General features: G+C 45.0%; 2 protein-coding genes and 1 long non-coding RNA gene across 3 annotated transcripts; all 3 read left to right on the top strand.

Moving 5' to 3' along the window:
- Positions 1-19931: 19931 nt before the first annotated feature.
- Positions 19932-34489, top strand: LOC311119983 (serine/threonine-protein phosphatase 6 regulatory ankyrin repeat subunit A-like; the record flags this gene model as incomplete). Its single annotated transcript, XM_084194621.1, has 21 exons — positions 19932-20019; positions 20283-20425; positions 25122-25334; positions 25722-25800; positions 26044-26158; positions 26433-26579; positions 27668-27736; positions 28083-28223; positions 28826-28937; positions 29154-29180; positions 29357-29431; positions 30321-30522; positions 31005-31092; positions 31315-31432; positions 31656-31875; positions 32731-32896; positions 33110-33255; positions 33382-33464; positions 33559-33641; positions 33770-33861; positions 34067-34489. The coding sequence occupies 21 exons, from the start codon at positions 19932-19934 to the stop codon at positions 34357-34359; spliced, it is 2700 nt and encodes an 899-aa protein (XP_084050747.1). The 3' UTR covers positions 34360-34489.
- A 1858-nt stretch (positions 34490-36347) lies between these two features.
- On the top strand, positions 36348-43355 carry LOC311119981. The gene is made up of 3 exons (XR_014612058.1): positions 36348-36429; positions 40929-41011; positions 43323-43355. It is a non-coding gene; the product is annotated as an uncharacterized lncRNA (long non-coding RNA).
- A 6012-nt stretch (positions 43356-49367) lies between these two features.
- LOC311119982 (2-hydroxyacyl-CoA lyase 1-like) lies at positions 49368-61411 on the top strand (the record flags this gene model as incomplete). The annotated part of the gene is made up of 10 exons (XM_084194620.1): positions 49368-49382; positions 50289-50376; positions 56903-56978; positions 57137-57209; positions 57398-57475; positions 57652-57746; positions 58046-58158; positions 58958-59093; positions 59441-59546; positions 61328-61411. Coding segments are annotated over 10 exons (864 nt in total), but the record flags the coding sequence as incomplete, so codon positions are not given.
- Between the last annotated feature and the right edge of the window lie 10678 nt (positions 61412-72089).

Here is a 72089-nt window from a genome sequence, read left to right as displayed (position 1 = left end):
GGCCAGGTCGCAGTTGTAAATGAGAACTTGTTCTCAACTGGCTTACCTGGTTAAATAAAGGTGAAATAAAACAAAAAAAAACTGTAACACACACTATATTACAAACAAACACGATGAAACACTGCCACCTAGTGCTCATTAAACAGTTTAGCGGTATGAACAGACGCACTCTTGAACCATTCTATTGTCTGGTATGGACTTTAATCTATGGATTAATCTAAAATCCAAAATCAATGTGTAATCTATGGATAAAGATCAAGTTTGAGTAAGATAGTATCTCTCTCTCTCTCTCTCTCTCTCTCTCTCTCTCTCTCTCTCTCTCTCACTCTCTCACTCTCTCTCTCTCCAGTCTATCTCTCTCCAGTCTATCTCTCTCCAGTCTCTAGAGAGAGAGAGAGAGAGAGACTGGAGAGATAGAGACTGGAGAGAGAGACAGAGAGAGAGAGAGAAAAAGAGAGAGAGAAAAATAGAGAGAGAGAGAGAGATGGCGAGAGAGAGAGAAAGAGAGAGAGAGAAAGAGAGAGAGAGATGGCGATTGAGAGAGAGAGAGAGAGAGAGAGAGAGAGAGAGAGAGAGAGGGAGAGGGAGAGAGAGAGAGAGAGAGAGATGGCAAGAGAGAGAGAGAGAGAGAGAGAGAGACTGGAGAGATAGAGACTGGAGAGAGAGACAGAGAGAGAGAGAGAAAAAGAGAGAGAGAAAAAGAGAGAGAGAGAGAGATGGCGAGAGAGAGAGAGAGAGAAAGAGAGAGAGAAAGAGAGAGAGAGATGGCGATTGAGAGAGAGAGAGAGAGAGAGAGAGAGAGAGGGAGAGGGAGAGAGAGAGAGAGAGAGAGAGAGAGAGATGGCAAGAGAGAGAGAGAGAGAGAGAGAGATACTATTCAAAAAATTTCAAATAGAGCAGCAGCTAATGAAAAAATGAGTTTTTAGAGTGAAGTACATCGGAAAAAAACCAAAAGAAAACTGCAAGACTGAATAAGAGACAAAACAAGCAACAAACAAAGAAGAAAGGCTTTTGAAAAAGTAACTATTTTTCATAAAACTGTACAGTTATCTTAGCTAGCTGAATTGTTTACCAGTTGCTAAGCAGTTGCTAGGGACTCTCCTGGAAGAAGCTAGCTAGCTAACAAAGAATATCTAGTTAACTGAAGAAAAGAAAGACAAAATAAGACAAAATAAGGACAGAAGACAAATGACATCAAAGTAAAACAGTCCTCTAAAAGACACAAGAGAGAATAATACAAGAAACAACGCTTCTATTGCAACATTGTGTGAAATTGTTTACCCACCAGACATCCAGACGGAGAAAGCTAAGAAAAGTTTCAAAGGTTTGATGATGGAACAGAACCATGAATGCCTGTTTGCAGATCTTACCAGTTGCAAAACAAGAGCAAATGTAATATTTAATACCAAACAAGGGCACATATGAAAAAGGGTTATTTGCAACAATTTCCCTTTCTCAAAAAAGAGAGGCATCAGCCAAGGATGTCAGATCAGCATTTTTGAAGAAGCTGACAAGAGCAACACGTATTAAACAGTAAACTTATATAATAATGGAACTGTATTGATACAAGGCAATGATTCAAGCCTCCAGGATTTTTAGAATATGTTTGCTACCCTAAAAGCAGAAGCTAAACTCATCTCAGAAACTGAGGAAAAAGTCAATGAGGGAGATGGAGAAAAGCAGGCCCCAACGGTCTCTGTGACACAGCAAGAAGCCCTCAGTGTCCCTCTACCTACCTCACCTGCAGCAGACAAAGCCAAGGACATGCCTACGACACCAAGAACACCTGCTATGCAATGTTTCCACAACACCCTCTCTCTAATTGAAGCAGAGGTCATATAATTCAAAGAGAGGGAGGAGGACACTGTCCAGAAACTAAAAGAAGAGATGAAACAGTTCAATCAGACAAATGATGACCTCAGAGACCATCTGAGCACAACAAGAAAGGAGCTAGAACAAAGAGAGAGGTACATTGAGACCCTCAACCAGCAGCTAGTCAATATGTCCTCTGCATCTAGAGAACATGTCCACCAGCCTGGTACAACACAAGCAGAACCTGAGACCAGCATGGCCTCCACCACACAGCCTGATGACACTGCACCCGCCTACCAGTCTGCTCCAGTCCAGATCAGCCAACCAGCATCCCACTCTGCTCTAGCCCAGGTCAGCCTACCTGCTTCCCAGTCTGCTCCAGCACAGTGTGCTCCAACCCAGGTCAGCCAACCAGCAAACCAGTCTGCTCCAACCCAGGTCAGCCAACCAGCCACCCAGTCTGCTCCAGCCCAGGTCAGCCAACCAGCCTCCCAGTCTGCTCCAGCCCAGGTCAGAATACCAGTCTCCCAGTCTGCTCCAGCCCAGGTCAGAATACCAGTCTCCCAGTCTGCTCCACCCAGACAGTCACCCACAACTGCAATCCTTATTGATTCAAATGGGAAGTTCTTAGTCCAGGAAAGATTATTCCCTAGACACCAGGTGTATAAGTTCTGGTGTCCTACAACTGAGAGTGCAATGCAGCTACTCAGTCAGACCAGGATTGACACCCCCGACAACGTCATCATCCACACTTCCCAGGAAAGTTGATCGAAAAAATAAATCAACAGATCACTGTGGACTGTGCCTCACTGCTCAACGGCTCACCACCCCACTCTGACATGTGAACATTTATACGATAATGTACATCTTGATCAGGACAGTATCAGAACCTTTGCCAAGGACCTAAAGGATGCAACACTTGGCAGGGACCCACACACCCATCACCTCAGCAACAGAGCCCCCCCCCCTCCCCCCCCCACTCCCCCCGCCCCACCTTCTGAAACAACAGTACCCCCACCATCCCCAAGAGAGAATAGCCAGACACGGCTTATTACAGCACAGCTCTACAAGACCAGGCCCAACACAGCACAGATTTACCAGACCAGACCCGCCTCAGGACAGCACGACCAGACCCGTCCCATCACAACACAGCTCTACTAGACCCGGCCCATCACAACACAGCTCTACTAGACCCGGCCCATCACAACACAGCTCTACTAGACCTGGCCCATCACAACACAGCTCTACTAGACCCGGCCCATCACAACACAGCACTGCCCACTACTCCAGGGTCGGGCAGAACACTGTCCTTCAGAGAAGTACACCACATGATGCAGTCCACACCATGTATCATTCAGATCATCAGCCTACATATGCTGAGGTAACCTCTGGCAAAAGACACCTAGAACTATCAGAGATTGGAGAGGTGCGCCAACTACTGCATCTAATATGCAGACTACTGGGATAAACAGACCCTTTCATTCACACGCACGCACACACGCACACACACAGACACAGGGTTGCAGATTGCTTTGTACTTATTTTTTGGGCCATTCTTATTAATTTGTTTACAACTATCCTTTATTTTAATGCCACTGGTATTTTAATAATAGTGATGTGTAATGGTGTGTGTGTGTGTATGTGTATATGTATGTATATATGTGTATGTGTATATATGTATGTATATATATATGTGTATGTGTATATGTATGTATGTACAGTGGGGAAAAAAAGTATTTAGTCAGCCACCAATTGTGCAAGTTCTCCCACTTAAAAAGATGAGAGAGGCCTGTAATTTTCATCATAGGTACACGTCAACTATGACAGACAAAATTAGAAAAAAAATCCAGAAAATCACATTGTAGGATTTTTAATGAATTTATTTGCAAATTATGGTGGAAAATAAGTATTTGGTCAATAACAAAAGTTTCTCAATACTTTGTTATATACCCTTTGTTGGCAATGACACAGGTCAAACGTTTTCTGTAAGTCTTCACAAGGTTTTCACACACTGTTGCTGGTATTTTGGCCCATTCCTCCATGCAGATCTCCTCTAGAGCAGTGATGTTTTGGGGCTGTCGCTGGGCAACACGGACTTTCAACTCCCTCCAAAGATTTTCTATGGGGTTGAGATCTGGAGACTGGCTAGGCCACTCCAGGACCTTGAAATGCTTCTTACGAACCCACTCCTTCGTTGCCCAGGCGGTGTGTTTGGGATCATTGTCATGCTGAAAGACCCAGCCACGTTTCATCTTCAATGCCCTTGCTGATGGAAGGAGGTTTTCACTCAAAATCTCACGATACATGGCCCCATTCATTCTTTCCTTTACACGGATCAGTCGTCCTGGTCCCTTTGCAGAAAAACAGCCCCAAAGCATGATGTTTCCACCCCCATGCTTCACAGTAGGTTTGGATGCAACTCAGCATTCTTTGTCCTCCAAACACGACGAGTTGAGTTTTTACCAAAAAGTTATATTTTGGTTTCATCTGACCATATGACATTCTCCCAATCCTCTTCTGGATCATCCAAATGCACTCTAGCAAACTTCAGACGGGCCTGGATATGTACTGGCTTAAGCAGGGGGACACATCTCGCACTGCAGGATTTGAGTCCCTGGCGGCGTAGTGTGTTACTGATGGTAGGCTTTGTTACTTTGGTCCCAGCTCTCTGCAGGTCATTCACTAGGTCCCCCCGTGTGGTTCTGGGATTTTTGCTCACCGTTCTTGTGATCATTTTGACCCCACGGGGTGAGATCTTGCGTGGAGCCCCATATCGAGGGAGATTATCAGTGGTCTTGTATGTCTTCCATTTCCTAATAATTGCTCCCACAGTTGATTTCTTCAAACCAAGCTGCTTACCTATTGCAGATTCAGTCTTCCCAGCCTGGTGCAGGTCTACAATTTTGTTTCTGGTGTCCTTTGACAGCTCTTTGGTCTTGGCCATAGTGGAGTTTGGAGTGTGACTGTTTGAGGTTGTGGACAGGTGTCTTTTATACTGATAACAAGTTCAAACAGGTTCCATTAATACAGGTAACGAGTGGAGGACAGAGGAGCCTTAGTTAGTTAATCATTAGTCTAACAGTTGTTTTTCATTTTATTGTTTTCATTTATTTTATTTCTCACATTAAACAGACATTTGAGAAGGATTTGAGAAGCGAATTGCTTGCAGTTGTACCTATGACACACAGACACACTAAAGCTGTACAGTGTAGTTAGAAAAGTCAGTTTACATTATTTGCAGATGTGTTCCCTTTTATTTACAAATCGAAAAATGTAACATTTGAAATGAATGTGGCAGAACAGTTAAGCATAGAGTTCCTGTGGGAGTCTTCTCCTTCAGTCTTTTTGCCTCCTATGCCTCATTTCCCATTAGATGGGATTTTCCCAATGCCAACTTCACCTGAGACAGCCACTATCCAGTGTCATGTGTTGCTGAATTACAGATCTCGCTATCCCAATGTCGCTGCTGTCCATGGTGCTGAAATATCCAATCTCGAGCTATTTGCATACATAGGACCATCCACACTTGACACCACACACACAAGTTAATGCTTTTTCTCTCACACACTTTTGAACATTGCACAACCTGCAACAAGACACTGAAACAACACTTAATTTCAAGTTTGTTTTTTTCTGAATAAGATGAAATCAATGTGTGGAAGGAGATTGGACAATGTATAGGCATTCCCTATAGCTGTTTTTGACTGGAGCATGATCCGATTGCTTTGTTTGAGCCAGAATGGAAATTTGGTCTGAGAAACGATGCCCATTTTAGCATGACTATTTCAGACAAAATTAACTTTATGTTATATGTAAAAATATAAATAAGGCAATGTTTATATGTCACGCCCTGGCTCTGGGGACTATGTTATGTTGAGCCAGGGTGTGTAAGTCTATGTTTGTATATCTATGTTGGCCTGAGTGACTCCCAATCAGAGGCAACGAGTGTCAGCTGGTTGTCTCTGACTGGGAGCCATATTTAACTATCGGTCTTTTCACTTTGTGTTGTGGTTTCTTGTTCCGTTAAGGTTTGTTCGTGTTGTAACCTTAGACGTCACGCATCGTTGGTTATTGTTTTGATCGTGTTGATCAGTTAATAAATATATATTATGTTCACCTTCAACGCTGCGCATTGGTCCTCTCTCGTAGACGAGCGTGACATTATATGACCCCCTTTCAAACAGTCACTTATTTATCACTTTCTTGCAGATATACAGTGCATTCAGAAAGTATTCATACCCCTTAACTTATTCCACATGTTGCTTTCTTACAGCCTGAATTCAAAATGGATTCAATTATAACATTTTCTCTCACGCAGCTACACACAATACCCCATAATGACAAATTGAAAACACGCTTTTGAAATTTTTGCAAATGTATTGGAAATTACATACAGAAATATCTCATTTACATAAGTATTCCCACCCCTGAGTCGATTAAAGCTGTGTCTTACTTGATAAATCTCCAAGAGCTTTGCACAACTGGATTGTAAAATATATGCATTATACAATATATAGACAGACATTTTTTTTTTGCCATAGGTTTTCAAGCCGAATTAAGTCAAAACTGTAACTAAGCCACTCAGAAACATTCAATGTCGTCTTGGTAAGCAACTCCAGTGAATATTTGGCCTTGTGTTTTAGGTTATTGTCCTGCTGAAGAGGGAATTTGTCTCCCAGTGTCTGTTGGAAAGCAGACTGAACCAGGTTTTCCTCTAGGAATCTGCCTGTACTTAGCTCTATGCCGTTTATTTTTATCCTAAAAAAGTATCTAGTCCTTGCCAATGACATGCATACCCATAACATGATGCAGCCACCACCATGCTTGGAAATATGAAGAGTGGTACTCAGTGATGTGTTGTGTTGGATTTGCCCCAAACATTAGGCTTTGTATTCAGGGCATTAAGTTCATTTCTTTGCCACATTATTTGCAGTTTTACTTTAGTGCCTTATTGCAAACACAATGCATGTACAGGTTTCCTTCTTTTACATTTACATTTTAGTCATTTAGCAGACGCTCTTATCCAGAGCGACTTACAGTTAGTGAGTGCATACTCTGTCAATTAGGTTAGTATTGTGGAGTAACTACAATGTTGATGATTCATCCTCAGTTTTCTCCTATCAAAGCATTAAACTTTCTAACTGTTTTAAAGTCACAATTGGCCTCATGGTGAAATCCCTGAGCGTTTTCCTTCCTCTCTGGCAGCTGAGTTAGGATGGACACCTGTATTTTTGTGGTGACTGGGTGTATTGATACACCATCCAAAGCATAATTAATAACTTCACCATGCTCAAAGGAATATTCAATGTCTGCTTTATTTGTACCCATCTACCAAAAGGTGCCCTTCTTTGCGAGGCATTGGAAAACCTCCCTGGTCTTCATGGTTGAATCTATGTTTGAAATTCACTGCTCGACTGAGGGACCTAATAGATAATTGCATGTGTGGGGTACAGAGATTATGTATTCGTTCAAAAATCACTATTATTGCACACATAGTGAGTACATCTAACTGATTATGTGACTTGTTAAGCACATTTTTACTCCTGAGCTTATTTACACTTGCCATAACAAAGGGGTTGAAAACAAATTTATTAGATTACTAGATACTAGACTCTGTCAATATGTTTTTGGAAGTGGCTCTGCATTTCTTGCATACATATCATATTTATGTAAGGATTATGATGACTTTCTAAAAGGACAAAGCTGTTTATGTGTGTTCCCTTGTCTCCACTGTCACCACATCCCTCGATGCGTGCAAACAGAGCATCTATATCAGGGATGGGCAACTCCAGTCCTCGGGACCTGATTGGTGTTACACTTTTTCCCCAGCCCCAGCTAACACGTTTGACTCTAATAATCAAGTGCTCATGGGTTTCAGTTTAGAATGCAATAAGTTTAATCATCTGTGTTTGCTAGGGATGGGGAAAAAGTGTGACACCCCTCCGACCCCCAAGGACTGGAATTGTCCATCCCTGATCTATATGGTAGGACCAGTACCAGACCTGAATGAATGTGTCTGTTTTGAATATTCACGGAGACAGAATGATGTGGTTGATAGCAGAGACGTCATGCCCAAAGGGGGCACAGGGTCACTTGCCCCCTCAGATTTGTGATGTTTAAATTTGTCTTGTTATATTTTCTCTGTCATACTACTAACCATGAAGTTGGCTTCAGCTAGCCCAGATAGGATCCCAATCTCCCAACCTAATAACTACACTGAACAAAAATATAAACGCAACATGTAAAGTGTTGGTCCCAAAATCCCAGAAATGTTCCATTTGCACAAAAAGCTTATTTCTCTCAAATTGTGTACACACATTTGTTTACATCCCTGTAAGCAAGCATTTCTCCTTTGCCAAGATAATCCATCCACCTGACAAATATGGCATATCAAGAAGCTGATTAAACAGCATGATAATTACACAGGTGCACCTTGTGCTGAGGACAATAAAATGCCACTCTAAAATGTGCAGTTTTGTCACACAACACAATGCACAGAAATTTCAAGTTTTGAGGCAGCGTGCAATTGGCTTACAGACTGCAGGAATGTCCACCAGAGCTGTTGCCAGATACGTTTATGTTAATTTCTCAACCATAAGCCAAGGCGGCTTTAGAGAATTTGGCAGTACTTCTAACTGGCCTCACGACTTCAGACCACTTGTAAAGCAGCATATGGGCGAGCTGTTGGCTGATGTCAACGTTGTGAATGCCCCATGGTGGCATTGGGGTTATGGTATGGGCAGGCATAAGCTACGGACAATGAACACAATTGCATTTTATCGATGACAATTTGAATGCACAGAGATACCGTGGGATAGTGTACGTGCACAAAGTGAGTTTGTAACATGTATATCATTCTTGCTTGTTGTTCTTTATAGTTACTACCATTGCCTATTGTAAGTTGCCTCTCTGTGTTTTACTGTGTTGTGTAATACTCCGCAGGTAGCATTATGCCATTAATACAGCCCTTCCTTTGTTAATAGCGTTGTTGCTCTACTTGTGCTATCAGTTATTGTGCATATTCATTACCCCTGTTATCTGTCCATTACAGGACCACTATCATTCCACTACCTTTCCATGTCCATTTCATCCGTTTGTGTCAATAAAGTATCCTTGGATGTAACTCTGAGGTTGCCTTATTCCCCTCTTACCGAGGGAGGTGAAAGCGCAACCTGGTCTCAAAACATTTCAAGGCAAAGGGTGGCTACTTTGAAGAATCTCAAATCTGAAATATATTTTGATATGTGTAACACGTTTTTGGTTACTACATGATGCCATATGTGTTATTTAATAGTTTTGAAGACTTCACTATTATTCTACAATGTAGAAAATACACAAGACACAGAGGAGGAGAAACTATCCAACACCCTGGGAGAGAGAACGAGTGACCTCAGTCGAACTCATAGCCAGAAAGATGGGTTAGATACAGGAGAGGAGGAGGTTACCCCGGATGCCATCACCCCTGCTCCTGTGATCAGGCCAACGGGCAGGCGGAGCGAGAGGTCATAGTGATAGTGATTCACACCCAGAGAGAGACAGACAACCCATACAACCTCTTGGCTGAGATTAACCACACAGAGGTAGAGGTAGAGGGCCTTCAGGGCAAGCCAGTCAGTCTGCCTGCTCTGATCCTCAAGTCAATTGTATTTAAATTCATATTCATTAAAGATTTTTAGTCAAGACTTGAAAAGTGCCATTTATTTCAAATGATAATTATTCAGTGTCTGCAACCCTCAAGAACCAGGGTGAGTCTGGGTCCCCCTTTAACTGGGCAAACACAACTTGCATATCGTCATAGACTAGGCGGAAACGTTCATCTTTTAACTTTGCTTAAATAAAACAATGCATTTTTCATAGTGAGCAAGAGTTTTCTATGATGATTAAAGTTTTTTGGTCGCGCCCTCCACTTTTTTTGTCAAATAATACATCTAAAAAAAATGTAATAAGTTAATTATTAAAAGCATTAAAATTGGGATTGGGATGTTTCCCACTTATTTATACAACCTACTCCACAAAGTTTAGAGAAATGTTCTGAAATTAATTAAGAATTAAACAGAAGAAAATCAGAATTGAAGGCAACTATAATGCAAAGAATTTAATGGTCTATGGTTCAATCCTGTTTCTGGTCTAATGAATAATTAATATTGTTCCTCCTCTTCCTTGTGGCAAGCGCAGCAGCACACTGCCCTCCAAAGCCTGCAAAAAAAACGCCGGACTGCCCCTTTCCTCGCCCTGCATGGAACATCCAGGGTCACCTCCTTGGTGACGTGTGGGGTGACGTCCAGGGTGACCACAGCAACATCCTCTGGAAAGGGACAAAAGTGGGGCAGAATGTAAATAAATGCAAACCGTAGGTTCTAAACACTGGCCAGTTGAATGGGATCTTTTATTTCAGCTCATGAAACATGGGACCAACACTTTACATGTTATCATGATGAACGGCACCTGTCAGAGTGCTTTCTATAAGTCTTACTCACCTGCTTGGATGTCAGATGGCAGAGTGGCGTAGACGGCCACCATGAGAGGCTTTTCTTCAGGTGTGACGTCCGCAACCTCCAAGAGTGCAGAAGCAGGGTATTTATCTGTGTTAGGGGTGAGGTCCAAAACCTCCAGCTGAGAACAAGCCGGATCTGCCTCTGTGTTAGGGGTGATGTCCACAACCTTCAGGTGGGTAGAAGCCGGGTCTGCCTCTGTGTAAGGGGTGATGTCCACAACTTCCAAGTGGGACGAGACGGGTTCTGCCTCTGTGTTAGGTGTGACGAATACAATCTCCAAGTGGGAAGAGACGGGTTCTGCCTCTTTGTTAGGGGTGATTTCCACAACCTCCAGGTGAGAAGAAGCCGGGTCTACCTCTGTATTAGGGGTGATGTCCACAACCTTACGGTGGGAAGAAGCCGGGTCTGCCTCTATGTTAGGGGTGATTTCCACAACTTCCAGCTGGGAATAAGCCGGGTCTGCCTCTGTGTTAAAGGTTATGTCCACAACAACTAGGTGGAAAGAAGCCGGGTCTGCCTCTGTGTTAGGGGTGATGTCCACAAGCTCCAGGTGGGAAGAAGCAGGATCTGCCTCTGTGTTTGGGGTGATGTCCACAACCTCTAGGTGGGAAGAAGCCAGGTCTGCATCTGTGTTAGGGGTGATGTCCACAAACTCCAGGTGGGAAGAAGCAGGATCTGCCTCTTTGTTTGGGGTGATGTCCACAAGCTCCAGGTGGGAAGATGCCGGGTCTGTCTCTGTGTTAGGGGTGGTTTCCACAACCTCCTGATAGGAAGAAGCCGGGTCTAACTCTGTGTTAGGGGTGGTTTCCACAACCTCCTGATAGGAAGAAGCCGGGTCTAACTCTGTGTTAGGGGTGAGGACCACAAGCTTCAGGTGGGTAGAAGCCTTCTTAGCCTCTGTGTTAGGGGTGATGTCCACAAGCTCCAAGTGGAAAGCAGCCAGGTCTGCCTCTGTGTTAGGGATGATTTCCATAACCTCCTGGTGGGAAGAAGATGGGTCTGCCTCTGTGTTAGGGGTGATGTCCACAAGCTCCTGGTGGGAAGAAGCCAGGTGTGCCTCTTTGTTAGGAGTGATGTCCACAACCTCCAGTTGGGAAGAAGCAAGGTGTGCCTCTTTGTTAGGGGTGATGTCCACAACCTCCAGGTGAGAAGAAGCCGGGTCTGCCTCTGTGTTTGAGGTGATGTCCACAACCTCCAGGTGGGAAGATGCTGGGTCTGCCTCTGAGTTATGGGAGATGTCAACAACCATACGGTGGGAAGAAGCCGGGTCTGCCTCTGTGTTTGGGGTGATGTCCACAAGCTCCAGGTGGGAAGAAGCCGGGTCTGTCTCTGTGTTAGGGGTGGTTTCCACAACCTCCTGATAGGAAGAAGCCGGGTCTAACTCTGTGTTAGGGGTGATGACCACAAACTTCAGGTGGGTAGAAGCCGTCTCAGCCTCTGTGTTAGGGGTGATGTCCACAAGCTCCAGGTGGGAAGAAGCCAGGTGTGCCTCTTTGTTAGGGGTGATGTCCACAACCTCCAGCTGAGAAGAAGCCGGGTCTGCCTCTGTGTTATGGGTGATGTCCACAACCTCCAAGTTGGAAGAAGCAGGGTCTGACTCTGTGTTAGGGGTGATGTCCACAACCAATGGGTGGGAAGAAGCTGGGTCTGCCTCTGTGTTATGGGGGATTTCCACAACCTCCAGGTGGGAAGAATCCTGGTCTGCATCTGTGTTTGGGGTGACAATTAAAATCCTGATTGGCTTTACTACTACAAGGCACCAGGATGTCATGACAAAAGGCATATGTCAGAGTGTTCTCTATGAGTGCTACTCACCTGCTTGGATGTCAGCTGGTAGTGTGGCGGAGACGGCCACCACTAGGACAGGGGGAACTGGCAGGGTGTCTGCAGTAGGCTGGAAGTAGCTTTTCACCTCGTCCGCCACAAAGGCACAGACAGAGCTCATAAAAAAAGGGGTTGTGAGGTCATCCAGGGAGAAGGACTGGCTGATTCTCCCAAGGATCGACCTCACAGAGTCAAAAGTAGCAGCCCGGGAGAAAGGGGTGTGAGGAGAAGAGGCCTTCAACATGCTGGAGAGCTTCTCCCCTACGGCCACCACCATACTCACAGCCATCCCGCTTAGGAGGATGGGGTGATCTGAATGGCCTTCCTCTGGCTGAAGCCACAGGGCCAGGAGGATCCTGGGCACCAGCTCCACCACCACCTGGGATGGGCTGAGCAGGTTGCTACAGGGCTTATTGGACAGCTTGTCCTGAATGCTCCTCACAGCTCTCTCCATGATGATGTGGACCTTGGGGTCGCTGAAATCAACAAAAAGCAGCAGAGAAAGCTAAACAATGTGCAATGTTCACACAGAGAACACTGCCCTAGTTTTTTTCTGCATAGCTCCAGATGTGTAGATGAATGGAGCAAGCCGTATGCGGGGCAGTACATGGAACTCACATGTCAGCGCCAGCTGGAGAGGTGGGGTGCATAGAGCGGCGGAGCTTGCAGACAGCCTTGTGCTCCATGTCAATCATTTTTAGGCAGGTGTTTACTTCCCAGGTCTGCCGTAGGAAACAGGAAGTCCCATTAGTGTAATTTCACAACAGATATATTCTGCTGTACTAACTAGTTGTTGAAAGGCTAGAAAAGAGCTCACTGACTGATAGTCTAAGTCTCTAACTCTCATTCTCTTACCAGCCGAGCGAGTTCGTTCCCCTCCTCCAGGGTTTCCTTCCACACCCTTCAAATAAAACACAAAGCATTTCAACTTTCCTGGCTTCCTATTTATCTGTTGTTTATTTTACCCACACCTCCTGGAGTGCTGCTGGTGACAGAGAATGGCAGTGAAGGTGAGAGCTGACGTGGTACTCACCTCTCCCTAAGGGATTTTTTGCCCTGAGACACCAGCCAGTCGCTCATGTGCTCCATGGTGACATGGGGCGAGACCTGGCCTCGACTCTGGAGCAGCAGATAGTGGACCATGAGCTTCTTCTGCAAGATGAGGTAAGGTGTGAGACCGTGCCACTAAAGACCATATAATGTGCTTTCAGAAGGGCCTCTCGTAACATTTCACAACTGCTCATGTCTCACAATTTGCAAGTGATATTAAGAACTCTTATGACCATCTTCTCTAAACTGTCTTGAAATAAAACTCTTGTTTTGGGATTAAATCTATCTCTTTCTTTCTGTGGTTACTGTTTTTGTGGGATGAATCTTACCTGTTTATTGTAATATGCTTCCTCCCAGCAGGCCTGCAGAGTCTGAAAATAAAGGCTGCTTCTACAGAATTCCTTTGAAAATAATTAAAATAAGTATGCTTTATTAGGTACATTATGCACAGGCATTTACAGTATGCCAAAAGGAATATCTCCTAAAATTACCTTAGTGGGACCATAAGTGAACTCAGGAATGCTCCCAATCCTATCCATGGTCAGAGGGGGACGAAATGCAGCGCTATAAATATACGGGATGCTCTAGAGATAACAGGAATTACTTAAAGTCGCGAATGATCAATGCCTGTGGAATCGTCCAATTTGCTGCGCTGAGAATTGAGTTGTAGGCGATATTTGGTTATGTTTGGCGCAACATACATGTTTACATTCTATTGCCATGGAGAAATTGAGTTTCTAGAACCTGTTTTCTTCTATATCTTTATTTCGTGAAAGATTAAGATCTTTTTTTTGTCATAATGTGTATATGAGGACGTTGGAGCCCGTTCCGATTCATGACGCGGTTATCCAGGTGCAAGTTGCATAGACCTACTAATCAAACCTTGGCTTACAAGTTAAATTAAATTAGTATATATGCCTATACAAATCTATTGACCACGTCCATTTAAATCAATGATTGTCAATTGAAAATCTGGTTGTTGTGTTATCCTGTTGTGCGTGTCAGGTGTCCTCTTAAGCACGTTATTCCAATATTTCCTAGAATTGACGCAGGTTACACTTTTGCAAAACTACTCGGTTAAAAATAAGAGCATGAATGACAATAAAGGTATGACTTGAATTATATGTGTAGTAGTGTGATGTTGTTCCCCTAGATTATGCACCAAATTGCACACAAGGACAGTTCAAGTAGGCCAGGTCAAGAGGGGATGTTAAAAAGTTAATAATAATAGTAATTCAATGTGGTTTCTTTATTTAATTACAGCTCCATAGCTAATGTTATTTTTTGGTGTATAAACATTTTTATGTATCTATATTGTTAATACACCTAATTGTAAAAGTTGTGTATATTTTGGTTTGGTCCATCGCGGGTTATCTGTATTTATGTACCCTCTTATTGTTCTCTTTTGCCTGACCTTCAACTAGTAAGGTATGTTGTCCTTGGCGCCGTAATTTGTCGATATAAAACTGTGGTAAAGTTACACAAAGTGCTGTTACGCAACTACAGGTTTTGTTACAATGTGGACAATATAAAGATTTATGTTAACAACTTTCACCGAGCTCGCTAATTAGGGTACCTATTGTAACTCGGGAGTATTTGGGTCAGTGTTTGAGTGAGTTTCTATGTGCTCACGCAGGTGCCCGAGAGCTGTGGCTGCACCAAGGGCTAAACTATTGTGTGTTGTCTCTTCGTGTACAGGTATGTCATTTATTTTGTCAGAATTATGTTGTATATCATTTTACTTGTATTGTATAGTGTGTTGTTAGGCACTGAATGTGTGCATGCAGCACCTGTTCTCTTTTGCCTGACCTTCAACTAGCAAGGTGCCCGAGAGCTGTGGCTGCACCAAGAGCTAACATATTGTGTGTTGTCTCTTCGTGTGCAGGTCGAATAAAAATTATCCAACCATCAGAATTCCAGTTGTGGCAGTGTCCTAATTACGTGACCTGCCGACTGGTCAGCTCAAGCCGACCGCCGGAGCTGTGCATGTGGATGAGGTGCACGACCTGCGCATGTGAATTTGTTGATGGCTTACTGTAAGTGAATATATACTGTAAACAGTGAAAGTGAATGTAGCATATTCATTAGATACAGGTATTCGTGCTTATTTGTATGTTTTGGATGAATTTGTTTATTGCATTTTTTGGGGGGGGTATTTGAATGCACTAAATGCACCCGTGTTATGCTGGGGATTTTAGTGTGGGTAGAGGGAGGGGTGTCCTTCCATTTACACCAATTGTACAGTCAGCTCCTGGGAGTAGAGCGTTTGCTAGTCCTGAGTTTGCAAGCACTGGGAGGGGTAGGCTGTTTGTTCCACCTGACCAGGGTATCCCACCTCTGTCTTTTGATGTACCATCATCCACAGTACTCGGTGATAATGGGACGCCTCCGAGTCAGCTTAGTGACCTTATTAAGCAGATTGGTTCAGAGATAGGAGAATCTATCAGAGCGAGTTTACTGCAGCCTGGGGTTTCAAGTCTTTCTCCTGCCCGTCCCCCTCACCAACCCCAGCAGTTTCCCCTGCCTGAGCAGTGTGGGTCAACCTTTATTGATGCGTCCAAGCTGAATCTGGTTGTGAAGTCAGATGTTAGTGCTCCACCTCTTTTTAGGGGTGATGGCTCAGATAAGTACTCTGTCCTGGAGTGGGAGGAGTTAATGGAAGTCTACCTAGAGAAGAGGGGTTACACTGGGTCTGGGAATGAGATGAGGATTCCTAGTCAATGAACTTGTCATAAATCAACATAGGATAGGCCCTCTTCCCCCCCCCCCCCCCCCCCCCCCCCCACAAGACTCATATATATATATATATATATATATATATATAGGAAATGTAAGCAAGGGTTGAGCTTCTTCAGTTTGTGTCACAAAGTGGATAAGTTTCTGTGTCCCTTTCAGAGTGAGTGACAAATTTACTTTATATAGTGTACCAAGAGTTGTTCCCTCGCTTACGGCCATACCAGCCTGAATACGCCCGATCTCGGAAGCTAAGCAGGGTTGGGCCTGGTTAGTACTTGGATGGGAGACCGCCTGGGAATACCAGGTGCTGTAAGCTTTTTGTCCCAGTAGAGCGTGCTCTTGTGTCATGGAGCAACTGCCTTTTATTTATCACCCTAATAATATCATGGATTGTTATTGGACTAAATGCAGTTTGTGTGCTGCCCTGCCCTGCCCTGATCAAATCAAATAATGGACAGTGCGTTTCCCTCAAAATATAGGCAGTACATGCAATCTTAGTTTTTAGTCTAGGAGACAGTCAATGTCTGTAGTCCATTAGGGCACTATAAAATCCCTTCAATGTTTTGCCTGATTCCGTTAATTCCCAAGTTCCCTTTTCTCCGTTTAGATTTCCCCGTTGACCGTTTGTCCCTGTTTTGGCAGGTTTTCGCTTTCAAAAGTACACCTTTTTAATAGCAAAACAGCACAATTGGATGTTCTATGTCCACAACAATGTTTAAACCCTATCAGGTGACCATTTGTGAGGTCTGGGAAAAATGTAAGACATTTAGATTTTGGGGTGTAGTTACCCTTAAATGCAAGCGTGCACCAGGAAGAGACCTTTGTTTGGTTAAGCGGTGTTGCTGTAGAACAAATGGCCACTGGAGTGATGCAAATGATCACGGTATAATTCTGCCAGGCAGGCATAGGCTACTTTGTAGTTAACATTTACTTGCGAAGGTTTTGGGGAAAGCCATTCCTTCCCTACCAGAAGAAGGTTATCATTAGCATCATCGCTAACGGCTACACAAAGTGTAGACATACGCGCGCACCGCACACATGCACACAGACAGGGGCATTCCTGTGCCGTTTCAGAAAGTTCATGGAAATACGAATCACTGATGCATTTTGTTCATGTCTTATGATTGACTTGGGCAAATGAATGTGTTTTCTAACAAGTTGAATAGATTTAGTTGATTTCTTACTAAGTTCAATAAATGTTTGAATATTGTTGAATTTCGGTTTAATGTCTGGATTCCGTGATTCGGTCCGCAACGCTTATTTTATAGGGCCCTAGTCAATGAACTTGTCATAAATCAACATAGGATAACGATATTATAACCGCGATTGATAATAGACAGTACTGTGCAGCCGTCTTCATCGACCTGGCCAAGGCTTTCGACTCTGTCAACCACCGCATTCTTATTGGCAGACTAAATAGCCTTGGTTTCTCAAATGACTGCCTCGCCTGGTTCACCAACTACTTCTCAGATAGAGTTCAGTGTGTCAAATCGGAGGGCCTGTTGTCTGGACCTATGGCAGTCTCTATGGGGGTGCCACAGGGTTCAATTCTTGGGCCGACACTTTTCTCCGTGTATATCAATGATGTCGCTCTTGCTGCTGGTGACTCTCAGATCCACCTCTACGCAGACGACACCATTTTGTATACATCTGGCCCTTCATTGGACACTGTGTTAACAAACCTCCAAACGAGCTTCAATGCCATACAACACTCCTTCAGTAGCCTCCAACTGCTCTTAAACACTAGTAAAACTAAATGTATGCTTTTCAATCGAACGCTGCTGGCACCCGCCCTCCCGACTAGAATCACCACTCTCGACGGGTCTGACCTAGAGTATGTGGACAACTACAAATACCTAGGTGTCTGGTTAGACTGTAAACTCTCCTTCCAGACTCACATAAAGAATCTCCAATCCAAAGTTAAATCTAGAATCGGCTTCCTATTTCGCAAACAAAGCCTCCTTCACTCATGCTGCCAAACATGCCCTCGTAAAACTGACTATCCTACCGATCCTTGACTTCGGCGATGTCATTTACAAAATAGCCTCCAACACTCTACTCAGCAAACTGGATGTAGTCTATCACAGTGCCATCCGTTTTGTCTCCAAAGCCCCATACACTACCCACCACTGTGACCTGTACGCTCTTGTTGGCTGGTCCTCACTACATGTTCGTCGTCAAACCCACTGGCTCCAGGCCATCTATAAATCACTGCTAGGCAAATCCCCGCCTTATCTTAGCTCATTGGTCACCATAGCAGCACCCACCCGTAGTCTGCGCTCCAGCAGGTATATCTCACTGGTCATTCCCAAAGCCAACACCTCCTTTGGCCGCCATTCCTTCCAGTTCTCTGCTGCCAATGACTGGAACGAATTGCAAAAATCTCTGAAGCTGGAGACTCTTATCTCCCTCACTAACTTTAAGCATCAGTTGTCAGAGCACCTTACCGATCACTGCACCTGTACACAGCCCATCTGAAATTAGGCCACCCAACTACCTCATCCCTATATTGTTATTTATTTTGCTCTTTTGCACCCCGGTATCTCTATTTGCACATAATCTCTTGCACATCTAGCATTCCAGTGTTAATACTATTGTAATTATTTTGCACTATAGCCTATTTATTGCCTTACCTCCATAACTTGCTACATTTGCACACACTGTATATATATTTTCTGTTGTATTTTTGACTTTGTTTTTTTACCCCAAATGTAACTCTGTGTTGTTTTTATCGCACTGCTTTGCTTTATCTTGGCCAGGTCGCAGTTGTAAATGAGAACTTGTTCTCAACTGGCTTACCTGGTTAAATAAAGGTGAATTTTTTTAAATTTTTTTAATAAGTTTGCAAATGTGATGATGCATGGAATGCTTGATATTTTTCATGGAGAAAATTAGCTTCCCCAAACTTGAGAGCAAGACTGGCCTAAACGCGCTAATGTTTTCCTTTGCTAATGTCCGTCCCGCCCCCTGTCAGCTGTCAGTTTTGTCGATGACCACGTACATAAGACACGCCAATCACCGACACCTGAAGTTCCATGACCATCACAGCCCTAGTTGTATGCTTGAGTTTGTTCAGAGGAGGCTTTGAATAAAATCCGATCTGAGTGTGAAATGCCTTACTGAGGGTAAATGGAAGCTCCTCTTGTGCCCGGCTCAGCCTTATACAGTTTAAGGTACTTTACCGTATCCATTTCAGTAAGGCCAGATTGTCCAAATTCTACCCAAATATTGATGGTACATGTGACAGGTGTAAAAGCTCCTTGGTGGACTTGACCCACATGTTCTGGTCCTGTCCCCGTCTGGCAGATTATTTGTCCACTATTTAAAACCCTTTCTGAAGCATTTGATATAAAGTTGCAGCCTAGTGCAGAAATTGCTATTTTTGGAGTACCAAACAACAATCCTTCTCTGACCAATAGACAGCTAGATGCCATTGCCTTTGCCTCCCTGTTAGCCCGCAGAAGGATTTTATTGGATTGGAAATCTATCAATCCTCCCTTAGCCTCTCTTTGGCTCGAAGATCTGAAGCTGTTCCTAAAATGAGAAAAAATGAAGTTACCATTCGAGGGTCAACCAACTCATTTTATTCCTCCTGGGACCCGATGATATCCTATTTTGAACAGCTCCAAACACTTCCTCCAGATTAGTACTCTTGGCCCCACCTTGAGATTACTGCTATATAGGCCTATAAAATCACTTAATCACCTGAAATTGTTAGGCTATTACATTTTTGCTTGAAGTAACGTTGTTGTATACTTTTGTTTTGTTTTCTGACATGTAAGTCAATTACTTTCCCTTTCTTTTTAAATGTGTTTGGAGGCATTCTGGGGGGAGGGGGAGGTCAAAGGGGGACTAAAAGGGGAGAAATGTACCATGTCTTTACATGTTATCTTTCATTCATTGTGAATACAAAATATATAATTTTAAAGGGAAGGCTTTGAAGCCAGATTTAGCGGATTTTGCTGTTTAGTTTTCCTCAACCTGTGTTTTGTTTCTCTCTCCTCTCCCTGTTAGATGGTGAGGCTGCTTCTCTCCAGAGGAGCCAACATTAATGCCTTTGACAAGAAGGATCGCCGAGCAATCCACTGGGCTGCTTACATGGGTGATGAGTTTACCACATCATTTACATTCTGACTAATGTCCTTTATACCAATGAATGAATGAATGAATGGACTGTGTGTTAGTCTCACAGCTCAGCTGTATGAGCCACGTCTAGTGTGTTATTATGTCAGAATCATGTACTAAGTAGGTTGATTAGATGTTTTCAGTTGTACTAACATGATGTAGGTGTTGCTTATGGTGCTGTGTACCACTGTAAACTAATCTCTCTCTCTCTCTCGCTCTCGCTCTCTCTACCTACCATAGGGCACATTGAGGTGGTGAAACTGCTGGCCTCTCATGGATCAGAGGTGTCCTGTAAAGACAAGAAGGCCTACACCCCTCTCCACTCTGCAGCCTCCAGTGGAATGATCAGTGTGGTCAAGTACCTCCTGGACCTTGGAGTGGATGTGAGTCAACACGCATTCAAATGTGTAGTCACTGTTCAATTACAACTCAATGAAAATACAGAGCTCTAGTGGGTTGGCGAATGATTTCCTTTCAAGTAATGAAGAGATGGAGGTTGGAGCCAGTGTTTTGGACCAGGGGGTTTTCAGAACCAAGTAATGAAGAGAGAGAGGTTGGACCAGGGGGTTTTCAGAACCAGGTAATGAAGAGAGAGAGGTTGGACCAGGGGGTTTTCAGAACCAGGTAATGAAGAGAGAGAGGTTGGACCAGGGGGTTTTCAGAACCAAGTAATGAAGAGAGAGAGGTTGGACCAGGGGGTTTTCATAACCAAGTAATGAAGAGAGAGAGGTTGGACCAGGGGGTTTTCAGAACCAAGTAATGAAGAGAGAGAGGTTGTACCAGGGGGTTTTCAGAACCAAGTAATGAAGAGAGAGAGGTTGGACCAGGGGGTTTTCAGAACCAAGTAATGAAGAGAGAGAGGTTGGACCAGGGGGTTTTCAGAACCAAGTAATGAAGAGAGAGAGGTTGGACCAGGGGGTTTTCAGAACCAAGTAATGAAGAGAGAGAGGTTGGACCAGGGGGTTTTCAGAACCAAGTAATGAAGAGAGAGAGGTTGGACCAGGGGGTTTTCAGAACCAAGTAATGAAGAGAGAGAGGTTGGACCAGGGGGTTTTCAGAACCAAGTAATGAAGAGAGAGAGGTTGGACCAGGGGGTTTTCATAACCAGGTAATGAAGAGAGAGAGGTTGGACCAGGGGGTTTTCATAACCAAGTAATGAAGAGAGAGAGGTTGGACCAGGGGGTTTTCAGAACCAAGTAATGAAGAGAGAGAGGTTGGACCAGGGGGTTTTCATAACCAGGTAATGAAGAGAGAGAGGTTGGACCAGGGGGTTTTCATAACCAAGTAATGAAGAGAGAGAGGTTGGACCAGGGGGTTTTCATAACCAAGTAATGAAGAGAGAGAGGTTGGACCAGGGGGTTTTCATAACCAAGTAATGAAGAGAGAGAGGTTGGACCAGGGGGTTTTCAGAACCAAGTAATGAAGAGAGAGAGGTTGGACCAGGGGGTTTTCATAACCAAGTAATGAAGAGAGAGAGGTTGGACCAGGGGGTTTTCATAACCAAGTAATGAAGAGAGAGAGGTTGTACCAGGGGGTTTTCAAAACCAAGTAATGAAGAGAGAGAGGTTGGACCAGGGGGTTTTCATAACCAAGTAATGAAGAGAGAGAGGTTGGACCAGGGGGTTTTCAGAACCAAGTAATGAAGAGAGAGAGGTTGGACCAGGGGGTTTTCAGAACCAAGTAATGAAGAGATGGAGGTTGGACCAGGGGGTTTTCAGAACCAAGTAATGAAGAGAGAGAGGTTGTACCAGGGGGTTTTCATAACCAAGTAATGAAGAGAGAGAGGTTGGACCAGGGGGTTTTCAGAACCAAGTAATGAAGAGAGAGAGGTTGGACCAGGGGGTTTTCAGAACCAAGTAATGAAGAGAGAGAGGTTGGACCAGGGGGTTTTCAGAACCAAGTAATGAAGAGAGAGAGGTTGGACCAGGGGGTTTTCATAACCAGGTAATGAAGAGAGAGAGGTTGGACCAGGGGGTTTTCATAACCAAGTAATGAAGAGAGAGAGGTTGGACCAGGGGGTTTTCAGAACCAAGTAATGAAGAGAGAGAGGTTGGACCAGGGGGTTTTCATAACCAGGTAATGAAGAGAGAGAGGTTGGACCAGGGGGTTTTCATAACCAAGTAATGAAGAGAGAGAGGTTGGACCAGGGGGTTTTCATAACCAAGTAATGAAGAGAGAGAGGTTGGACCAGGGGGTTTTCATAACCAAGTAATGAAGAGAGAGAGGTTGGACCAGGGGGTTTTCAGAACCAAGTAATGAAGAGAGAGAGGTTGGACCAGGGGGTTTTCATAACCAAGTAATGAAGAGAGAGAGGTTGGACCAGGGGGTTTTCATAACCAAGTAATGAAGAGAGAGAGGTTGGACCAGGGGGTTTTCATAACCAAGTAATGAAGAGAGAGAGGTTGGACCAGGGGGTTTTCAGAACCAAGTAATGAAGAGAGAGAGGTTGGACCAGGGGGTTTTCAGAACCAAGTAATGAAGAGAGAGAGGTTGTACCAGGGGGTTTTCATAACCAAGTAATGAAGAGAGAGAGGTTGGACCAGGGGGTTTTCATAACCAAGTAATGAAGAGAGGTTGGACCAGGGGGTTTTCAGAACCAAGTAATGAAGAGATGGAGGTTGGACCAGGGGGTTTTCATAACCAAGTAATGAAGAGAGAGAGGTTGTACCAGGGGGTTTTCATAACCAAGTAATGAAGAGAGAGAGGTTGGACCAGGGGGTTTTCATAACCAAGTAATGAAGAGAGAGAGGTTGGACCAGGGGGTTTTCAGAACCAAGTAATGAAGAGAGAGAGGTTGGACCAGGGGGTTTTCAGAACCAAGTAATGAAGAGAGAGAGGTTGGACCAGGGGGTTTTCATAACCAAGTAATGAAGAGAGAGAGGTTGGACCAGGGGGTTTTCATAACCAAGTAATGAAGAGAGAGAGGTTGGACCAGGGGGTTTTCATAACCAAGTAATGAAGAGAGAGAGGTTGGACCAGGGGGTTTTCATAACCAAGTAATGAAGAGAGAGAGGTTGGACCAGGGGGTTTTCAGAACCAAGTAATGAAGAGAGAGAGGTTGGACCAGGGGGTTTTCATAACCAAGTAATGAAGAGAGAGAGGTTGGACCAGGGGGTTTTCAGAACCAAGTAATGAAGAGAGAGAGGTTGTACCAGGGGGTTTTCATAACCAAGTAATGAAGAGAGAGAGGTTGGACCAGGGGGTTTTCATAACCAAGTAATGAAGAGAGAGAGGTTGGACCAGGGGGTTTTCAGAACCAAGTAATGAAGAGAGAGAGGTTGGACCAGGGGGTTTTCAGAACCAAGTAATGAAGAGAGAGAGGTTGGACCAGGGGGTTTTCATAACCAAGTAATGAAGAGAGAGAGGTTGGACCAGGGGGTTTTCATAACCAAGTAATGAAGAGAGAGAGGTTGGACCAGGGGGTTTTCATAACCAAGTAATGAAGAGAGAGAGGTTGGACCAGGGGGTTTTCATAACCAAGTAATGAAGAGAGAGAGGTTGGACCAGGGGGTTTTCATAACCAAGTAATGAAGAGAGAGAGGTTGGACCAGGGGGTTTTCAGAACCAAGTAATGAAGAGAGAGAGGTTGGACCAGGGGGTTTTCAGAACCAAGTAATGAAGAGAGAGAGGTTGGACCAGGGGGTTTTCAGAACCAAGTAATGAAGAGATGGAGGTTGGACCAGGGGGTTTTCATAACCAAGTAATGAAGAGAGAGAGGTTGTACCAGGGGGTTTTCATAACCAAGTAATGAAGAGAGAGAGGTTGGACCAGGGGGTTTTCATAACCAAGTAATGAAGAGAGAGAGGTTGGACCAGGGGGTTTTCAGAACCAAGTAATGAAGAGAGAGAGGTTGGACCAGGGGGTTTTCAGAACCAAGTAATGAAGAGAGAGAGGTTGGACCAGGGGGTTTTCATAACCAAGTAATGAAGAGAGAGAGGTTGGACCAGGGGGTTTTCATAACCAAGTAATGAAGAGAGAGAGGTTGGACCAGGGGGTTTTCATAACCAAGTAATGAAGAGAGAGAGGTTGGACCAGGGGGTTTTCATAACCAAGTAATGAAGAGAGAGAGGTTGGACCAGGGGGTTTTCAGAACCAAGTAATGAAGAGAGAGAGGTTGGACCAGGGGGTTTTCATAACCAAGTAATGAAGAGAGAGAGGTTGGACCAGGGGGTTTTCAGAACCAAGTAATGAAGAGAGAGAGGTTGTACCAGGGGGTTTTCATAACCAAGTAATGAAGAGAGAGAGGTTGGACCAGGGGGTTTTCATAACCAAGTAATGAAGAGAGAGAGGTTGGACCAGGGGGTTTTCAGAACCAAGTAATGAAGAGAGAGAGGTTGGACCAGGGGGTTTTCAGAACCAAGTAATGAAGAGAGAGAGGTTGGACCAGGGGGTTTTCATAACCAGGTAATGAAGAGAGAGAGGTTGGACCAGGGGGTTTTCAGAACCAAGTAATGAAGAGAGAGAGGTTGGACCAGGGGGTTTTCAGAACCAAGTAATGAAGAGAGAGAGGTTGGACCAGGGGGTTTTCAGAACCAAGTAATGAAGAGAGAGAGGTTGGACCAGGGGGTTTTCATAACCAAGTAATGAAGAGAGAGAGGTTGGACCAGGGGGTTTTCATAACCAAGTAATGAAGAGAGAGAGGTTGGACCAGGGGGTTTTCATAACCAAGTAATGAAGAGAGAGAGGTTGGACCAGGGGGTTTTCAGAACCAAGTAATGAAGAGAGAGAGGTTGGACCAGGGGGTTTTCATAACCAAGTAATGAAGAGAGAGAGGTTGGACCAGGGGGTTTTCAGAACCAAGTAATGAAGAGAGAGAGGTTGGACCAGGGGGTTTTCAGAACCAAGTAATGAAGAGAGAGAGGTTGGACCAGGGGGTTTTCAGAACCAAGTAATGAAGAGAGAGAGGTTGGACCAGGGGGTTTTCATAACCAAGTAATGAAGAGATGGAGGTTGGAGCCAGTGTTTTGGGCCAGGGGGTTTTCAGAACCAAGTGACCTGATCAGGAATGTATTGTTTTGTTCCCCCCCCCCCCCCCCCCCCTCTCTCTCTCCACTCTTTTCCCTCCCTTGCTCCCTCCAGATAAATGAGCCCAATGGGTACGGTAACACCCCCCTCCACGTGGCATGCTACAACGGGCAGGACGTGGTGGTGAATGAGCTGATCGAGTGTGGCGCCAACGTGAACCAGGTGAACGAGAAGGGTTTCGCCCCACTCCACTTCACGGCCGCCTCGTGCCATGGGGCGCTCTGCCTGGAGCTGCTGGTGGGCAACGGGGCCCTCGTCAACATCAAGGTGAGGAGACCGGATGACCAACACTGTGTCTGAACTAAATAACACCCTATTCCCTATGTAGTGCACTACTTTTGACCAGGGGCCCATAGAGCAAGGAGCCGTGGTGACACTGGCTGTGTCCCAAATGGCACCCTGTTCCCTTTATAAGTACACTACTTTGGTTCAAAAAGTAGTTCACTATGAAGAGAATAGGGTGCCATTTGCGACGCACACACTGACGCAGCACATGGCTTAGTATTTGGCCTTGGTCTACATTCAAATACCAATGGAATAGGCCTAACAATGCAAACTAAATGCAATCAAGCGCTCCTCCAATACGTGTTTGATTTTGCCTGTGGTCAGCAGCACAGACTGCCGTGTGAACCATCTTTGTCTTTCTATCTGCAGAGTAAAGATGGAAAGACCCCCCTCCACATGACGGCCATCCACGGACGCTTCTCCAGATCTCAAGCCATCATCCAGAATGGTGAGTCGCTGTGAATGCTCTCAACTGAATATATATGAACCAGTAGGCTCTTCAGCATTGTCTTTAGTCTTCAAACCATGATTCACTGGCACAGAGCAATGTTACTTGCAATGTGGTTGAACATGAAGCTTCATGAGGCCTCTAGGGTCAAGTGGTTGACGTGTGTGTGTGTCTGTGTGTGTGTGTGTGTGTCTGTGTGTGTGTGTCTGTGTGTGTGTGTCTGTGTGTGTGTGTGTTCTGTAGGTGCTGAGATCGACTGTGAAGAAAAGAATGGAAACACACCCCTGCACATCTCTGCTCGCTACGGCCACGAGTTACTCATCAATACACTCATCACGAACGGAGCTGACACAGCCAAGTGAGAACACACACACACACAGTTTCCAGCAATAATGCAACATGCATCTGCAATTCTGTCATTGACCGAATTGCCGCTTGGAGACTATGCTCAACACATTGTGGTGTGTGGGGGGTTGATAGACAGGGCATTGCAGCATGCTGATGTGTTGATCTGCTGTGGGGTTTAATGAGGACTGTGATGTGGTGCTGTTTCCAATCTTAGCTGAATCAACTGTAAGTCACTCTGGATAAGAGTGTCTGCTTAAAGTCTAAAATGTAAAAATGTGTTGCAGGCGAGGCGTCCATGGGATGTTCCCCCTCCACCTGGCTGCTCTCAGTGGGTTCTCTGACTGCTGTCGGAAGCTCCTCTCATCAGGCTTTGATATAGACACCCCTGACGACTTTGGAAGGACCTGTTTACATGCTGCAGCAGCTGTTGGGTGAGTGGACTGGTCCAGGCTTTACACCAAGGAATATTTAGTTCATGAACTGGAAAGCCACCAGAAAGAACAAACACATATTCACACTCTTACATTTCACATTGTTTAGCAGTATAAAAAAATCGTTTAGATCATTAGTGCGGTATCATTTCTGTATAATGTGGTTCCATGCCATGGTGGTATTGACTTGCGCTCTGGTCTAAATTGTCTTTATATCTTCTTGAAAGAGAAGAGAAACCTGCAAACTGCTCTTGCTAGTATCACTTTTTATTATAGCTTTTATTAGCATTATAAAAACAGTGATACTAGCAAGAGCAGTGTACGGGTTTCTCTTTTCTTTAAGGTTCTCATTGTTACCATCCACCTGATAGCTCAGATGTGAAAGGGCCTTTCTGAACTTGATATCTTGTTACCATCCACCTGATAGCTCAGATGAACGAGAGCCTTTCTGAACTTGATATCTTGTTACCATCCACCTGATAGCTCAGATGTACGAGAGCCTTTCTGAACTTGATATCTTGTTACCATCCACCTGATAGCTCAGATGTACGAGAGCCTTTCTGAACTTGATATCTTGTTACCATCCACCTGATAGCTCAGATGAACGAGAGCCTTTCTGAACTTGATATCTTGTTACCATCCACCTGATAGCTCAGATGTACGAGAGCCTTTCTGAACTTGATATCTTGTTACCATCCACCTGATAGCTCAGATGTACGAGAGCCTTTCTGAACTTGATATCTTGTTACCATCCACCTGATAGCTCAGATGTACGAGAGCCTTTCTGAACTTGATATCTTGTTACCATCCACCTGATAGCTCAGATGTACGAGAGCCTTTCTGAACTTGATATCTTGTTACCATTCACCTGATAGCTCAGATGTACGAGGGCCTTTCTGAACTTGATATCTTGTTACCATCCACCTGATAGCTCAGATGTACGAGAGCCTTTCTGAACTTGATATCTTGTTACCATCCACCTGATAGCTCAGATGTACGAGAGCCTTTCTGAACTTGATATCTTGTTACCATCCACCTGATAGCTCAGATGTACGAGAGCCTTTCTGAACTTGATATCTTGTTACCAGGAACCTGGACTGTCTGAATCTGCTGCTCAACACAGGGGCAGACTTCAACAGAAAGGACAGCTTCGGAAGGTCTGTCTGTGGCATCAAATAACTTTCATATGTGATCTTTATGATAATGGGGAATATAGTATAGGGGCATATAGGAATTATTATGGGAAATATTGGGCGGCAGGTAGCCTAGCGGTTAAGAGCGTTGGGTCAGTAACCGAAAGGTTGCTGGTTCAAATCCCCTAGCTGACTAGGTGAAAAATGTGTCTATGTGCACTGCAGCAAGGCACTTAACCCTAATTGCTCCTGTAAGTCGCACTGGATAAGAGTGTCTGCTAAATGACGTAAATGTAAAATGTAAATGTTATACAGCTCCAATAAGCTGTTTCTGTTGTTGATGTTGAATGGTTTCTGTGCGTTCTTCTAGGAGTCCTCTGCATTATGCGGCAGCCAATTGTAACTACCAGTGTCTGTTTGCCTTGGTGGGGTCTGGGGCCAGTGTGAACGATCTGGATAAAAGGGGTTGCACCCCGCTCCACTACGCTGCTGCCTCCGACACAGACGGAAAGTACGTCTCACACCTCTCTTACTGTTGTGTGTGTTGTGGTGCCATGACCTTTCACATTTCACTGTAGTCTGGAGAGTATGTTGTGGTGCCATGACCTTTCACATTTCACTGTAGTCTGGAGAGTATGTTGTGGTGCCATGACCTTTCACATTTCACTGTAGTCTGGAGAGTATGTTGTGGTGCCATGACCTTTCACATTTCACTGTAGTCTGGAGAGTATGTTGTGGTGCCATGACCTTTCACATTTCACTGTAGTCTGGAGAGTATGTTGTGGTGCCATGACCTTTCACATTTCACTGTAGTCTGGAGAGTATGTTGTGGTGCCATGACCTTTCACATTTCACTGTAGTCTGGAGAGTATGTTGTGGTGCCATGACCTTTCACATTTCACTGTAGTCTGGAGAGTATGTTGTGGTGCCATGACCTTTCACATTTCACTGTAGTCTAGAGTATGTTGTTGGTCGTGTTTGAATACATACTAGTGTTAAATCTGCAGTGTGAAAGCTTGGCCACGTCTCCTTTGGGAAAGTGTCTCTGCTTGCTTATCTGTCTGTCTTGATGTTGGTATAATGATTAGTGAACTCTTGACCTCTGACCTCTAGGTGTCTGGAATATTTGCTGCGAAACGACGCTAACCCAGGGATCAGGGACAATCAGGGCTACAACGCAGTCCATTACGCGTCTGCGTACGGACACCGCCTCTGTCTGGAGCTGGTGAGTCAGAACCACAGGGGACTAGACGCCCTGCATTCACAGACCATTTTGTCTGCGTCCCAAATGAATGTAGGGCCCATAGGGCTCTGGTCAAAAGTAATGCACTATATAGGGAATAGGGTGCCATTTGGGACAGACGTTGATATTCAGTAGGTTTTAAGGTGTGGTTGCATGTTTGTCGTGGCCGCATCGTCACTCTTGATGTTCTTTTTCCAGATTGCAAGTGAAACACCTTTAGATGTGGTAAGTACCAGTTGGTTACTTTTCCTCACACTAGCTTGTTTAAGATACGAATGCAACACCCCAGTATGTCTGCAGGGGCTGGTCACTGAGATTTACAACATGAAACATGCTACTAGACTAACCTTCAAAGTAAATATGTTACAAGTCTAAACTGGCCCGTCCTTGTCTTTCCCCAGCTAATGGAAACCTCAGGGACAGACATCCTGAACGACTCTGATGTCAGAGCTCCCATCAGCCCCCTACACTTAGCTGTGAGTAAAGCCTACCTGCTCCTGTAGGGGTCTCGCCACATGACAAATGGCACCCTATTCCCTATTTAGTGCACTACTTTTGACCAGAGCCTTATGGGCCCAGATCAAAAGTACTGCACTACATGGGAAATAGGGTGCTATCTGGGATGCAGGCATGGTGTTGTTTTTCCACGAAAAGTTGATTGTCCAGACACTCACACACCATGTTCCTATCTGTTCCTGATTAGTGTAAAATACATGCATATTTTGACACGGTGATGATGAGGATGATTTCCTTATTTTGCCATTTGAGTTAATCAACCTCCAACAGAGGAGAAGTAGAGTGTTTCTAAATCTCACGCTTGGCAGGGACCTTCGATGTTGATGCTGGGCGGGAGAAAAAATGGGCACCCGATTTGAGAGACACTGGTCTACTTTAGGGGTCTAGGACTGTTTCTGTTCAGGCATACCACTGGTCTACTATAGGACATTGATTATATTAAGAGTGTATATCTGTTCAGGCGCACCACTGGTCTACTATAGGACATTGATTATATTAGGAGTGTATTTCTGTTCAGGCGTACCACTGGTCTACTATAGGACATTGATTATATTAAGAGTGTATATCTGTTCTGGCATACCACTGGTCTACTATAGGACATTGATTATATTAGGAGTGTATATCTGTTCTGGCATACCACTGGTCTACTATAGGACATTGATTATATTAGGAGTGTATATCTGTTCAGGCATACCACTGGTCTACTATAGGACATTGATTATATTAGGAGTGTATTTCTGTTCAGGCGTACCACTGGTCTACTATAGGACATTGATTATATTAGGAGTGTATATGTGTTCAGGCATACCACTGGACTTTGCTTCAGACTGTGTGTTTGTTTCCATTCAGGCGTACCACGGCCACCACCATGCTATGGAGGTCCTGGTTCAGTCTCTGCTGGATCTAGACGTGAGGAACAGCCAGGGGCGCACCCCTCTGGACCTGGCTGCCTTTAAAGGCCATGTGGAGTGTGTTGACGTCCTCATCAACCAGGGAGCCTCCATCCTGGTTAAAGACTTCACCCTGAAGAGGACCCCCATCCACGCTGCAGGTACGCATAGGATATCACGTAAGACCTAGAGATTCTGTAATTCAAAAGTTTTCCTTACCAAGATGGACATTTGTTTGGTCATGTTGCTAGGACGCCAATGTCCACTCTAGGGATATTATATAGCATAGTGTGAAAATGCCCACTACACACTGATCTAAGGTCATTTTTTGTCATTATTGCTGAGGATCTGGGGAGGGTAAGCTGATCCTAGATCAGTGCACAGGGGGACTTCTATCCAGAGCCAGGTACACAGCTAGCAGGTGACAGGCTTCGAGGGCCTCAGCCCCAAAATGTTTTATTATCTGCTGTGTTAACATCATGAGGATGTCATCTACCAATACCACTGTTCTAGAAATCTGTCTGTTCATGTGAAGGTAATAGTCGTCCAGCAATCAGCTCATATCCTCTCTGTTTAGCCTCCTCTAGCTACCAACGGTCAATCATCTCACATTCTTATATCCTCTCTGTTTATCCTCCTCTAGCTACCAACGGTCATTCGGAGTGTTTGCGTTTGCTGATTGGAAATGCTGACCTCCAGAGTCCAGTGGACGTTCAAGACGGGAATGGACAGTAAGTCAATTGGGTTTTGGATACAATTCCTGAAATAAAGAGATTTTGACACTAGTTCTACGTCCCAAATGGCACCCTATGCCCTACTTGGTGCACTACTTTAAACCAGAACCCTATGGGCTCGGGTCAAAAGTAGTGTACCATATAGGGAATAGGTTGCCATTTGGGACTCAGCCTGGTTATTACCAGTTTGTAATATGACCTTGTTGTCTTGTGTATCAGAACCCCTCTGATGCTGTCAGTGCTGAGCGGACACACAGACTGTGTGTACTCACTGCTCAACAAGGGAGCCAGCGTAGAAGCCAAAGACAAGTGGGGCAGAACAGCGCTACACAGAGGGGTGAGGAGGAGAGCTGGCTGTATACGCTCACACACAGAAAGAGACGGGGAGGCTCAAATATACATATTATCTTCAGAAAAGTAGTTGTCCATGGGTAGTGGTGTATTCATCCCTGTAGGGGGACCTGCCTCCAGACATCATTTGTAATAATTGATGATTCATTATTATATCATTGATTATTAGTTATTCAAATCCATTCTTGTCTCCCTGCCCTTCCTCCCAGGCGTTGACGGGTCATGAGGAGTGTGTGGAGGCCCTGCTGCAGCACAGCGCCAGCTTCCTGGTTCGGGACTGTAAGGGGCGGACCCCTGTCCACCTGGCGGCGGCATCCGGACACATCGGGGTGCTGGGGGGACTCCTACACGCCGCCCAGTCAGTGGAGACCCTCCCCGTCATCACAGACAACCAGGGCTACACGCCACTACACTGGGCCTGCTACAACGGTACGTACTGGACTAACGGAACACTAGATATTTTCTGATTTTCTCTCTTCAGCACCGTAAACATGTCCCTGAATTAGGCAGGCCATACAACTAGGGGTGTAACGATTCGATTTGTATCACGATTCGTGGTTGTCGATACGATTCAAGGACGATATTGGTTCATTTAGAACGATACGATCCGAAACGATTCAGTGACTTGAAATCGATTCAGTAACCTTTTAGCCAAAAATTCAACCAGTGTGACTGAAATAAATACCTGGATACTGGACAGTGCAGGTGAAGTTTCCTAGATTCCTGTTTCTTGTAAGGACCGCAATGGTGGCTTGATAATTTCTCGCTCGTCGGCTTCTCCTCTGTCGTCCGCCATGCTATGTTTTGTTGTCTTTGCGCCTTTGCGCTGCTGCTGGCGTGGGGCGATGACGTCACGGATAGGCAGACTGAATCGAGTAATGTTTAAAGCCTTTATCATTAAAAGTGCTAAGAAAAAACATCCATATAAAGTCTGACGTGCTTAAATCCAATGGGTTATTTCCTAGTATCGATACAATCGATTTATTACATTTTAAAACGATGTTAGAGTGATATATGTTGTCCAAAAGGCCAACTCACCGAGCACAGATCGATGTAGTTGGATCATAGGAATATAAATCGATACATCGATGTAGTAGATGGATCGTTACACCCCTACATACAACGGTACGTACTGACTAACTGGACTGTAGCTCTGTTCTCTCCTCCATGAAGTGTACACTCATTCACTCCCTCTTGTGGCTTGAAAAGCATTCGATTGGTGTGGACGGAGCCATGTGGGGGAATGAACAAGACTACAACAGAATTAGGGGTTATGACTCTCAGTGGAGGACCTTACACTGAAACAGGACTTTGTCATAGCATATGTCACCGAGGGCAACTCGTTCAGCCCCCTCCACTGTGCTGTGATCAATGACAACGAGGGGGCTGCAGAGATGCTGATTGACACTCTGGGGCCGGCCATTGTCAACGCCACTGACACCAAGAACCGGTAACTACAGCACATGACAAAGTCCTTTTCTTCTGGAGAATAATGTTGTCTTGGGAATAAAATGACCTCTGGGGTTGGATGAGGGATTGTAGATTACTTTTAATACATCTATTAGTGATTTTATATTTCTATGGTATAAACAGGGTTAATTGAACAAACTTGTTTATAACAGTCCTACATGATATCGGTGAAATAAGTTTCCTCTCTCTCCAGGACCCCACTGCATGCGGCGGCTTTCACGGACCACGTGGAGTGTCTTCAGCTGCTGCTAGGCCACAACGCCCAGGTCAACTCCCCCGATGCCTCCGGGAAGACCTCCCTCATGATGGCTGCTGAGAACGGACAAACCAACGCTGTCGGTACGCAGCCCCCTCTCCTCCGCTTTGCCTCGCCCAGCCGGCTTAAGTTCAACATGTCTGTTTTACATTTTAATAAGTCGCTTCATTTCCTAATTGAGTTTCTTTATGTTTCTCTGTCTGTGTCAGAGCTGTTGGTGAGCAGTGCCAAAGCAGAGCTCACCCTGCAGGATGCAGTCAAGAACACTGCTCTTCATCTGGCCTGCAGTAAGGTGAGCATCCCCACATGAAGATGACGTTCATCTGAACAGTTGGCTCTCTCTGGTTGACATTTTGGTCTGACATGTTTGACTCTGGTTTTTAAAGGGGCATGAAACCAGTGCTTTGTTGATATTGGAGAAGATTACAGACAGGAACCTCATCAACTCGACTAACGCAGCCTTACAGACGTACGTATGGTTCAGCTGTATTAATTGGGCCAGAAGAATTAGAAGAAGTGCACTATATAGGGAATAGTCTGGCATTTGGGAGGTATCCTCATTTGCTGCTGGCTAATCTGACGGTACTTTCTCCTCAGGCCGTTACACGTTGCAGCCAGAAATGGTCTGACGGTGGTGGTTCAGGAGCTACTAGTGAAGGGTGCTAGCGTGCTAGCAGTCGATGACAATGGTAAGATCCATAACGCTAACACCGTTTTCTTCTGTACTTCTCTTCTCAATGTGTCCACAAATGTTTCTCTCTAGTCCACTGCTTGGTTATTGTCTTAACTTTGTATCTCCTAGCCTGCTGTTATTTCATGTTTTTCACCAAAAGTGTTATAGTAAACGGTGATGCTCCTGAAGTGACCCTCTGCTGTTCTGTTTGAACCCCTCAGGTTACACGCCTGCCTTGGCCTGCGCCCCCAACAAAGACGTGGCGGACTGCCTGGCGCTGATCCTGGCCACCATGATGCCCGTGTCCCCCTGCAACCCGGCGCCCAGCCTGTCCTTCAGTGCCATTAACCACTACACCACCAGCCCCTCCAAGAGTGTGACCTTCGACAGCCTGCCCGTGCTGCGCAGCGAGCACAGCTCCTACTGCAGCTTCAACAACATCGGCCACCGCGACCACGATGGAGGCTTCTACAAGGATGAGGAACTCAACGACTCAGACTCAGAGACATACTGAGGGGGGTGGTGGTCGCTGCCCAGGAGGGGAGCCAAGGGTAGGCGGATGGACAGTGAAGTGGGGCAGAGGCCACAAACAAATCCACACATACACACCGTGTCTTAAATCACCACAGCCAGCTTTGGGAGGGCACGAGCTGAGACAGTCCGCACAGGAGCCTTAAGAGTCCTGCAGATGGAGAGAGAGAAATGGAGGGAGGGAGGGAGAGGGGGAGGCACAACAGGCTGGCTGGCCACACTCATCCTCTCGTACCACCAGGTGTCCTTCCAGCAGATACTGGACTTCAGAGGAACTGCTGCTGCTATACCCCACCTTTACCTTTACCCACAAAGGTCCTAAACGGTAGAAACTGTCCAGCCAACAGACAGACGGACACCTTATGACGGCAATAACCTGTAGTCCAAGGGGATAGTAGCACTTCACTGAGTGAAAAACAGACATGGACCAAAAGATGCGGAAGAAGCCTTTTCAAAACCTGTTTTGACAGTAGAAATGGGATTGAGCGTTTTGGCCTGAGAAAAAACATAAGGAGTGATGTTTCATTTAAGTTTTATGAGAGTGATGGTCATGTTTATCCGCACACTAAGACAGTCAGAACGCACCTAGCCTCTTGTCTGTAATCCATGTGGGAGGAGGGGAAATCATTTATTTTTTATGAACAAACATTTTAATAATATCATTCATGTCTTAAGCTCCTGACCCTCTGTGGGAACCAAAGAATCGTAGTATTTGCTCTCATGAGTAATTTCAAAGAATTTCCATCCCCAATGGCACCCTATTCCCTTTATAGTACACTACTTTTGACCAGGGCCATAGGGTTCTGGTCAAAAGTAGTGTACTCTATAAAGAATAGGGTGCCATTTAGATTTTGCATTTGTATGTGAGCGACAGGACTTTTTACATTTGCGTTATTAAACCTACCTGTCCTTTGCCCTCTAGAAAATATTTTAGAAAGTAAATTATTAATTCATGTATTCTTTCTTGTGATATTTATGTCATCATTTTGTGCCTTCTTTAGTTACTGAGGGGAGGTTAGGAGAGTAGGGGCAGCTGTATGAGCGAAAACAATGATGCACACTAAGTAATACAACGTTTGTGAAAAGCACTGATACTATTCCGAGGCATACGAGGGGGAAAACATGCCTCCCTTGGAGAGGAGAAACACTGTAAACCAATGGTAGGACAGCAGCATTTAGATTTTCTTCTGTTGAAAAAAATATATATATATTATTTGTCTTGGTCTTATAATCAATGTATTTTGACAGGTTTTGCTTGCTTAACTTCTTCAAAAAAATGAAACCACTCAAACCTTTTATGTGATTGCTTGTTCAAACCCCCGTTTTTGTCTCTTTTTTAAAATAATTTTAACTGGAAATATGTACAATACATATGCTATGTTCGTCAAATCAGGATCAGGAGGTTCACAGGTTTTTTCGTGTCCTTTTTTTCTTTAAAAGGATTAAACTAGCATGTACATATGAAATAGTGACTGAATCGAAACTCCCATGAATTCTTTCAGTATCTGAAGATTGCTGTATATTTTATGAGTAATAAAATAAAGAAATGAGTTATGTTATTTAATAATGAACTATGGGTTATCTGTTTTATGTGACAACCGCAGTATCAATTTCTAGGTGACAGTGGTGCTAATCCCAAAAGAAAGGCTACATACAACAAGGAACAAGAAGTCTATTGGCAAAGTGATGAATATTGCATGTACCTTGGCCTAACGGTGTGGGTTATGTATTTTATTTTTCATGGCGTCCTCAACATTACAGTTTTAAGGGCAACAATAGCCTAAATTTGTTTACAACTCGCAGGATTTCCATACATGAGCTTTCAACAACACAGAGTGTTGCATCAGCACGAGATCGAAAGTGCGTCAAATCTGTACAGGTCATTGTTACGTCATCACTGATAAACGTTGAAACTGATGAAAAACCGCTGGAGCAGTTCAGTCTAAACCTCCCTAGTGCTGGAGGATTGCGTTTGTTTTCGCTCTGGATGCGCGTTCATTTTGGCAAGGAAATGTGCTGATTTTGCAAGGAGATGGAGAATAAAGAGTTCAAGGTAGGCATGTTATTTATTTTTAAATCTTCAATTATATTAATTACTGTGGATTAAATATTGTTTAACAAATGAAATAATGTGCTATTCATGCTGTAATATCAAACTAGAAAGTCTATGGCCGGGGAGTCATGAGAGTTGGCTAAAGGTACAGTAGGGTCAAATGGGGGTCAAAGGTTATGACAGCACCTTCATAATTTCGTCCAAAATGGCACCCTATTCCCTATGTAGGCTAGTGTACTACTTTTGACCAGGAGCCATAGAAGGGTTGGCTGACGTCACGAAAACGATGCCCGCGCATCGATGGCCCGAAGTCGTGTATCTTGTTATGATTCTGAACCTCAGCTAACAACAAGCTGCCATGTGGGGAATCGTAGCTCTGTGGCATGTTTCAGCTTGTTGTATGGTGTTATTGATACCATGTCTTGTTTTGAGGTGTTTTGACTGATATCATGTCTATGCAATGACTCAAATTCGCTACCTAGCTAACCAACAACAACTGTAACAATGTATTTGAGACGAGTTCATTGTTCAAATGTATTTATGTTTGCATTAAACATTTAGAGACTAAATATAGTTTACATGTTGTCAACAGTCTAAGTCAAACCCTGTCTATTTTGCCCCATAGTTGCATGCCAGTTTTGTTGCTTAACAACCAACCCCTCTATAGAGTCCCACAGTGGAGGTGTGATAATACCCAAAAAACCTAGCGGTCAAACAGGGACATGGTTCCAATCGTTTTTCCACCATTCATTTTTCCCATAGCCGATTTTAGAAACACATAAAATAAGGGCTGTATTTCGTGTAGGCTTACCCTGGCGTGACGTTTTTGTAACCATGTAAATCTCTCTCGGACAAGTTGACTTTTATCAGTATATTTACATTTTACATTTATATCATTTAGCAGACGCTCTTATCCAGAGCGACTTACAATGGTGCATTCAACAATTGGTGTATTCAACTTATGATAGCCAGTGGGACAACCACTTATTTTTCTTCTTTTTTTTTATGGGGGGGGAGGGGGGGGGTAGAAGGATTACTTCATACTATTCCAGGTATTCCTTAAAGAGGTAGGGTTTCAAGTGTCTCCGGAAGGTGGTCAGTGACTCCGCTGTCCTGGCGTCGTGGGGGAGCTTGTTCCACCATTGGGGTGCCAGAGCCTGAAGGTAAGGAGGTGCCGTTCCTCTCACAGCTCCGTAGGCAAGCACCATGGTCTTGTAGTAGATGCGAGCCTCAACTGAGCGGGGTGACATGAGAGAACTTGGGAAGGTCGAACACCAGACGGGCTGCGGCGTTCTGGATAAGTTGTAGGGGTTTAATGGCACAGGCAGGGAGCCCAGCCAACAGCGAGTTGCAGTAATCCAGACGGGAGATGACATGTGCCTGGATTAGGAACTGTGCCGCTTTCTGTGTAAGGTAGAGTCGTACTCTGCAAATGTTGTAGAGCATGAACCTGCAGGATCGGGTCACCGTTTTGATGTTAGCAGAGAATGACAGGGTGTTGTCCAGGGTCACGCCAAGGCTCTTTGCACTCTGGGAGGAGGACACAATGGAGTTGTCAACCGTGATGGCGAGATCATGGAACGGGCAGTCCTTCCCAGGGATGAAGAGCAGCTCCGTCTTGCAGAGGTTCAGCTTGAGGTGGTGATCCGACATCCACACTGATATGTCTGCCAGACATGCAGAGATGCGATTCGCCACCTGGTTATCAGAAGGGGGAAAGGAGAAAATTAATTGTGTGTCGTCTGCGTAGCAATGATAGGAGAGACCATGTGAGGATATGACAGAGCCAAGTGACTTGGTGTATAGAGAGAATAGGAGAGGGCCTAGAACTGAGCCCTGGGGGACACCAGTGGTGAGAGCACATGGTGCGGAGACAGATTCTCGCCACGCTACCTGGTAGGAGCGACCTGTCAGGTAGGACGCAATCCAAGAGTGAGCAGCGCCGGAGATGCCCAACTCGGAGAGGGTGGAGAGGAGGATCTGATGGTTCACAATATCAAAGGCAGCGGATAGGTCTAGAAGGATAAGAGCAGAGGAGAGAGAGTTAGCTTTAGCAGTGCGGAGAGCCTCCATGACACAGAGAAGAGCAGTCTCAGTTGAATGACCAGTCTTGAAACCTGACTGGTTTGGATCAAGAAGGTCATTCTGAGAGTGATAGCAGGAGAGTTGGCTAGAGACGGCACGCTCAAGAGATTTGGAGAGAAAAGAAAGAAGGGATACTTACTTGTCTGTAGTTGTTGACATCGGAGGGATCGAGTGTAGGTTTTTTGAGGAGGGGTGCAACTCTCGCTCTCTTGAAGACGGAAGGGACATGGCCAGCGGTCAAGGATGAGTTGATGTGGGAGGTGAGGTGAGGTGAGGTAAGGGAGAAGGTCTCCGGAAATGGTCTGGAGAAGAGAGGACGGGATAGGGTCAAGCAGGCAGGTTGTTGGGCGGCCGGCCGTCACAAGTCGCAAGATTTCATCTGGAGAGAGAGGGGAGAAAAAAGTCAAAGCATAGGGTAGGGCAGTGTGAGCAGGACCAGCGGTGTCATTTCACTTAATAAATGAGGATCGGATGTCGTCAACCTTCTTTTCAAAATGGTTGACGAAGTCATCCACAGAGAGGGAGGAGGGTGGGGGAGGAGGATTCAGCAGGGAGGAGAAGGTGGCAAAGAGCTTCCTAGGGTTAGAGGCATAGGCTTGAAATTTAGAGTGGTAGAAAGTGGCTTTAGCAGCGGAAACAGAGGAAGAGAATGTAGAGAGGAGGGAGTGAAAAGATGACAGGTCCGCAGGGAGTCTAGTTTTCCTCCATTTCCGCTCGGCTGCCCGGAGCCCTCTTCTGTGAGCTCGCAATGAGTCGTCAAGCCACGGAGCAGGAGGGGAGGACCGAGCCGGCCGGGAGGATAGGGGACATAGAGAGTCAAAAGATGCAGAAAGGGAGGAGAGGAGGGTTGAGGAGGCAGAATCAGGAGATCGGAGGGAGAATGATTTAGCAGAGGGAAGAGATGATAGGATGGAAGAGGAGAGAGTAGCGGGAGAGAGAGAGCGAAGGTTGTGATGGCACATTACCATCTGAGTAGGGGCAGAGTGAGTAGTGTTGGAGGAGAGCGAGAGAGAAAAGGATACAAAGTAGTGGTCGGAGACTTGGAGGGGAGTTGCAGTGAGATTAGTAGAAGAACAGCATCTAGTAAAGATGAGGTCAAGCGTATTGCCTGCCTTGTGAGTAGGGGGGGACGGTGAGAGGGTGAGGTCAAAAGAGGAAAGGAGTGGAAAGAAGGAGGCAGAGAGAAATGAGTCAAAGGCAGAGACGTAGGGAGGTTAAAGTCACCCAGAACTGTGAGGGGTGAGCCATCCTCAGGAAAGGAACTTATCAAGGCGTCAAGCTCATTGATGAACTCTCCAAGGGAACCTGGAGGGCGATAAATGACAAGGATGTTAAGCTTGAATGGGCTAGTGATGTGACAGCATGGAATTCAAATGAGGAGATAGACAGATGGGTCAGGGGAAAAAGAGAGAATGTCCACTTTGGAGAGATGAGGATTCCTGTGCCACCGCCGCGCCGACCAGATGCTCTCGGGGTATGCGAGAACACATGGTTAGACGAGGAAAGAGCAGTAGGAGTAGCAGTGTTTTCTGTGGTAATCCATGTTTCCGTCAGCGCCAAGAAGTCGAGGGACTGGAGGGTAGCATAGGCTGAGATTAACTCTGCCTTGTTGGCTGCAGAACGGCAGTTCCAGAGGCTGCCAGACCACTAGGTTTTATGGGTATTATGACTCATACTGTGGGACTCTATAGGGCTCCAGCCAAAAGAAGTGCACTATATTGGAACTAGGGTGCTATTTCGGACACAAGCATAGATATGATGCATTATTATGTGACCATAGAAATAGAATCACTAGAAAGGATAGAGCCTCTGACCTTGGCAATTTGACTGGTAAACTGAACTGCACACCTGATATGATGTTCTGGTGATTCTATTTCTCTGAATATGATGCATTATGATGTGACAATGAGAGTTGGGTTAATGGTGCTCTCAAGGCAACTGGGAACTCGAAAAAAATAACTAGGTCAAATCATGACGTCCGTGATCTTCAGGTCGGAAAGTCGGAGCTCTAGAAAGATGCCAGAGTTTCCGACTTGGAATTCCTTTTTACATTTTGTGGTGGTAATTTTATCCCCTTTTTCTCCCCAATTTTTCGTGATATCCAATTGGTAGTTACGATCTTGTTACGATCTTGTCTCATCGCTGCAACTCCCCAGCGGGCTCGGGAGAGGTGAAGGTTGAGTCAGGCGTCCTCCAAAACATGACCCGCCAAGCCGCGCTGCTTCCGACTTGGAATTCCGAGTTGGATGACTGTTCAAAACGATTTTTCCCAGTCGGAGCTTGTTTTTTTTTCCTATTTCCCAGTTGTCTTGAACGCACTGAAGTCGGAAGTCAGAGATTTCCCAGTTGTTTTGAACACGGCAAAAGGCGACACAGTAGGTGACATCTAAACATGACTTTGTGCTGTCTTTCAGAGGTCAGAGGTCAATGGAAATGACCTCACCCTCATAGACCTGGATGACCCCATCAATGAAGCTGATGTTATGAAGGAAGTCAGGTAAGTGATTTACACTAATGACACATTTGTGACTGGTTACAGGATCACATAGGCCTACAGATACAGATTCAGTAGTAGGTCAAAGGTCACCGCCTATGGAGAGGTAGGCCCAGAGCCATGTATTTAGAGAGTTGGGACATTGAGATATAAACTCAGCAAAAAAAGAAACGTCCTCTCACTGTCAACTGCGTTTATTTTCAGCAAACTTAACGTGTAAATAACGCATCTCCCGAGTGGCGCAGTGTTCTAAGGCACTGCATCGCAGTGCTAGCTGTGCCACTAGAGATCCTGGTTCGAATCCAGGCTCTGTCGTAGCCGGCCGCGACCGGGAGACCCATGGGGCGGCGCACAATTGGCACAGCGTCGTCCAGGGTAGGGGAGGGAATGGCCGGCAGGGATGTAGCTCAGTTGGTAGAGCATGGCGTTTGCAACGCCAGGGTTGTGGGTTCGATACCCACGGGGGGGCAGTATGAAAAAAAAAATATATATATATATAAAAAAAGAATAAAAATAAAATAAACAAATAAAAGAATGTATGCACTCACTAACTGTAAGTCGCTCTGGATAAGAGCGTCTGCTAAATGACTAAAATGTAAAAATGTAATGTAAATATTTGTATGAACATAACAAGATTCAACAACTGAGACATAAACTGAGATGTTACCCCCTCGTCCACCAAGGCACCTGCAAGTTCCCAGACATTTCTGGGGGGAATGGCTAAATCCTAGCCCTCACCCTCCGATCCAACAGATCCAGGCTCTTCATGGCAGAACACTGACATTCCTGTCTTGCAGGAAATCACGAGCAGTATGGCTGGTGGCATTGTCATGCTGGAGGGTCATGTCAGGATGAGCCTGCAGGAAGGGTACCACATGAGGGAGGAGGATGTCTTCCCTGTAACGCACAGCGTTGAAATTTCCTGCAATGACAACAAGCGTAGTCCGATGATGCTGTGACACACCGCCCAAGACCATGACGGACCATCCACCTCCAAATCGATCCCGCTCCAGAGTACAGGCCTTGGTGTATCGCTCATTCCTTCGACGATAAACACGAATCCGACCATCACCCCTGGTGAGACAAAACCGCGACTCGTCAGTGAAGAGCACTTTTTTGCCATTCCTGTCTGGTCGAGCGACGGTGTGTTTGTGCCCATAGGCGACGGTGTTGCCGGTGATGTCTGGTGAGGACTTGCCTTACAACAGGCCTACAAGCCCTCAGTCCAGCCTCTCTCAGCCTATTACGGACAGTCTGAGCACTGATGGAGGGATTGTGCGTTCCTGGTGTAACTCGGGCAGTTGTTGTTTCCATCCTGTACCTGTCCCGCAGGATGTTCCGATCCTGTGCCGATGTTGTTACACGTGGTCTGCCACTGCGAGGATGATCAGCTGTCCGTCCTGTCTCCCTGTAGCTCTGTCTTAGGCGTCTCACAGTACGGACATTGCAATTTATTGCCCTGGCCACATCTGCAGTCCTCATGCCTCCTTGCAGCATGCCTAAGGCACGTTCACACAGATGAGCAGGGACCCTGGGCATTTTTCTTTTGGTGTTTTTCAGAGTCAGTAGAAAGGCCTCTTTAGGGTCCTAAGTTTTCATAACTACCGTCTGTAAGCTGTTAGTGTCTTAATGACCGTTGCACAGGTGCATGTTCATTAAGTGTTTATGGTTCATTGAACAACATTTTACATTTTAGTCATTTAGCAGACACTCTTATCCAGAGCGACTTACAGTTAGTGAGTGCATACATTTTCATACTGGCCCCCCGTGGGAAACAAACCCACAACCCTGGCGTTGCAAGCGCCATGCTCTACCAACTGAGCTACAGGGGACTAGCATGGGAAACAGTGTTTAAACCCTTTACAATGAAGATCTGTGAAGATATTTGGATTTTTACGAATTATCTTTGAAAGATCCTGAAAAAGGGACGTTTTCTTTTTTTGCTGAGTTTATGTATACATTACATGACACAGTAGATATCCATATGACAGCTGGCTCCCCATGGGCAATGTTGACATTTTAAACAATGCTATGTAACTGAACATCTATAATTAGAATTTACTTATAATGAAAGGATAAATGAAAGGCTCCAAGGCGCTAACATGGAGTCCTTTTAAAAGTTGGCAGAATTCTCTAAATATTTGGCTCTGGATAGGCCGAGTCATCTCAAGAGTATTGGAGCCATAGAATTTGAGTGATTCTATTCTAATTCTAGAATGATTCATTCTAATTCTGTGATTCTAATTCTATAATTACACATCCTCACACTCACATTATAGCAGTGACCTAAGAGATATTCCTTTTCTCTATCTAGATCCCATAAAGATCACAGAGAGGCTGAGAGACTGACCAAGTTGGACGAGGCTGTTCTAGACACAGATACCCCAACTCAGTCACAGGAGGTTGAAGAAGAGAGTGAGTTGGACGAGGCTGTTGCCATCCCATCTCAGTCGCAGGAGGTTGAAGGAGAGAGTGAGTTGGACGAGGCTGTTGCCATCCCATCTGAGTCGCAGGAGGTTGAAGGAGAGAGTGAGATGGACGAGGCTGTTGCCATCCCATCTCAGTCGCAGGAGGTTGAAGGAGAGAGTGAGTTGGACGAGGCTGTTGCCATCCCATCTCAGTCGCAGGAGGTTGAAGGAGAGAGTGAGTTGGACGAGGCTGTTGCCATCCCATCTCAGTCGCAGGAGGTTGAGGGAGAGAGTGAGTTGGACGAGGCTGTTGCCATCCCATCTCGGTCGCAGGAGGTTGAAGGAGAGAGTGAGTTGGACGAGGCTGTTGCCATCCCATCTCAGTCACAGGAGGTATGATGTATTTTTCTATTACATGGATGACATTTCATTGAGATATTTTGTGTTTTAATGACGCAAAATTGAATTCCAGCCTAACTCTGCTTTCTGTTGTCGCCATCAGGCTGCAGTGGTGACCTTCACTACCGTGACACACAAGGATGAAACTTCCCAGACCAGTCTCACCCTCAGCAGGGGAAAGAGAAGCTACCCAGACCTACACACCTTTGTGCAGGACATGAAGGACGAGTAAGTTGCTCTTTGGCTTCCCCATGCGTCCCCTAGATATGTTCCCTATCTCAATTGCATACTCCTCGTGTCCTCTCTTCTCAAAACCCATTGGATGAGAAAGCCAGAGGTCCCGCCCTTCTGACCTTCTCATCCAATGGGTTTTGAGAAGGAGGTGAGGAGATTGAGAGTCTCCCATAGTCTCGGGCCAATACAAAGGACTCAACGGACCAAATAACCAATCAGGGATGTCTGGGTGTGGCCTAGTTCCATAGAGGTCCATCCTTAACGTAGTCTAAGATAATAGAGGTAATGTCCATCCATAACGTAATCAAAGATAATAGAGGTAATGTCCATCCATAACGTAATCTAAAATAATAGAGGTAATGTCCATCCATAACGTAATCTAAAATAATAGAGGTAATGTCCATCCATAACGTAGTCTAAGATAATAGAGGTAATGTCCATCCATAACGTAATCTAAGATAATAGAGGTAATGTCCATCCATAACGTAATCTAAAATAATAGAGGTAATGTCCATCCATAACGTAATCTAAAATAATAGAGGTAATGTCCATCCATAACGTAATCTAAAATAATAGAGGTCATGTCCATCCATAACGTAGTCTAAGATAATAGAGGTAATGTCATGTAGTTCATTGTGTACTTGCATTTATTTACTTTTCAGCCATTGGAATCTGCTGAGTGAGAATATGCGTGCCGGGGTGAGTTATAGTCACCTCTAAAGTAGTTAATGTTGGTAAAATGGACCAAACATTCATTTGTGGAAATCCTGCAGGACCTTTAATCCTGAACCACTGCTTTAATTGACTAGCTTGAGTAAATGGTTCTAAGTTTTATATCAGTGCAGCCCCTTTAACAAACTAACTCTGGATGGTCTTTTAACATTGCAGATGAGCAGACATGAGTTTAGTGCCAAGTGCATGGATATTGTAGCATGGGTGATGGAGTCTACATCCACTGTGGTTGTTCCCGCCCTTGACCTCACCATGCAGATAGAGCTCTCTGATTCGCCAAGCTCTTCTGGATCAGGAAGTAATGAGGCAGGAGAGGTGACCTCTCTTGGCCGCAGCGTCAGATTCAGCTGTAGTGGAGGACCCAGCAGGTGCACCAGCGCCAGAACCGCCTGCAGCACACGCACTCCCACGCCTTTCCCCTCCTCTCACAGGTACCTAGCCCTATCCCCTCCTCTCACAGGTACCTACCCCTCTCCCCTCCTCTCACAGGTACCTAGCCCTATCCATGCCTCTCACAGGTACCTACCCCTCTCCCCTCCTCTCACAGGTACCTAGCCCTATCCATGCCTCTCACAGGTACCTACCCCTATCCCCTCCTCTCACAGGTACCTAGCCCTATCCATGCCTCTCACAGGTACCTAGCCCTATCCCCTCCTCTCACAGGTACCTAGCCCTATCCTCTCCTCTCACAGGTACCTAGCCCTATCCCCTCCTCTCACAGATACCTAGCTCTATCCCCTCCTCTTTTTGCAGGTCTTTCCTGTTATAGGTACAAATATCCATTCCAGATCCACTTAGTGAGAAATACTACTTAGATACTACACAACCACTCTAAAAAGTTTACTCTAAATGTTAATGTTTGGACTGAGTGTGGTTTGAGATGGTTCACAATGCTTCCTTTGAATAACAATAACAAGGTTGAGTTTGTGTCCCAAATTCTTGGATCATATTTTTTTATTTTGTTACCATGTATTATTAATTTCTATTGTGCATTCTGCAGGTGTTTGACCTCTTTGCTGAGTGAGGACAATGAGCGATATGTCTCCTCACCTGAGGGTGGCGATAGAGAGATGAGACACAGACCACACTCAGCACCACTGAGATCTGTGTTTGGCATCTCTGAGGACTCTGTCTTCGACATGGTCCAGAGCGGCCAGTCGCAGGGCGACATCGTACCGCCGCCCAAACGGAGTAGACAGGAGAAATACAGACCTAGCAAAATGTCAACGGACGGCAAGTTTATGATGGGTATTGTCGAGTTGGTTATAAACCTTCTCAACTCCAGATGGGCTGAGCTAATGCGAAGTGTCAGTCAGGGAACTCTAGTTCTGCTGACTGGAAGTATCTCAGCAAGTCAACAGTTTGCCCAAGAGATGCTAAGCATGGCGACTTCTAAGATGTATTCCCATGCCATAGAGCATATTGCGCTCGGCCACAAGTCTCCCCTTGAGTTAGAGAGGGAGCTTGAGGCCATCTTGGGTCCTCTGGCTGGACAGGTCATAGTCATCATCATAGATAGCATCATCAAGGCTAAAACCAACGGAGGAAATGAGGGGAGAGCGACCAGCCCCTTGACCTATTTTCTAACTGCCATTTCGGCAGAAATACAAAGCCTAGTGGTTCACAGATCGGCTAGCAGACCATCCACCAGACTGTCCAACAACGACCCACTGCTGAACATTTCCAAGTCGAAGGTCTTAAGATCAGTTCTGCTCAAAATGGCAGAGCTCTTTGGCCAAGGTCCAAGTGAAACCTGTCTAGTTCCACTAGTCCAGAGTCAGTCCAACAACTCCATTTGCGACTGGACTGTGAATGCAGGCACCATTCATCCAAGTACATTTCTGTCCGACAACAGAATGATAGAAGTGTCATCCGATGTTGTGGATCTTGTACTTGAGGTTTTTTGGATAACAGGATTTTTGGATAACAGGAACCCGTCAAGGCCACAGAGTGCCTGCTCCCACAACTCAGCTAGTGGAGCAATAGATATGAGAGCTCTTGCTGGGGACTTGGTCAGACAGGTGTCTGTCAAACTCAGCCCGTTTGTCTCTGAGAGTCAACTCTCCACCATGTCCATGACAGATCTGTCATCATCTTTTTCTGACTCCACCTTGAAGCAGTTGTGTTCTCGCTCTGTTGTTGCTCTGGTAACTGCCTGTCAAGCAATCAAAACAGAGCTCGAGAACCAGAGACCTACCAACCTGGCAGCCAGAGACCTACTATCGTCTCTGGTAGAGACCATTGAGGACATGGATATCTCTGACATCCTCCGGGGCCCGTCGGCCATTTTGGAGGTGGCTTCTGTGATAAAGCACCCAGAGATGTCCACCTCGACAATATACAGATCTCTGCTTCTCGACTCATCTCTCGCCTCCTCTAAGATGGTCACTGAGAGCATTATCTTCAACAACCCATGCCCATCAGAGGAGAATGTGAGTATTCAGAAGGAGCTCCCTGCTGATAAAGTTGACATCCTCCATGGTCAACCAGTGGAGGAGTATATTGTCAAAGCTGAGCAATGCATCACTCAGGTCATTCAGGATGCAGCTGTGACATATACTGCTGCGCTGGATAAAACCGACACTTGTGGGAAACTGTCGGAAATCCTATCTGTCCATGTTTCCTCAGAGAATATTGAGGAGGCATCCTCTGATCTCTTTGGTGGAATTATTTCCGACCTGCTTGAGGTATATGAGGTCAATAAGGCCTCCAAGCGTACGAAATCAGGTCGCAAAATGTTCTGGGTGGAAGTGAGTTCAGGTTCCCAGAAGATTTATACCAAAACCCTGGACAAACTAAGGAAGCTGTTCACCTCCCACCATCTCACTGAGGGAAAAAATACTCCTGTGCAAATCGAGCTTTCTGCAACTGGACTACTTGTAACTGAGGCCACTGTGCAGGAATCTCCTGTAACTGAGGCCACTTTGGCAGTGTCTCCTGTACAGAAGACAGACAGTAAGACCCCTTCTAAGTCCTCAGCCTCAGCCTACCAGCTCACCCTCGACACCTGCACTAAAGGGGTAATCAAACAGGTGATCTCGGTGCTGAGGGTGGACACTTCAAAGGAAAACTGCTCCGCTTCCGTTGGGGAGAGCACGTCAAATTCATCCTTCGACTTCAACCAGAAGTTGGACTCGATAATTTCGAAATTGGAGGACCTCACCATTTCGAGTGATGTGACGTCAGCCGAGATTGCCACACTCACGCGATCTCTTAGTGCAGCCAGCAGAACCTCTAACATTTCTATCCAGAGCTTTCACAGTGCTGAGTTCCGAGCTAAGGCCAAACACATTGTGAATGAGACCATTCTCAGAGCTGCTAGCAAAGCCAGCCATTCTTTGCTACAGAGCATGCCTAGCACCACCTTCTCACACCATGCGGTTTCTACAGCCGAAGATATAGTAAATATTATCATGCAAGACCTTGAAAGTGTATCCCAGTACACTGTGGACGACGCAGACTCCTTCCCACTAGGAGAGAAAAAGCTGGAGTTCCAGCTCAAACCCAGAGTTGTCTTTGACAACTTATTGGATGCTGCTCAAACCATGTACCACAGAGTAAAGGATAGACTGAACATCTTTTTCTCTTTTCCACCAGTGTCAGTCACCACAGCCAAATATGTGCTGGACTCCACCCCTGTGGAGACACTCAGACGTTCTAAGTCCGCTGACACTGCTCTTGTTGAGGACAGGAGCCGCCCTCCGTCTGTGAGAAGTGAGAAGCCTTTGTCAAAAGTCTGTTTGGCTAAAAGGTCTAAAACCCTTCTGTCTTCGAGTGGCTCTTCAACAGACCACCATGTAATTGACACATGCAGTGAGGATGTCACTCTGCCCACCAGGAGTATGTCAGTTGTGAGCAACAACAGTTTGAAGAGAGCCTCTCCTCTCCACGGCAGTGGATTGAGTGAAAGTTGCAAACCTCTTGTGGCTCTAAAAGACGTAACAGTGGCAGTCAGCCAAGAAGGCTTTAGCAAAACTGCAAAGAAGACGCTCAGCTTGATCCTAAATGTGATCAAGTGTAGATTGGCCAACTCTGAGAGTTCATCTGTTGGGCAGATTGCAAGTGAGGAGTGTCTGATAGCCACTAACATGTTAGACTCTGTACTGGAGAGCCTTGACCAGTTGCCTGACATGAGCGCTGCCGATGAGATCACAAGGACAGAATCCCATACCTCAATCGCAATGGACGAGACAGGTTCACGGTCAATGCTTGTGAGCCAACAAGAAATAAACATATCTGACACCAATATCATAGTGAAAACTATAATGGACACATTGAAGACGGACGACCCAGAGATGACTTCAGCAGAAGAACATCTGGATAGGCTCCTGTCAGTTGAAGCCCTTCAAGGTGCATCTGGCAACCTGATCGCAAAGGTCCATGGTCTCATTCAGGAGATAACCATAAACCGTCAGCTTCAATCCATGGTTGGCCACAGAAGCCTCTCTCAACCAGTGCTGCCTAAACCAGCCCTGAGGAAGCTGTCAAAGGACGATGCCTCAGAGCTCATTTACAACTTTGCCCAGACTTCTGTTAGGAGACTCCTGGGGCAGTGTATGGGAAGGCCTTTGCCACCATCAGCTGAAATGGTTTTGGATCAGGTCATCAAGTTGATGACAGACGTGGTGATGGACAGCCTGACTTATGTGTCCAAGTCTACAATGGAGGATGGTAAGTGAAAGTACCTCTTTTCATCTGCATAGGACTTAATTGTAACATGATGCTCAATACATTGCGTTTTATGATGTAAAATTCACTGGTTGTGTCCAAAATGGCACCTTCTTCCATATTTAGTGCACTACTTTTGACCAGACCCTATGGGTCCTGGTCAAAAGTAGTGCACTATAAAGTGAAGAGAATGCCATTTGGGATGCAGTGACTGACTTCAATGGCTGCGTCCTCTTCTCCCAGTTATTGTACACAGGTCGGTCACACTAGCGTGCTCTTCTCACTCAGACACCAGCAATGCCACAAGTGACATCACTCATGGTGTTGTAGCTGACCTTAATGCTACTGAGGAATTCCCTGCCAGGAGCCTTAGCCCGGCTGATGTAAAGGCTGACGGCATGGCCCGCCTTCCCTCTGCCAGAGGGGAAGAGACTAAGAAGAACAGGAAGTGGCGTTTCCTACCGAAAATGCATAAGTTTCCAAAGATCATGATTAAGGTAGGGTGCTCTGTGTTTTGAGATTACCTCTGTAAGGCAGGGCTGAATTTTACCCTACAGATTCACTACACCCCTATTGTCTCTCAGCATTAGAACAAAACTGTTGTCATTGTCTTTAGGAGGTTGAGTGAGGACGCTGTAATGCAATCCTAATACACATGGGAGAGAGTCAATGGCTATGTCCCGAATGGCACCCTATTCCCTATATAGTGCACTACTTTTTACCAGCGCTCTATGGGCCCTTTTCAAAAGTAGTGCCTTGCGTAGCGAATAGGGTGCATTTTGGGATGCACACTCTGTATTTTACACAGGCTCAGTTGTCCTGATGTGTTTTGTCAACAGCTGTTCAAGACAAAAGGGGAACCGAAGAGCCACCCTAAACAGGATGCACTGCCTACCAAACGTCTCAGAGAGACTCATATTTCACAGGGTAAGTGATAAGCATCGATAATGTCATATTGATGTATCACCCTATGACAAGCTTGTTAAAACAGTGACAACAGATACAGGCAGACCGACGGACAGACAGGCAGACGGACAGGCAGGCAGACAGACAGACAGACAGGCAGGCAGGCAGGCAGGCAGGCAGACGGACAGGCAGACAGACAGACAGACAGACAGACAGACAGACAGACAGACAGACAGACAGACAGACAGACAGACAGACAGACAGTCAGACAGACAGACAGACAGACAGACAGGCAGACGGACAGGCAGGCAGACGGACAGGCAGGCAGACAGACAGACAGGCAGACAGGCAGACAGACGGACAGGCAGACGGACGGGCAGGCAGACAGACAGACAGGCAGGCAGGCAGACGGACAGGCAGGCAGACGGACAGGCAGGCAGACGGACAGACACAAACACACACATTCATTTTCTGATTATGAAATGTTCTTATGACAGATGCTGAGTGTGAGGTTCCAGAGGTTCCATCCACTTCCCCTCCCAAGGAGGACCTGACAACCACACCGGCCCCTGCTCCCCAGGAGTCCCAGTCCCGTAAACGCCCACTCATAGTCAGGGTGTTACACGCTCTCTCCAGAGCCATCTCCAAACCATTCAGAGGAGCTTCTGGGAAGAAGAATTAGCCAAATGCCTGATTTTATTAATATTATATTTTAATCAGAGCCTTTATTTAATAAAACATTACTGCATTGATTTCTGTCTATAGTAGTCTTCATGTATGTGCAAGATAACGGTAAAGTACTTCAAATCACATAGTCAAAAGTATTCATAGTGAAGTACCGTTTATGATTATTGATTGTGGAAATACACATAATACAGAAAAGTTGTTGTCACATACAAAGACAGACATAAAGGAGAACTCCGTAGACCAGTCACATTCTCAAGCCATAACTAAATCCATGAATGGATCTCCTATAAGATGACAGGAGAACATTTGTAACACTTTCTATGAATCCAGGCTCTGTCGCAGCCGGCCGCGACCGGGAGACTCATGGGCGGCGCACAATTGGCCCAGCATCGTCCAGGGTAGGGGAGGGAATGGCCGGCAGGGATGTAGCTCAGTTGATAGAGCATGGCGTTTGCAACGCCAGGGGAGTGGGTTCGTTTCCCACGGGGGGCCAGTAAAAAAATATATATACATATATATATTTATTCACTAACTGTAAGTCGCTCTGGATAAGAGCGTCTGCTAAATGACAAAAAAAAAAAAAAAAAAAAAAAAAAAAGCCTATATCTATAATGCATACACTCAAGTCATTTACATTTTACATTTTAGTCATTTAGCAGAAGCTCTTATCCAGAGCGACTTACAGTTAGTGAGTGCATAATTTTTATTTTTTTTCATACTGTCATACACTCATAATGACTTAATTGAGTTAAGTGTTAAGTTAAGTGCAGTTATAAACACATAATGAGGGCTTATTATGTATTTCTTGCAATAAAAAAAGAAAAATGCTACTAGTTTATTAAATATTCATGACTGCTATTGCACGGCTCATGTCCACACTTCTGTACAATAGGGGGCAGTAATGCACCATAACGTTGGATGCCAACTGTCTATAAACCCCACTGAAGAAGAAAAAGCTACTCATGTAATGCATGCTGGAAAGCAGACAAAAACTAATGATTTGCAAGAGATCTAAACACGATTTATAAGCTACTGAACAACAAGTCCAAGAAAGCATTGCTAACCGCGTTTGCACTTTGAACAGATTTCTCGACAATAATAATGGAAGATGTGACTGGGGCTCAGCTCATTGCAGAGGCACTAAAAGCTCAGGTGAAGTGTGTGCAATTTATATAAAACAGTGTTATACTGTGTAACCGTGTTGCTAAGAATATATTAGTCGCTGATCATGTCCTTGGCAGTGAGAATGTAGCACTACGAGTTGTGAAAGTGTGCCATAGGTCATTGCACTGGTATAGCTAACTATTCATATTGTTGTAGAAAAACATTTAGATGTTTATGTGGAATAGCATATGTTAACATAGTGAGTTTTTGTCCTGGGTCCGCCTGGGTCCTGCAGTCGGTGAAAAGCAATTGCACTGCCTGCATCTCAGAACTGCGGCTGCCTTGATCTCATGAGGTTATCGTTGCCCGCGTGTGCATGACGTCAGAGAAAGTCGGGATCAAGTCGGACACAAATCTAACCAGCATGCATTGGGCGGTGATCGCTGGTAATCGATTCTGCGCAGACCTGGCTCATCTCAAATGGGCCTCTTGTCTATGATCTGTCGGCATGGTTATACTGGCCTGTGGCCTTCTTGGAGGCCTTGATGATATCGGAGGGGGGCTCCCATTTGAAGCAGGGCTCCAGATTGGCCATCTTTATGGTCATTATTGAGGACAGGGTGCCATCCAATGCTAGGCTGTTTCTTCTCTTGGTTTTGTTCAGTCCCACAACTGAAAACACCCTCTCAGCATCTGCGTTTGCATGGGGCAACACCAGGACAAGCTTGGCGACGGCAGCAAGCCTCTCGAATTCTTTGGCTCCTGTCACCTATGGAAAATGCACCAAAACACAATGGAAAAACATACCTTGATTTTTTTCCATGAAGCTCTTCCAGTGGCAGCTTCTTAAGTGCATAGTCCACAGCACTTGTCAGGAAACACAACACAGCTTCATGGAATGAATCCACCTGCTGTGGTGTGATGTCACCCTCGTCGAGTAATCTGTTAATTTTAGCCCTGGTTGTGAACCCAATACAGCATATCGGTATAATGTACAAGGCTAAATATCACATATCACAGTGTTTGATCATAATAATAGTCAAATACTAACCTGGTAAATGGTTTGCCTTTTCTTCAAAGGCAATTTCACAAGGCTCCTCATGGCACTGCAGAGCTGCTGGAACCATAAACTTGGAACATAGCTTGCGTACGAATTTCACCATCTATAACAGACATTTACAAAAATAGTAGGTGAAACCTGTTTTAGAGGACCCCTGCAGATATCAGCAAGAAACACAGAATGGAAAAAAACTGCAAAATCCAATCCCACCTCATCATGTAACAAAAATATTGATGACTGCTCTCTCTGAAGCAGCAAGTTGAAAGAAGTGAAAGTTGGTACGGTGGCTTGGAAGAACAGCAGGTACACTTCTGTCATGGGGACAGTGAATGTCTGCACAAGTCTCTTGAACCTGGCCTGATTTTCATCTTGAATCAATCAATAAATAACACAAAACAAGAGGTTGTCATTAATACAAGTATGTGACTAACAATCCATGTAGTTGCTGCATAATGAAATTGAAAATTGATGACCATACTAGCAGATTTGTAGTAGCTGGCCAGAGGTTCATACAGCCTCAGGATCCTGGTCACACAACGTTCAAGGCTTAGCCAACGGACCGAGATATGCAGGAGGACCTCCATGTACTCCGCTTCATGGAGCTCACAAAACTCTGTTTTAGACATTAAATCCATATCATATATTTTCTACAGCTCAGCATTTCAGTATTACACTTAATAGTATCAAACATGCATACCTGACAGGTATCCTTTCCGATTTGAGCTACCCTTGAACCAGTAACCGATGTCCACTACCATATCCTCAAAATCAAAACCGGACACCTGCAATGCATAAATCAATCGTAACGCATTCAGTCAATGCACGTAATTAGGATACAAATAAAAAGTTACATGTAAAGATAAATCAGGCCTTAACTCACTTTAAAACATCTTTAAAAAATCCCACTCCTGCAGCTTTGGCGGTGTTATGTGCCACATGACAAGGATAACCATGAATATAGGTGTTGGGATGCTTCTGGAGCACCCTAGAGGCAATGGGATTACGTGGTCCAATGTTCACAGCTGCATTGTAAACTGAGAGACCAATGCAGTTCTCCCAAGGGATGCCATGCTCCTCTATGGTGGAGTTAATTTTGGTGAAGATCTCACTTGCTGGCCCACATCTCCTCCCACTTGTTGTGCACATATTTAAGAACTGGTGGACAACTTTGCTGCCCATGAAGACCCGGACAGTAAGCGGGTTCATCTTTTCCACTCCTATAATGACAAGTTAGAATCATACAGATGTTCATGTTATTAGATGTTTAAAAATACACAAAGCACATGTTTTGCAGATGAGAAAAATCTCAAATAGTTTGTGAAATACCAGTGTCATTCGACCCATCCGTAACAAGGGTATACGGGGCTTTTTTCATCTCCTTCACAAGCTCCTGTGTGAAATATGGTGCGAGTGCTTCATTGGTAATGCAGGATGACTTAGTCCTGGCACACCTGTACTCCTGCGCTGTCTTCGAATCTCCGAAACATTATTTTAGGAGAGGCCCCAGGTGGTCCACAAAGGCTAGGGGGACGTTGTGAACTACCAACCCAGCTGTCATTTTGACCTCAGCCCTTCTTGTCTGTAAGAAATAAAAAATTATTAATCCTCCCAAAATACCATAGTTTATTTAAAATAGACGCCTGCGATAATAGGGCACAGGTAAAAAACACATTCAGCAACTAAGATCTCAAATTAAGAAAACTGGACTGTACTACACTGAAATACAAACCACAAATTAGTCAAAACTATCAACCATGACTTTACCGTGATCAACTAGAACACAAAACTCTTGATTGAACCTTGACAGAATCATTACACATATCATACCTTAACCTCTTGTGCAGACATACCCCCAACAGATGGAACGGCCATTGCATATTGGGATATTGTGGCTGTGGACAGGAGAGCTCGTTGCTTATCTTGGTGGCCTTTTGCTTTTTATATGGCGCACTACATCTGTCACACCCTGGTGGCAACATGAGTTTTCAATACGGCAGACTGCACACCAGTAGTGCGTGTTGAGGCTCCCTCTGGTAATAAATGGCCATGAAGAGGTCCACTCATTTTTGAAAATGGATCTATATGTTGCTGCTCCAGCCAGAGCACGACTCTTCTGGCCCTGCTGTTGGATTGGGGGGGTCTCTTCTTTCTGTCCCTCTGTGTCTTCTTCCATCTGCCCTGTTGGTTGTTCTATTTGTCCTGTCTGTTGCTCCTCTGCATGTGCGTCAATCTGTCCTGTCTGTTGCTCCTCTGCTTGTTTGTCAGTCTGTCCTGTCTCCTGCTCTCTCTGTCCTTTGTGTTGCTCCTCTGTCTGTTGTCCTGTCGTTTCTATCAATCGTTCTGGCTGTTCTGTCAGTGTGTTTGTCTGTCTTTTCTCACTTGGCTGGTTCTTTAAATAAAATAAAAGGTTTCGCTTTTGTCCTGGCAAAGGTCTCTTACGGGACATCTTTGAAACCTTAAACAATTAAAATGGTCATGTTGGTTTAATAACTCTACTCTCAGTTACAAAAACATACCTACTTCTATTGCACACATTTCCTGTATTTATGTTAAATTCTTTGGAATACATCTTACCTGTTCGAAATCAGCTGAGTTTACATTCACCACACTAAATCATGTTCACACGCACAAACAAATAATTTATTTCAAGATTTAAAGTTTAAGAGAGTGAGTATTCAATTGGACGACATTTCATTGTTACATACCTAGTCTCAGCTCAGCTTCTTATCAGACTTCTTCAGGGCGGCAGGTAGCTTAGTGGGTAAGAGCGTTGTGCCAGTAACCGAAAGGTTGCTGGTTCTAATCCCTGAGCCGACTAGGTGAAAAATCTGTCGATGTGCCCTTGAGCAAGGCACTTAACCCTAATTGCTCCTGTAAGTCGCTCTGGATAAGAGCGTCTGCTAAATGACAAAAAAAAAAAAAAGGTAGTGACCTGCTCATCTTATGTTGACTTTCACGGCAATGGTATCTCTTCTTCTGTCGCTAACTTCGGGGTGCAGCACATATGGTTCATTGGCGCTCATCAGCGCCATCTACCGTCGGGGAGTTTGAAAAAAGGAACGAACGAGTCTCTGCCGATTTTTTTTGCTTGAGAAATTGGATGTGTGGCGTGAGTGCGTGTGAAAACAGGCAAAAACGTGTGTCACACGGCGAAAGCGTGAGAGTTGGCAGCTCTGTGTTAACACCCTTGTTGATGCATGCCAATGTGTGTGTCAATGCAAAGAAAATCTAAACTACATTGTAACAATTCATATACAATTCAGAATGAAAATGTATGCACTCACTAACTGTAAGTCGCTCTGGATAAGAGCGTCTGCTAAATGACTAAAAATGTTTAAAAAAATGTAAATATACTGTATCTACATGTATCTCTCTACAGAATGTAGAATATATGTTTGGAATAGTTGGTGTTCCAGTCATTGAAGTAGCTATGGCAGCTCAAGCCTCAGGAATCAAGTATGTGGGAATGCGCAATGAACAAGCCCTAAGCCACCTTTTTATTACTAAACCAGCTCTCCCCAAATCATGTGATATTAACTACCCTTACATAGACTACAGGAGCGTGTAGTGTGTGAGGGTCAGTTTCATAGCTTTTTTGCATTGCTAATTATGTCTGCCTGTCTGTCTGACCCTTTGTGTGTCTGTCTGCCTGTCTTCCTGTCTTTCCCTCTGTCTGTCTGTTCCTCTCCAGTCCAGGTGCATGTCTGGTTGTGTCTGGACCGGGACTCATCCATTCACTTGGTGCAATGGCCAATGCTAACATGAACTGCTGGTATGCTAGAACTCCACAAACAGAAGACCCTACTACTCATGTTCAGTGGCCTTTCAAAAGAAGGGATGCTATCCGCACACTGCAAAAAATGATCTGAGGACTCCAAACTATCTCAGCTTGTCAGTTGATGTCATTGTGTGATACCTCTCTCTCTGTAGGCCTGTGATTGTTATTGGAGGCTCCTCTGATAAAAACCAAGAGACCACTGGGGCGTTTCAAGAGTTTCCACAGGTACCGATTCAACCATGACATTTATGACTATTGAACATTAGGGGATGGTATCCCGGGACACAGATTAAGCCTAGTCATGACCTAAAAAGCAAACTCAATAGAGAATCTCTGTCTGGGAAACTGGCCCTAGCAGTTTAATTGCTGAAAGAGGAAATCATTTGTTATTTGTGGTCCTCTTTCTCTGTCAGGTGGAGGCATGCAGATTGTACAGTAAGTTCTCTGCTAGGTCTAGCAGTCTGGATATGATCTCCTCAGTGGTAGAGAAGGTATACAGTCTACTCTGACTCCCTCTGTGTAGTCCTCTTCATATCATTTGGTATCACCTGCAATTGTCTGTTTTCTGACCTCTAATTTTCCAGCTTAGCAAGGTACCTTAACTGCTTCATAAGAGCACAGCACAGCCTTAATTGATCTGAATGGAAGGGTGTTTGGTCTGTCTAAGGCAGCACGCACTAGCATGTATGGACGTCCAGGTGCTGTATACGTAGACATATCTGGGGACATGGTCAATGCTAAATTGGACAGGAGCAGAGCCAGGTTAGTGGCCATCACTGTCTTTCATCCATTTAAAATGTATACTAATGCGTTACTGTTGAATATGTATACCTCTGAATTCACATCACCGTAGTCATTTTTATTTTATTTTGTTATACCTTTTAACGTCTGAAGTGAACCAGAAATTAAATTACTTAGAAAATATAGCACTATATCAAAATATTCTCATCAGAGAATAGCAATAAGCCTCGATAGACCTTCATGATGTATTTACATATGCAATAAAGTTGCTAGGTAACATGTTTAATGTTTGACCTATTATTTATTATTTCCTTTGTCAGAGAGGTGCCCTGTAGTCCACCTCCTCCTGTGAGTATGGCTGACCATATGGCGATCACAGAAGCACTGGCGGTCCTGAAAGGAGCCAAACGGACTTTACTCATCATTGGCAAAGTTAGGCATTGCTTTTTTAATAGCCAGATCATCTGGGGGAAACAGAACTAAAATCTTGCATAATTGCGTCAGATACTTGGTTAAGGTCTGGGGAGATGTTAAGAGAAAGATACTAACGCCACTTGCGAAGTTTCCACCCCCCTAAACGGAAACTCTCTGCAAGTTTCAGGCAAGTTTATGGGCCAAATGTCCCCTCCCCTTCTGAAATTGAAAAGATGCGAGTACCTGCGAAATCGTGATTTGTCCAAATGATTAGTGGTGAAAAATCAGCGTACCGGAACAAAGTTGTCACATCCCATTCTGTTGACAGACGCTACTTCCAGTTATGTTACGTGCGTCTGTCCAGGAGAGATCAATAGCCAGGTGAGACGCACTGTAACACATATAGCACTGTACCACAGCCGGGGCGGCAAGTAGCTTAGTGGTTAAGAGCGTTGTGCCAGTAACCGAAAGGTCGCTGGTTCTAATCCCCGAGCCGACTAGGTGAAAAATATGTTGATGTGCCCTTGAGTAAGGCACTTAACCCTAATTGCTCATGTAAGTCGCTCTGGATAAGAGCGTCAGCTAAATGACTAAAATGTAAATGTACCACGGTTCAGTCGAAAATAGGGCCACGTTCAGTAGACAAATGTTGTTGACATGATTTCTCATTCTACCTGTCCGAGAGGCACGTTCGTTCTACATGCTATATTTCTATCTGAACGTTGCACAATGTTTTGCTCAGCTGAATGCATCCCAGTTGTGAAGGCCAGTCTGTTGAAATCCGTGTGGCAGTGCCCTCTGTCTGTGTCCCTCTGCAGGTGCAGCCCATGGAAGAGCAGAGGGGGCTCTGAAGGAGCTGGTGGAGGGGTGTGACCTGCCCTTCCTGCCCACCCCCATGGGTAAAGGGGTGCTGCCTGACGATCACCCCAACTGTGTTGCTGCTGCCCGCTCCAGGTCAGCCTCTCCTTCTCTCAGCTGGCATCATATTCATGTACAGACCATTGACTGTATAAGTAGGACCAATAATTTCCCTGACCATTTGAACGGACCACGAAACTCCTGAAATCCCTATCTATAACTAGTCTCTCCTGGCCAGGTCATGTCAATGTAAACTGGTGTCAATCAAACAACTACACTACTCCTATAACTAGCCTCTTTTCATTACATTTTGTTTTGTCCCTGCTCTCCTCCTCCTCTCTTCCTATCCTCCTCCTCCTCTCTTCCTATCCTCCTCCTCCTCTCTTCCTCCTCCTCCTCCTCTTCCTATCCTCCTGGTTCTATGGTCTTGGTGGGGACTGCAGAGCTCTGCTCCAGTCTGATGTTGTGGTCCTACTTGGTGCCAGACTCAACTGGATCCTGCACTTTGGCCTTCCCCCCAGGTTTGACACCCAAGTAAAGGTCATCCAGCTAGGTCAAAGGTCACCAGTAGGGTTTCTTTTTTTTCCTTCTTTTTTTCGGATTTTCTTCTTATTCCGTTCTGATTTCTGGAATCTTCCAACAGGGATTTCTGGGAATTTTGGGAAAGTAACTGTAATTTTGCAACCCTAGTCACAGGTCATTTCATAGTGAACTACATTTCATTGTAACCAGGTATAAAGGTATTTGACTCAGTCTATTGGATTTAGTCTATCAATTATATAGCTTCTCTATAAGTCTTTGTGGTCTCTCCAAATAATGTCATGGCTGTCTTAGTGCTGTACAGTACATCTATATTTAAGCAATAAGGCCCGAGGGGGTGTGGTATATGGCCAATATACCACGTCTAGGGGCTGTTCTTAAGCACGATGCAACGCGGAGTGCCTCGATACAGCCCTTAGCCGTGGTATATTGGCCCTATACCACAAACCCCAGAGGTGCCTTATTGCTATTATAAACTGGTTACCAACGTAATTCGAACAGTCAAAATACATTTCAAATCAAATCAAATCAAATTTTATTGGCCACATGCGCGGAAATACAACAGGTGCAGACATTACAGTGAAATGCTTACTTACAGCCCTTAACCAACAGTGCATTTATTTTTAACAAAAAAGTAAAAATAAAACAACAACAAAAAAAGTGTTGAGAAAAAAAGAGCAGAAGTAAAATAAAAGAAGAGTAGGGAGGCTATATATACAGGGGGGTACCGGTGCAGAGTCAATGTGCGGGGGCACCGGCTAGTTGAGGTAGTTGAAGTAATATGTACATGTGGGTAGAGTTAAAGTGACTATGCATAAATAATTAACAGAGTAGCAGCAGCGTAAAAGGATGGGGTGGGGGGGCAGTGCAAATAGTCCGGGTAGCCATGATTAGCTGTTCAGGAGTCTTAAGGCTTGGGGGTAGAAGCTGTTGAGAAGTCTTTTGAACCTAGACTTGGCACTCCGGTACCGCTTGCCGTGCGGTAGCAGAGAGAACAGTCTATGACTAGGGTGGCTGGAGTCTTTGACAATTTTGAGGGCCTTCCTCTGACACCGCCTGGTATAGAGGTCCTGGATGGCAGGAAACTTGGCCCCAGTGATGTACTGGGCCGTACGCACTACCCTCTGTAGTGCCTTGCGGTCGGAGGCCAAGCAGTTGCCATACCAGGCGGTGATGCAACCAGTCAGGATGCTCTCGATGGTGCAGCTGTATAATTTTTTGAGGATCTGAGGACCCATGCCAAATCTTTTCAATCTCCTGAGGGGGAATAGGCTTTGTCGTGCCCTCTTCACGACTGTCTTGGTGTGTTTGGACCATGATAGTTCGTTGGTGATGTGGACACCAAGGAACTTGAAGCTCTCAACCTGTTCCACTACAGCCCCGTCGATGAGAATGGGGGCGTGCTCAGTCCTCTTTTTTTTCCCTGTAGTCCACAATCATCTCCTTTGTCTTGGTCACGTTGAGGGAGAGGTTGTTATCCTGGCACCACACGGCCAGGTCTCTGACCTCCTCCCTCAACGTGACCCATGTTATACGGTCAGATATACCACAGCTTTCAGCCAATCAGCATTCAGGGCTCGAGTCACCCGGTTTATAAAAGGGAACGTGTGTGTGTCAGCCTTAGCATTATGTGGTGCTGCCTGGTTATTTCTGTTGTGTTTAGCTTGAGGTTTGGCCACTCCTCCAGCTGCTGTTACATGTGTCACGCACGGCGCTCTTCCTGTCGTGTCGTTGCTGGTATGTTGTAGTAACGTTCCACATACGTTATTTATGTCAAGGTCAATGTCAAGGTTGATCTGTGTGCTGAGGAGATGGGGAACAACGTGCAACCTGCTGCTGCTCTCCTGGGGGACATCAATACTATTGTCAAGCAGGTAACACAACACAGTCCTGGGGGACTGGAGATCCTGGTTTGAATCCAGGCTCTGTCGTAGCCGGCCGCAACCGGGAGACCCATGGGGCGGCGCACAATTGGACCAGCGTCGCCTAGGGTAGTGGAGGGAATGGCCGGCTCAGTTCGTAGAGCATGGTGTTTGCAACGCCAGGGTTGTGGGTTCGATTCCCACGGGGGGTATGACATTTTTTTATAACGGATGCACTAACTGTAAGTCGCTCTGGATAAGAGCGTCTGCTAAATGAGGGCAATGTGGGGCATTCTTATTTTTCCTCCACTGATGATGATATCCAATCTGTTTATTCTTACTTTTGTGAGTCAGTACCCAAGAACAACACAGTCATTTTTCAGAACACAATGAGAATTACTCAGAATGACAGTTTGTTTTACACCACTGTGCTAGTACAGGATAAAGTTGAGCTGAAGGGGATGTTAGATAGTGGGTCCATGGCTACTACTCTGCGCGCAGATATTGTACCTCGGTTGAGGGAGGCAGGAGTGGTAGAGGGGAACTTTCTAGCTCCTTCAGACATCATCCTGGTGGGTTGTGGTGGGAACAAACTAGCCCAGTGGGCATGTGTGACTTAAAAATGCAACTTTATGGCTTCTGTTATGTAGTCCCAGTGCTTATTGTTGATGGGCAGGTTGATGAACTCATTGTGGGAACTAATGTGTTGAAGTCTCTGATTAGACAGTGAGTTTCTATGTGCTCACGCAGGTGCCCGAGAGCTGTGGCTGCACCAAGGGCTAAGCTATTGTGTGTTGTCTCTTCGTGTACAGGTATGTCATTTATTTTGTCAGAATTATGTTGTATATCATTTTACTTGTATTGTATAGTGTGTTGTTAGGCACTGAATGTGTGCATGCAGCACCTGTTCTCTTTTGCCTGACCTTCAACTAGCAAGGTGCCCGAGAGCTGTGGCTGCACCAAGAGCTAACATATTGTGTGTTGTCTCTTCGTGTGCAGGTCGAATAAAAATTATCCAACCATCAGAATTCCAGTTGTGGCAGTGTCCTAATTACGTGACCTGCCGACTGGTCAGCTCAAGCCGACCGCCGGAGCTGTGCATGTGGATGAGGTGCACGACCTGCGCATGTGAATTTGTTGATGGCTTACTGTAAGTGAATATATACTGTAAACAGTGAAAGTGAATGTAGCATATTCATTAGATACAGGTATTCGTGCTTATTTGTATGTTTTGGATGAATTTGTTTATTGCATTTATTTTTTTTGGTATTTGAATGCACTAAATTACATTGTATTTTAGTGCTCTGTTGAGCCATGGAAGATTCTCAAATCCATAAGACGTGTTATGCTGGGGATTTTAGTGTGGGTAGAGGGAGGGGTGTCCTTCCATTTACACCAATTGTACAGTCAGCTCCTGGGAGTAGAGCGTTTGCTAGTCCTGAGTTTGCAAGCACTGGGAGGGGTAGGCTGTTTGTTCCACCTGACCAGGGTATCCCACCTCTGTCTTTTGAAGTACCATCATCCACAGTACTCGGTGATAATGGGATGCCTCCGAGTCAGCTTAGTGACCTTATTAAGCAGATTGGTTCAGAGATAGGAGAATCTATCAGAGCGAGTTTACTGCAGCCTGGGGTTTCAAGTCTTTCTCCTGCCCGTCCCCCTCACCAACCCCAGCAGTTTCCCCTGCCTGAGCAGTGTGGGTCAACCTTTATTGATGCGTCCAAGCTGAATCTGGTTGTGAAGTCAGATGTTAGTGCTCCACCTCTTTTTAGGGGTGATGGCTCAGATAAGTACTCTGTCCTGGAGTGGGAGGAGTTAATGGAAGTCTACCTAGAGAAGAGGGGTTACACTGGGTCTGGGAATGTTGGGGAGGTGATGTCTAGGCTCATGGGGAGGGCACGGGATGTGACCAAAGTCTGGAAGCGTAACAACCTTGTTGTCACAGATGTTAAGGCGGTGTTCAGTGTTTTCAAGCAACACTTTGGGGATACTGTCTGCTCAGGTATGCCATTAGCTGATTTCTATTCAATCAAACCATATGCTAATGAGGGTCCAATAGATTTCTGGATTAGGCTTAACAAAGCTGCAGAGGCAGCCGACCAGTACCTTGTGAGTGAGAGCAGGACCTTACCCAATCAGTGCTCAGAGTTGGCAGTCATGTTTGTACGCAACTGTCCTGATAAAGAGTTGGCCCAAGTGTTCAAGAGCAAACCCATTCGTGACTGGACAGCCAGTGAGGTACAGGATCGGTTGGATGAACTGTTAAGGGAACGTAAAGCATGTAGAACACAACTTTCACAGCAGGTTGCTGCTGTTTTTGACTGCCCTCAGGAGGGAGTGGGTCCTGTGAAAAGACCTAATGTGTCATCTTTTTCTCAATGTGGCCGTGAACCAGACCAGGCACCATCTGTATCTGAGGGTGGGACATTAATGAAAGTTTTGACTTTGTTAGAGAAGGCTCTGGTCAGCAATACTCAGTCTGTGAGTGGCGCAGTGGTCGAAGGCACTACATCGCAGTGCTAGCTGTGCCACTAGAGATCCTGGTTCGAATCCAGGCTCTGTCGTAGCCGGCCGCGACCGGGAGACCCATGGGGTGGCGCACAATTGGACCAGCGTCGCCTAGGGTAGTGGAGGGAATGGCCGGCTCAGTTCGTAGAGCATGGTGTTCGCAACGCCAGGGTTGTGGGTTCGATTCCCACGGGGGGTATGAACAAAATGTATAACGTATGCACTAACTGTAAGTCGCTCTGGATAAGAGCGTCTGCTAAATGAGGGCAATGTGGGGCATTCTTATTTTTCCTCCACTGATGATGATATCCAATCTGTTTATTCTTACTTTTGTGAGTCAGTACCCAAGAACAACAGTCATTTTTCAGAACACAATGAGAATTACTCAGAATGACAGTTTGTTTTACACCACTGTGCTAGTACAGGATAAAGTTGAGCTGAAGGGGATGTTAGATAGTGGGTCCATGGCTACTACTCTGCGCGCAGATATTGTACCTCGGTTGAGGGAGGCAGGAGTGGTAGAGGGGAACTTTCTAGATCCTTCAGACATCATCCTGGTGGGTTGTGGTGGGAACAAACTAGCCCAGTGGGCATGTGTGACTTAAAAATGCAACTTTATGGCTTCTGTTATGTAGTCCCAGTGCTTATTGTTGATGGGCAGGTTGATGAACTCATTGTGGGAACTAATGTGTTGAAGTCTCTGATTAGACAGTGAGTTTCTATGTGCTCACGCAGGTGCCCTAGAGCTGTGGCAACAAAAAATGCAACTTTATTTTGTCAGAATTATGTTGTATATCATTTTACTTGTATTGTATAGTGTGTTGTTAGGCACTGAATGTGTGCATGCAGCACCTGTTCTCTTTTGCCTGACCTTCAACTAGCAAGGTGCCCGAGAGCTGTGGCTGCACCAGGGGCTAACATCATTTTTTTGTCTCTTCGTGTGCAGGTCGAATAAAAATTATCCAACCATCAGAATTCCAGTTGTGGCAGTGTCCTAATTAAAAGTACACAACGCAGAACGAACCACGCTACATATGCATAATGATGTAGTAAACAACATCGCTCTGCGTGGGAACTTTTGGTGGGGGGGAAGTAGCCTTTATAAGTCTCCATGGTGGGTAAAGACCATCACTTCGTTGTCTTGTTGGGAATAGTAATAATTTGTGACAGTACGCATTGTATTAGTCTAACGGTTGTTTTTAATTTAGTTTCTCACATTAAACAGACATTTGAGAAGGATTTGAGAAGCGAATTGCTTGCAGTTGTACCTATGACGCACAGACACACTAAAGCTGTAAAGTGTAGTTAGAAAAGTCAATTTACATTATTTGCAGATGTGTTCCCTTTTATTTACAAATCGAAAAATGTAACATTTGAAATGAATGTGGCAGAACAGTTAAGCATAGAGTTCCTGTGGGAGTCTTCTCCTTCAGTCTTTTTGCCTCCTATGCCTCGTTTCCCATTAGATGGGATTTTCCCAATGCCAAGTTCACCTGAGACAGCCGCTATCCAGTGTCATGTGTTGCTGAATTACAGATCTCGCTATCCCAATGTCGCTGCTGTCCATGGTGCTGAAATATCCAATCTCGGCTATTTGCATACATAGGACCAACCACACTTGACACCACACACACAAGTTAATGCTAATATCACACACACTTTTGAACATTGCACAACCTGCAACAAGACACTGAAACAGCACTTAATTTCAAGTTTGTTTGTTTCTGAATAAAGATGCGAAGAATGAAATCAATGTGTGGAAGGAGATTGGACAATGTATAGGCATTCCCTATAGCTGTATTTGACTGGAGCATGATCAGATTGCTTTGTTTCAGCCAGAATGGAAATTTGGTCTGAGAAACTATGCCCATTATAGCATGACTATTTCAGACAGAATTCACTTAATATTGTCTGTAAAAATATAAATAAGGCAATGTTTATATGACCCCCTTTCAAACATTCACATATTTATCATTTTCTTGCAGATATACAGTACATTCAGAAAGTATTCATACCCCTTAACTTATTCCACATGTTGTTTTCTTACAGCCTGAATTCAAAATGGATTCAATTATAATATTTTCTCTCACGCAGCTACATACAATACCCCATAATGACAAAGTGAAAACACGTTTTTGAAATTTTTGCAAATGTATTGGAAATGAAATACAGAAATATCTCATTTATATAAGTATTCACACCCCTGAGTCGATTAAAGCTGTGTCTTTCTGGGTAAGTCTCCAAGAGCTTTGCACAACTGGATTGTAAAATATATGCAATATACATTATATAGACAGCCATTTTTTTTTTTTGCCATAAGTTTTCAAGCCGAATTAAGTCAAAACTGTAACTAAGCCACTCAGGAACATTCAATGTCATCTTGGTAAGCAACTCCAGTGAATATTTGGCCTTGTGTTTTAGGTTATTGTCCTGCTGAAGAGGGAATTTGTCTCCCAGTGTCTGTTGGAAAGCAGACTGAACCAGGTTTTCCTCTAGGATTCTGACTGTACTTAGCTCTATTCTGTTTCTTTTTATCCTAAAAAAGTCTCTAGTCCTTGCCAATGACATGCATACCCATAACATGATGCAGCCACCACCATGCTTGGAAATATGAAGAGTGGTACTCAGTGATGTGTTGTGTTGGATTTGCCCCAAACATTACACTTTGTATTCAGGACATAAAGTTAATTTCTTTGCCACATTATTTGCAGTTTTACTTTAGTGCCTTATTGCAAACACAATGCATGTAAGGTTTCCTTCTTTTACATTTACATTTTAGTCATTTAGCAGACGCTCTTATCCAGAGCGACTTACAGTTAGTGAGTGCATACTCTGTCAATTAGGTTAGTATTGTGGAGTAACTACAATGTTGATGATTCATCCTCAGTTTTCTCCTATCAAAGCCATTAAACTTTCTAACTGTTTTAAAGCCACCATTGGCCTCATGGTGAAATCCCTGATAGTTTTCCTTCCTCTCCGGCAGCTGAGTTAGGAAGGACGCCTGTATTTTTGTAGTGACTGGGTGTATTAATACACCATCCAAAGCGTAATTAATACCTTCACCATGCTCAAAGGAATATTCAATGTCTGCTTTAATTGTACCCATCTACCAAAAGGTGCCCTACTTTGCGAGGCATTGGAAAACCTCCCTGGTCTTTGTGGTTGAATCTATGTTTCAAATTCACTGCTGGACTGAGGGACCTTATAGATAATTGTATGTGTGGGGTACAGAGATTATGTAGTCGTTTGAAAATCACTATTATTGCACACATAGTGAGTCCATCTAACTGATTATGTGACTTGTTAAGCACATTTTTACTCCTGAGATTATTTAGGCTTGCCATAACAAAGGGGTTGAAAACTAATTGATTAGATTACTAGATACTAGACTCTGTCAATATGTTTTTGGAAGTGGCTCTGCATTTCTTGCATACACATCATATTTATGTAAGGATTATGACGACCTTCTAAAAGGACAAAGCTGTTTATGTGTGTTCCCTTGTCTCCACTGTCACCACATCCCTCGATGTGTGCAAACAGAGCATCTATATCAGGGATGGGCAACTCCAGTCCTCGGGACCTGATTGGTGTTACACTTGTTCCCCAGCCCCAGCTAACACATTTGACTCTAATAATCAAGTACTCATGGGCTTCAGTTTAGAATGCAATAAGTTTAATCAGCTGTGTTTGCTAGGGATGGGGAAAAAGTGTGACACCACTCCGACCCCCAAGGACTGGAATTGTCCATGCCTGATCTATATGGTAGGACCAGTACCAGATTAATATGGAGGCGAAAGAAACGCACACCTATTTAGGCGAGGTGCTGGCTATCGGAGTAGAACACTTGAAAAAGAAAAGGAGAGCCGCACACTCTAGGAGCTCAGATGCAATAATTTAATAACTTAATAACCAACGTCAGGATACCCTGATGAAGACAGCTTGTCTGTCGAAACTTTGGTTATTAGGTTATTAAATTATTGCATCTGAGCTCCTAGAGTGTGCGGAAAAAGTGTGACACCACTCCGGCCCCCAAGGACAGGAATTGTCCATCCCTGATCTATATGGTAGGAACTGTACCAGACCTGAATGAATGTGTCTGTTTTGAATATTCACGGAGACAGAATGATGTGGTTGATAGCAGAGACGTCATGCCCAAAGGGGGCACAGGGTCACCTGCCCCCTCAGATTTGTGATGTTTAAATTTGTCTTGTTATTTTTTCTCTGTCATACTACTAACCATGAAGTTGGCTTTAGCTAGCCCAGATAGGATCCCATTCTCCCAACCTAATAACTACACTGAACAAAAATATTAACGCAATATGTAAAGTGTTGGTCCCATGTTTCATGAGCTGAAATAAAAGCGTGAAATATTTTGTTCGCACAAAAAGCTTATTTTTCTCAAATTGTGTGCACAAATTTGTTTACATCCCTGTAAGCGAGCATTTCTCCTTTGCCAAGATAATCCATCCACCTGACAAATATGGCATATCAAGAAGCTGATTAAACAGCATGATAATTACACAGGTGCACCTTGTGCTGAGGATAATAAAATGCCACTCTAAAATGTGCAGTTTTGTCACACAACACAATGCACAGATGTTTCAAGTTTTGAGGCAGCGTGCAATTGGCTTACGGACTGCAGGAATATCCACCAGAGCTGTTAACAGATACGTTTATGTTAATTTCTCAACCATAAGCCAAGGCGGCTTTAGAGAATTTGGCAGTACTTCTAACTGGCCTCACGACTTCAGACCACTTGTAAAGCAGCGTATGGGCGAGCTGTTGGCTGATGTCAACGTTGTGAATGCTCCATGGTGGCAGTGGGGTTATGGTATGGGCAGGCATAAGCTACAGACAATGAACACAATTGCATTTATCGATGACAATTTGAATGCACAGATATACCGTGGGATAGTGTACGTGCACAAAGTGAGTTTGTAACATGTATATCATTCTTACTTGTTGTTCTTTATATTTACTACCATTGCCTATTGTAAGTTGCCTCTCTGTGTTTTACTGTGTTGTGTAATACTCCGCAGGTAGCATTATGCCATTAATACAGCCCTTCCTTTGTTAATAGCGTTGTTGCTCTACTTGTGCTCTCAGTTATTGTGCATATTCATTACCCCTGTTATCTGTCCATTACAGGACCACTATCATTCCACTACCTTTCCATGTCCATTTCATCCGTGTGTGTCAATAAAGTATCCTTGAATGTAACTCTGAGGTTGCCTTATTCCCCTCTTACCGGGGGAGGTGAAAGCGCAACCTGGTCTCAGAACATTTCGTATTATTCTGTATGTACAAAGCTGTGATCAAGGCAAAGGGTGGCTACTTTGAAGAATCTCAAATCTGAAATATATTTTGATATGTGTAACACGTTTTGGGTTACTACATGATGCCATATGTGTTATTTAATAGTTTTGATGTCTTCACTATTATTCTACAATGTAGAAAATACACAAGACACAGAGGAGGAGAAACTATCCAACACCCTGGGAGAGAGAACGAGTGACCTCAGTCGAACTCACAGCCAGAAAGATGGGTTAGATACAGGAGAGGAGGAGGTTACCCCGGATGCCATCACCCCTGCTCCTGTGAACAAGGAATGAGAGGGGAAGCCTTCTAATCAGGCCAACGGGCAGGCGGAGCGAGAGGTCATAGTGATAGTGATTCACACCCAGAGAGAGACAGACAACCCATACAACCTCTTGGCTGAGATTAACCACACAGAGGTAGAGGCAGAGGGCCTTCAGGGCAAGCCAGTCAGCCTGCCTGCTCTGATCCTCAAGTCAATTGTATTTAAATTCATATTCATTAAAGATTTTTAGTCAAGACTTGAAAAGTGCCATTTATTTCAAATGATAATTATTCAGTGTCTGCAACCCTCAAGAAACAGGGTGAGTCTGGGTCCCCCTTTAACTGGGCAAACACAACTTGCATATTGTCATAGACTAGGCCGAAACGTTAATCTTTTAACCTTGCTTAAATAAAACAATGCATTTTTAATAGTGAGCAAGAGTTTTCTATGATGATTAAAGTTTTTTTGTCGCGCCCTCCACTTTTTTGTCAAATAATACATCTAAAAAAAATGTAATAAGTTAATTATTAAAAGCATTAAAATTGGGATTGGGATGTTTCCCACCTATTTATACAACCTACTCCACAAAGTTTAGAGAAATGTTCTGAAATTAATTAAGAATTAAACAGAAGAAAATCAGAATTGAAGGCAACTATAATGCAAAGAATTGAATGGTATATGGTTCAATCCTGTTTCTGGTCTAATGAATAGTTAATATTGTTCCTCCTCTTCCTTGTGGCAAGCGCAGCAGCACACTGCCCTCCAAAGCCTGCAAAAAAAACGCTGGACTGCCCCTTTCCTCGCCCTGGATGGAACATCCAGGGTCACGTCCTTGGTGACGTGTGGGGTGACGTCCAGGGTGACCACAGCAACATCCTCTGGAAAGGGACAAAAGCGGGACAGAATGTAAATAAATGCAAACCGTAGGTTCTAAACACTGGCCAGTTGAATGGGATCTTTTATTTCAGCTCATGAAACATGGGACCAACACTTTACATGTTATCATGATGAACGGCACCTGTCAGAGTGCTTTCTATAAGTCTTACTCACCTGCTTGGATGTCAGATGGCAGAGTGGCGTAGACGGCCACCATGAGAGGCTTTTCTTCAGGTGTGACGTCCACAACCTCCAAGAGTGAAGAAGCAGGGTATGCATCTGTGTTAGGGGTGAGGTCCACAAGCTCCAGGTGGGAAGAAGCAGGATCTGCCTCTGTGTTTGGGGTGATGTCCACAACCTCTAGGTGGGAAGAAGCCGGGTCTGCATCTGTGTTAGGGGTGATGTCCACAAACTCCAGGTGGGAAGAAGCAGGATCTGCCTCTGTGTTAGGGTTGATGTCCACAACCTTCAGGTGGGAAGAAGCCGGGTCTGCCTCTGTGTTTGGGGTGATGTCCATAAGCTCCAGGTGGGAAGAAGCCGGGTCTGTCTCTGTGTTAGGGGTGGTTTCCACAACCTCCTGATAGGAAGAAGCCGGGTCTAACTCTGTGTTAGGGGTGATGACCACAAACTTCAGGTGGGTAGAAGCCGTCTCAGCCTCTGTGTTAGGGGTGATGTCCACAAGCTCCTTGTGGGAAGAAGCCAGGTGTGCCTCTTTGTTAGGGGTGATGTCCACAACCTCCAGGTGGGAAGAAGCAAGGTGTGCCTCTTTGTTAGGGGTGATGTCCACAACCTCCAGGTGAGAAGAAGCCGGGTCTGCCTCTGTGTTAGGGGTGATGTCCACAACCTCCAGGTGGGAAGATGCTGGGTCTGCCTTTGAGTTATGGGTGATGTCAACAACCATACGGTGGGAAGAAGCAGGGTCTGACTCTGTGTTAGGGGTGATGTCCACAAACTTCAGGTGGGTAGAAACCGTCTCAGCCTCTGTGTTAGGGGTGACGTTCACAACCTCCAGGTGGGAAGAAGCCAGGTGTGCCTCTTTGTTAGGGTTGATGACCGCAATCTCTAGGTGGGAAGAACCCGGGTCTGCCTCTGTGTTAGGGGTGATGTCCACAAGCTCCTGATGGGAAGAAGCCAGGTGTGCCTCTGTGTTAGGGGTGATGTCCTCAACTTCCAGGTGGTAAGATACCGGGTCTGCCTCTGTGCTACGGGTTTTGTCAGCAGCCTCCAGGTGGGAAGAAGCCAGGTGTGCCTCTGTGTTAGGGGTGATGTCCAAAACCACTATGTGGGAAGAAGCCGGGTCTTCCTCTCTGCTACAGGTGATGTCAACAACATCTAGGTGGGGAGAAGCTGGGTCAAACTCTGTGTTAGGTGTGAATCCCTCAACCTCCAGGTGGGCAGAAGCCGGGTCTTTCTCTGTGTTAGGGGTGATGTCCACAACCTCCGGGTGGGAAGAAGCTGGGTCTGCCTCTCTGTTATGGGGGATTTCCACAACCTCCAGATGGGAAGAAGCCTGGTCTGCATCTGTGTTAGGGGTGACAATTAAAATCCTGATTGGCTCTACTACTACAAGGCACCAGGATGTCATGACAAAAGGCATCTGTCAGAGTGCTTTCTATGAGTGCTACTCACCTGCTTGGATATCAGCTGGTAGTGTGGCGGAGAAGGCCACCACTAGGACAGGGGGAACTCGCAGGGTGTCTGCAGTAGGCTGGAAGTAGCTTTTCA

The sequence above is a fragment of the Coregonus lavaretus genome (assembly GCF_964263955.1).
Source record: "Coregonus lavaretus genome assembly, contig: HAP1_SCAFFOLD_310, whole genome shotgun sequence".
NCBI lineage: Eukaryota > Metazoa > Chordata > Actinopteri > Salmoniformes > Salmonidae > Coregonus > Coregonus lavaretus.
Note: the sequence above shows the minus strand (reverse complement) of the source record. Positions and strands in the feature narration are given on the sequence as shown.